We start from the raw sequence: 72,089 nt of genomic DNA on the forward strand, positions 1-72,089 counted from the left end.
CTGATGACTCCCTGTAAGTCCGGGTTGTGTCGTATCGCTATCGCCAGAGATTCATTCGATATTGCGAAGATCAGTGGGGAAAGGGGACATCCCTGACGGGTACCCCTGGCAATCTGAAAGGGATCGGAGTAGCAGCCCTGAAGATGGACCCGGGCAGACGGGAAAGGATAAAGTGCTCGCAGGGTGTTCGTGAAACGGGGGCCAAACCCCCATCTCTCAAGCACTTCAAAAATATATGGCCAGGAGACTGTATCGAAAGCTTTCTGGAGGTCCAGCGAGAGGAGGAATCCCCTGCGTGGGGGCTCCCCTTTCCAAGCTGAGCCCAGCAGAGAGATAATGTCAATGGCTCTACGGATCTGGTCAGTTCCCTGCCTCCCCGGGATGAAGCCTGACTGATCTTTGTATACGTATGATGCTTTAAAGGAGGACATTCTATTGGTTAAAAGCTTTGTAAGGATTTTGACATCATTATTTATCAGGGAGATGGGACTTTAATTGGAAACGTCACTCGTATCTTTATTAGGTTTGGGGATGACGGTCAACGGTGCAGATTTGAGGTCCCCGGGCAGAGGGGCACCCGATCTCAGAGTATTAAAAAAATTTACAAGGTAAGGGGAAAGGGAATCTGAAAAGGTTTTGTAATAAAGTGCTGGGAAACCATCCGGTCCCGGGGCAGAGCCAAGTTTAAGATTTTTGATAAAAGTAAGCACTTCTTCCTCCGTGATGGGGGCTTCGTCTCCACCCAATGTTGGGCAGATATCTTGGGAAGAGGGAGGTTGTCTAGAAATTCCTGATCGCTAGATGATGGGGGGAGTCCCCAGCAGTGTAGAGTTTGTTGTAGAAGGAGCGAAAGGCCTGCATCATGGAAAGCGGGTTTTGAGATAGGGCACCCGAGGCTAATCTAATTTTGGGGAACACTAAGGTCTGTGGTTTAGGCATTAGCTTAGAAGCCAAGTGTGTGCCTATTCTATCCTGTTCCGAGTAGAACCTGGCTTTTGTCCATCTAAGGTGCTTTTCAGCCGCAGTCATGAGTGCTAAGTTTAAAGCTAGGCGGGCAGTTTCCAACTGCGCCAGCCTGTCTCTAGTAGGATTATTTATATGAATGTTACGGATAGAAAGAAAGGAGTCCTCCAATTTCGCTATATCAGCCCGTCGTTCCCGTTTAAGTTTTGAGGAAAGTTGTAGAAGCTTATCTCTGATCACAGCTTTGTGAGCTGCCCAGAGAAAGGTAGGAGAGATATTATTTATATAATTTAAGAGGAAGTATTCCTTAATATCTGCCGCAATCATAATACAGTGTACCGGGTTCGAGAGTCTCATTTAACCTCCAGACTGGAGAGCTTGGGTGGGGGAACGGGAAGTTAGCGAGAAGAATACTATGGCATGGTCAGATAAGGCGGTATCTCTTATACCAGCTTTTAAAGCTAGGGGGACAGCAAGGGTGGGTATGAAGATGTGATCTATACTGGCATATGTTTGGTGAGGAGCGGAGAAATGTGTGTAGTCTTTTGACTTCGGATTGAGCTCCCGCCAAATGTCGACCAGGCCTAGAGATGAGATGAGCCTAGCAACTCGAAGACTTTGTTTAAAGGGTTGTTTGTAAGGGGAGGAACGCAGTCTAGATTTGTCAAGGTGAAGATCGAAAGCCAGATTTGAGTCCCCACCCATAATGAGGGTACCTACTGTCTGTGTTGTCAGAGATAATTTTGGCCAAGTCAAAAAAGAACCGAGCTTGCCCATGGTTGGGCGTATAGTACGACAGGAGGGTGTGAGGTATCCCATTAATTTCCCCTGTGACTAGACTAGTAGATATCTACGGGTTCCTTAAGTATGATAGCTTGGGTGAATTTAACATTTCTGCAAAGAAAGATACCCACCCCCTTAGTTTTGGATTCTGAGTTTGCTAGAAAGAATAAGGGGTATTTCTGGTGGACAAAGGAGGGATTGTAAGTGTTGGGGAAATGTGTCTCTTGTAAGAGTAGAATATCGAAATGCATGGAGTGGTAATATTGGAACTACTTACGTCGTTTGGTTGGTGAGTTGAGGCCCTGGACATTATGCGATGCTATGAGAGTGGTGGTGAGAGAGAATCAGAGGACGCCTGTCCAACGATGGAGGGATGCTGAGGAGAGATCCAAGGCTACCCGCCGGGAGAGGGAGCCCGGAAGATGGAGGGGGAGTCGGAGGAGCCAGACCATCTGTGAAGGAGAGCTCTGTAGGTGTAGACAAGCCAGTAAGGAGAAGAGAGGAGGCAAATATTGAATCCCAACCACGGCACTACCTGCCTGGAGTTTGCATGTTCTCCCTGTGCCTGCGTGGGTTTCCTCCGGGTACTCCGGTTTCCTCCCACACTCCAAAGACATGCTGGTAGGTTAATTGGATCCTGTATAAAAAAAATTGGCCCTACTATGTATGTATGAATGTGAGTTAGGGACCTTAGATTGTACGCTCCTTGAGGACAGGGACTGATGTGAATGTGTAATGTATATGTAAAATGCTGCGTAAATTGACTGCGCTATATAAGTACCTGAAATAAAATAATAAAAAATAAATAAATGAGAAGAAGGGGGGAAAATGAGGGAGGAGAAAACATTATAAAGAACAAGTGTTAGTACGATACACATCGTATACCATAGCATTTGAGAATCAAACAAAAAAGAAAAAACAGTGATGGCACCAGGCCACACCTGGGCTGACAACGGTACACCTGGGTGCCCGTAGGAGGCCAGGAAGTAGAAGACGGGTCTCTGAGAGGGAGACCTGTAGGTGCTCCGGGTGGACACGAGAAGACCATCTCGTGGAATCACCAGGAGCAAATGGAGGTGCTTGGCAACCGCACCAGCAAACACCCAAGATAATTAAAGGAGCAGCCCCGGGCAGGGGGAAGGGAGGAAGAGAAACCCTCCACCCCGTCCGCGCTACTCAAATGTACACCATCAAGTATAGCAAAAAAGTATTGTGCGCCTCCCCGCGTCCCAAGAGGAAAAGGAGGTTTAAGGAATCCACTCCAAAGAGTGATAACAGACACCGAGAGGTCCCCCGAGTGCTAAAGCAGTTTCGGGGAGTCTCTTGTACATTCCCAAGGGATAGCAAAGGGGCAATACTAAGCAACCTCAATAGCAAAATGGTTAGTGACGCCTTGAAACGAGGACATTCCAGAGGGACTAAATGGAACTAACGAGTCCCTATAATAAAAGAGAGGTAGATATAATGAGGAACGTGGAGGGGGGGGGGGGAGCAAGAGACATAGGAGAACCTCTGCAATGGGGCTAAACGGTAGCAATCATTGATGAAATGGGACAAATGATTGAAGAAGTGTACATAAGATCAGAACAGCATAGGTCAAAGTGGAAACAGAGGAACAGCAAGATCCCTCTTGGAAGAGTGTGGTGTCATCTCAGGGAGGACGGGATTCCTTGGGTTTCCTGGATTGCTGTTTCTGCCACAGCAGGACCAGGGGGCTCCCTGGGGTGGGCCGTTTAGATGAGGAAGACCGTTGAGAGGACATAGCCGATGGATCCTGTGAGATGAGGCCTAGTCGTAGAAGTAGTCTCTTTCCCTCTCTGTGATGGAGGAAAAGCCGAGGGTCTTCTGTTGATGAGAAAAACTCAGGCGGAAGGAAAAAGACCACCAATATTTAATATATTTCTGGGATAGGACAGCGAGGAGGGGTTTGAGAGAGCATCTCCGTTGAATTGTGGTGGATGAAATGTCCGCAAAGATCTGGATGTTATGGCCCAGTAACGTAAGTTGGTCCGAGGACCGGGAGTGTTTCATGACTTCCTCCTTGACGGAATAAAAATGTGGCTTTACCACAATGTCCCTGGGCAGACCATCTTTCTGCGGAGGTTGGAGGGACCTGTGGGCTCTGTCCAGCTCCAGGCGGTGAGCAGGGAGATCCAGGATAATACCGGAGATGAAAGATTGCACAGCAGCCTTCACGTCTGTGATGGATTCCGGGAGGCCTCTGATCCTAAAATTATATCGTCTGGATCTGTTCTCCAGGTCATCTATCTTATCCAGTGCAGTTTCTAATTGTTCCTGGAGATCCTGAATTCTGGCAGAATTTTGATTCATCCGTGCAACAGTGTGGTCAGTTTTTTGCTCTATGGCTTCTATGCGAGAGCCTAAGTTATGAAGATCACCTTGTATGGTAGAAGTAATCTGGGCTGCGGTGTGTGACAAGCCCCTTGCCAGCATTTTAGAGAATGTAGAAAGGAGGCTGTGCATATCAGCGGGGCCATTAGGGACCCCTAGGTGCAAGTCACTGTGCATGCCTGGGCTGGAGGAAGGGTCCTCCATAGGGGATAGCAGAAGTTCCTCCAGGGTCCTCCCAATAAAGGATTCGGTGGAGGCAGGGGAGTAGTCAGGCAAACGAGGGTTACCCACAGTTTGTGGGGAAGCATGTAGCTGTTGAGGGGTGTTAACTGGATCGAAGATGTCCTCAGATTCTGTCTCCCTGCTGTGTCCTCCCACCGGCGTGGTGGGCGTGGCCATCTTGAATTTTCCAGGCCAGAGGGATCCTCCCGTCATAGGTAAGTGCCCGGGGTGTACCCGATGTGTGGGGGGTCCTCTGATGGGTGCTCGGTGGTGTGCGCAGGCTAGAATGGGCTGCTGTGTGCCGGTGCGGGACGGAGCTCCTCACTCACACGTCCATGCAGGGAGCCATCACACATTTGCCTGTGTGGGCTTTTTTAACATGCCGCTGCTAACAATAGTGTTGCCATCTGCAGCCTTTGCAGTCAACACATAAGTCGCGGTAAGCCCAACACTCACCTAGGGACGACCGCCTTAAGAAGGCACCTGGACTCCCATCACCAAGATCATTGGAAGCAACACCGTCAGAACCCACAAAGCCACACTCAGGGCTCTAACCATCCATCCTCTTCTCCTTCTCCTCTCTCCTCACAATTGTCCTCCATCATGCCGTCCTTGCGTTTTTCTGGAAAAAGGCAGGCTTCCGTGGCCCAAATGTTCGAGGGTAAAAAAATTATGACACCGGATAACCCTCTTGCCCAACGGTTGACTGCTGGCTTGTCGGAACTGATAGCCCACCAACTACTGCCATATAAACTGGTGGACTCTGAGGCCTTTCAAAAATTTGTGGCCATTGGAACACCACAATGGAAGGTCCCAGGAAGGAAATATTTCTTGCAGAAGGGCATCCCCTGAGCTATATGGCCATGTTCAGTGGCAAGTGAATGTATCTCTGGCACACAGTGTCGGTGCCAAGATACATCTGACCACAGACACGTGGTCTAGCAAACACGGGCAGGGAAGGTATATCACTTTTACTGCCCACTGGGTGAAAATTCTGACGGCCGTCAAGCATGTAACCCGTGCACCCGTGTAGATTTGGTTTTACTGCCATGGATTGCATGCAGGTCTGCCTCTTCTTCTCCTCCTCCTACTCCATCCTCCCTCTCCTCCTCGGGCTGACTCCTCCTTTTCCGCTGCTACCGTCTCTTCCGCTGCGCCGCCCAAGATCCCCAGAACCTATTTGACATGCCAGGTGAGATGTTGCCATGCTGTGCTGCGTCTGTTGTGCCTGGAAGCCAAGAGCCACACTGGTCCTGCACTCCTTTAAGCTTTGCGTTCACAGGCAGATCAGTGGCTGACACCGCTCAATTTGACAGTTGGTAAAGTGGTGTGCGACAATGGTGCCAATCTGCTGAGCGCGCTGAAACAGGGCAAAATTACATACGTGTCATGCATGGCACATGTCTTGAACTTAGTTGTGCAGCGATTCGTTGTCAAATACCCTGGGGTCCAGGACATCTTGCAGCAAGCCAGGAAAATCTTGGGCCATTTCAGAAGATCTTACACAGCCATGGCTCGCCTTGCTGACATTCAGAGGCTACACAACCTGCCCGTCAGACGTCTTAAGGGATGAAACTCAACCTTGTATATGCTTGATAGGCTGCTCCAGCAGAAACGTGCAGTTAACGACTACCTGTACGAACTCTGCGGCAGGACAGGTTCTGGGGAGATTGTTTTTTTTTTCACCGCGCCAGTGGCTACTCATGCGGGACGCATGAAAACGTCGGCGGCCATTTGATGAAATCACCAAACTGGTCAGTCGCAGTCAGGGCGCCATCAGTGACATTGTACCTTACGCCTTCTTTCTGGAGCGTGCATTGCATCGTGCCATTGATCAAGCCGTCGAGGAGCAAGAAGATGAGGAAGTCGCAATGCTGGATAAATTCCCAGGGGGGCTGCTCCATCGGAGACAAGTCAACAACAGGAGTCTGAAGAGGAGTCAGAGGAGGATGGTGCTGGGGCGGATGAGAAGGAGCAAGAAGTGCATGCTTTAAACCTTTCTGGGATCCCTGGATGGGGGGAGGAGAACAAGGACGACATTATCCTGGATGATGAGCAGGAGCCAGGCCACTACACCACTTCCAGTTTAGTGCAAATGGGGGCCTTCATGCTCCAGTGTTTAGGAGGGACCCCCGCACTAGGGGGGAAACCTCTGGGTGAGTCTAGGATGGAAAAGGACTTGGGGGTACTGGTAGACAACAGGCTTGGCAGTGGCATGCAATGCCAAGCCGCCGCAAGCAAAGCCAACAGAATACTGGGATGTATAAAAAAGGGGATTCACTCCAGAAATAAAGAGATTATTCTCCCACTCTACAAGACTCTGGTCCGGCCACATCTGGAGTATGCTGTCCAGTTCTGGGCACCGGTCCTCAGGAAGGATGTGCTGGAACTGGAGAAAGTCCAGAGAAGGGCAACAAAAATAATTAGGGGAATGGAGGACATCAGCTATGAGGAAAGGCTACAAGCACTGAACCTATTCTCTCTGGAGAAGAGACAATTGAGGGGGGATATGATATCAATGTACAAATACTGTACTGGCGACCCTAGCATAAGGAACAAACTATTCAGAGAAAGGAGATACAATAAGACACGTGGCCACTCGCTAAAACTAGAGGAACGGCGGTTTAACCTTAAAGTGCGTAAGGGGTTCTTCACTGTAAGAGCGGTAAGGATGTGGAATTCTTTTCCACAAGCAGTCGTATCAGCAGGGAGCATTGATAGTTTCAAAAAACTATTAGATGGGCACCTTTTGCCCTTATTAAATATCTCTGCTGGTAAGAAGCAAGCCATTAAGGTGGTGGGATTCACGTATATCCAACACGTTTGGTTGTGAATATTTATCATGGGACCTCACCTCATCACTTGAAGATCACAAAATTTTCTTTACCCAGAACTTTAGGATTTTGGTTATTGTGTTATGGGAAATTTTTGGGGACTTCACTAGACCCCATGAGAGGGTTTCTGTGCACCAATACTTTGGTTTGGGTGTACCACTTTTGTGTTTGATTATATGGTTTAAGAGTTTAACACGCTCATGTCCAGTGCTTGGAATTGTTAATACTGTTACCACATCCCCCTGTAGGGGGACTTTCATATATATCTTTATATATTTATTTATACATTTGTTTTAAGATCACATTCACAATGTTCACTTGTTTGTCACTTTCACAGGTGTTATACCTGTGGTTTATATCACTTCACAAGTGTTAACTTTTGAATTTAGCACACAAAACTATTTACTTTTCATTTCCATTTTTCAATTAGATAGTTGTATCTTTGGTTGCAGCAAATTTATATATATCAGCGCACCTTTTTTTTCCACAATTTTACATGTTACATATTACTCTGCACGCCAGAGTGAGATTACTGATTCTGGGCCTGGTATTCATGGTTATCTTTAAATTGATGACCTGTGGGGGCTTTTAAAGCATCAACTATGGGAAAATATAGTGTATTGCATTTTGTAACTGTTTTGCAGGGGAATTTGAAGCTAGGGTATCTATTTACTTAGTTCAACCTTATCTTTTACCAACAATTTGAGTAATAAATTGCATTTTTGTGCCCTTGAGATATCCCCCTAATAAGATGTCTGGGTACAGCTCCCAAGGTTTTATTAAGGTTACAACAATCCAGATGCACTGCTTCTATTGTTGAATTAGATGATAGTGAGAAGTTAATTGAAGAATCCAAAATTAAATATTAAAATAATTAAGAATAGAATAATTCTCCACAAAGGAGAAGAGGTCCATCACCTAAGGACACTAGCAAACAACTGAAGTCCCAAGTAGTGAGACAAGGTTATAGGAGTACGTCCAGGAGGCATGTTCAGTAAAGCTTTGCAAGTGTCCAATCACTTGAAGGTAGCAGCCTATAACCCAGGGTCTATGAAAATCCAGCCTGTCCTGTACTGTACGATTAAGATACATATTTTAAAGAATTTTGATATTTTTTAATCTTCTTAAAGCAGAACTCCACTCAAAATTGGAAGCTTGGTTTGTTTGCTTCCCCCCCCCCCCCTCCACTGCCACATTTGTCACCTTTCTGTGAGGAGGTCCACCAGAAATCTAGCCCGGGTAACAGGTAAGTGTCTTAATATTAAAAGTCAGCAGCTACAGTATTTGTAGCTGCTGACTTTTAATATTTTGGTGAGGGGGCTGGAACTCCGTTTTAACAGAATATAGAATTCCACTAGTTCACAGTAAATTAGTATGTGTCTTATTACTGGAAAGTGTATTTTAATTATAATCATTGGCCTAGGTAAAATTCACTGCTGAGTTTCAAATATTTTAATGCTATTTTTAATGTAATTGTTCCTTTGTATCAGACAGTTCACAGAGTGTGCTATCAACTACGCTATGTGCACCTGGGGAGTTATGAATCGAAATAATCAAATAAACTAGTCTAGTCTATAGGTGGCCCTGTAGCAGTGTGATTTATTCTGCTTTGCAAGCAGGTGCTGCACAGCTCAGATAATTTGCAAATAGCTCACTCCTTCTGCAATTTTGGTTCTCATGAAGGTTTTAATGAAATCATTTTTCAGGGATGCAAAACCGGTTTTACTTATTGCAAAAAACAATCTAGGACAGCTCTCTAAGGAGCTCATCTGTGAAGAAAAATGCACTTGGCATACTTTGGTACCAAAAGAAATGTATGTTCAGAACAGTACTGAATGATTATGAAGACAGAAATGTTATCTTGCCAGTGGAAAAAATATATTTTCTGGGTCAGCATGTAAAATTTTGGCAGTGGAACAGAAAAATATTTATGAAAACAGAATGAAGGAACTACCCAAATAGCATTCACACGCGCTACAAAATACAAATAGATTGAAATTTTTAAAACTGTAACATTTGATAACTCAGAGCGAGTGACGAAGCTTATGTAACATGACACATTGCTAAGACCTTTTTGTGCACAGACTGGTGATAAACAGTCAGAGAACAGCCTTGAAAAGAATAGACAAAACAGCTTTTAAATAGAATGTTTTGTATTTTCTCTATCACATTTTCACATTCTTTTACTGCATCATAGATTATTGCTGGCACAGATACACAACTTCTTATACAAAGCAACTGAATAACAAAACATAACCACACAAAATTACAAATAAAGTCTTATTTGTTCATAGCTTCTCAATATGTATGTATAGCCCCGCTATAACAATTGTATTCTTGTGCAAAAATATACTGTATATGTATAGATATAAATAGATATAAAAATAGATATATTTCAAAATATATTCTAACCTGATTGAGAAACCCTCTGCAAACTGGATTGCCCTTAAAAAGCTAGGGAAGCAGAGCAGAACCAGTCATACCTCTTACAGAGGTAATATTGGAGGCAGGTGCCTGCACAAAGACTGGTGCAGCAGTGGGAGGACCCAGGTGAGCAGTTTGAATCAATAGCGTCTGTAATATTACAACTGGGTGAATTGTCTGCATCTTCTGAATCCATAGCCTTTGCCTAATGTCAGGGATCTTGAACCAGGCAGAGACAGTTAAAAATCACACCTTTAGTGTAATATTAAAAAAATACAAATAAGGAATGTAGTCAAAAACAGAAGCCAGGGTAAGGAAGCCAAAACAGGTAATCAGACGGACCGGAATCAAGGAGCCAGGAATCAGCGTAGTAAGAAGCCAAAGATCAGGATCAGGAACCAGAAGAAACATCAGCCAGGCAAAGTCAAACAGAAACACAGCAGAGATACACACAGGATATGTTGATCAAAGTGAAGGCACTAAAGGAATGAGCCAGGCGGTTTAAATAGCCAAAAGGGGCTCGCTGTAGGCTGGACTAATGAGGAAGGAAATAGTAATCAGTGTGGAAACAATGAGTGGCTGGTAATGATCTGACAGCTGAGCAGCCAGAACACTGAGAAGAGTGCTGCTAAAAACCCAGCCCTGACAGTGTCTTCAAAAAAGTGTTATGTAGGGGCAGGTCCACTAAATATGCAGAGCAGAGATTAATTTGCCACAATTCCTCCAGTATTTATTGGAAGTGAGAGGAAAAATGTGTTTGAAGTTCTGAAGTGTGTTGTATGCTGATTCTTGAACTAAAAGTGTTGATGGAGCATTTGTATGTTAGGATACAAATCATAATCCATTGATCTTCTTTAAAGGCAATGTAAAAATCTTTTTCCAGTGGTATTTGATATAGGGAAGATTTTTGGGGCCAGGGTTTAAAAATAAGAGAGGCAAAGTTAAAATTGTTTGCCTTGTCGTCAATCCTGAATTGCCAAGCTTCTCAAATGGGTGAATAGTCCTCATTAAAGAGTGTTTATGTTTATTTTCCACTTGTGCTAAAAAAGGTTTTATCCCCTTCATGACCAGGCCATTTTCTTGCTATTTAGGACTGCGCTACTTTAACTGGTAATTGCACTGACATGCAGTGACATTTATATATTTTTTTTCACATAAATAGAGCTTTTTTGGGGGGTATTTGATCACCACTGAGTTTTTAATTTTTTATTCTATAAATAAAAAAGAATGAACATTAAAAATATATTTTTTTTTTTATTTCTGTTATAAAGGCACATCCAATAAACAAAATGTAAATAGGCCAAAATGTATTTAGCTACATTTCTTTGGTAAAAAAAACAAAACAAAAAACAAGTGTGTGAAAGTTAGAGTGTCTACAAACTATGGTATATATAATATACATAATATGGAATTTGTATTTATGTTTTTATACTATCTGACACAAACTGACACTGGGTGGGAGGTAGACTAACTGACACCAACATCACCAGTGACACTAATACAGTGATCAGTGATATTACTATACACTGTCCCTGTACTAATGACACTAGCTAAGAAGGGGTTAACATTTTGGGGTACTCAGAGGGTTAGGTGTGTGCCAAACAGGTGTTAATGCATGTAAAGTTGTGCTAATTATTACTAAAAATATGTTTTTTTTCTTCTCCCTGATTTTCAGGGAGAAGAATCTAAGAGATTGTTCCCTCTGTACAGAGCCCTGTAATGTTTTTCAACACAGGGCTCGGGCTGTGATTGGACAAAGCCAATAAGCAGGTCCCGGCTATGAATAGTAGGCCGGGACTTGCTGACAAAATCCAGTGTCCAATCACAGTGGCATCCTGTAGGAGTGTGGGGGGGGGGGGGGTGTGCGTGCCCTGAAAAATAAAGAGAGCAGGGATGTACAGGTAAGTTGCGAGCCGCCCATCCGCAGTACAATGCAGGCAGATGGTTTACAAGTGGTTAAAATGTAGCCGTTAAGCTGGAGATACAGGAACAGATGGCCTTGATCATTGAGATAAAGGTTGGAAAAGTTTCCCATGTGCTACAAAGTCCTTTACTAATCTAGGCATGGCATGAGGCTCCGAAGTGCAAAGCCAAGAAGGGTTCCCTGGGCTATTGGCAAAGGGGGTAGAAGGATCTGGAACTTGTATTTCTTTTTCATCAATGATTTGAATAGGACCAGGATATGTTTGATTGGGTGGAAATGGGAGAAAACTCAAGAGCACAAGGAATCCATGCTAGAGGCCATCATCACTTCATGATATCCTGCTCTAATGTCATTCAGTGTTTTTTTGACACATGAAAATTCGGGTCAATTACAAAATGGGATAAACCTGTGGAATCTGAGATTTGGGAGGCCTACCCGACCTGCATATTTGGGAGCTGAGAGGAGGGAATGTCATATGCAAAGTTTTGTACCACAGAAAATAAATTTGTTGAGGAGGTGGGGATGGATTGTTCCCACCAGGACCAAGGAGAGCCTAAATCTAAAAAAAGTAGACTGCTGTGAATCGGAATTCAGAATTTCTTGTACCAATCTGGTAAGTGGGAGATGAAAGCAGGCACATGAAACCATGGAGATCATCTGGGGTTTACAGATTTAGGGATGATCGAATTTTTCAAAAGTTCGGTTCGGCCAGAACATCCGAACTTCCCGAAAGTTCGGCCCGGATTTCAGAACCCCATTGAAATCAATGGGACCCGAACTTCGGTAATCAAAAAACACCATTTTGAAGCCCTAAAACCCAATAAATGCCCCTAAAAAGTGCCTAGGCTTCTGGGTCATGCCCCAAGGACTATTAATCACACAAAAAAAGTTCTTAAAAATTGTCATTTTTGATAGAGAGCCAATTATTGAAAAAAAAAAAAATTAAAATTAAAAAAAAAAAAATTCTTTAGATTTAGTGTCTGGGGGGTCTAAAAAGTGTACCTGTGAAGTTTCAGCTCTGTAGCATGTCCAGAACCATAAAAAAAAGATTGTTTGTATTAGGTCACTTATAGAACAGAGATATGGCTCCGCTATTTTCACACCTTGCCGGTTTAGTAGCAAGCGTTTTTTTGGGCATTTTTTGGGGGACTTTGGAGGCAGGCAAAACATCTGAACTTCTGTGTAGGGGTATATATACATACACCCATGTATGTATATATACACATACACATATATAGGTGTGAAAATAGCAGAAATCTATGCTTGCGCTAATTCACACTAATATGGCTTCTCTCCTATAACACCTATATATGTGTATGTGTAAAATACATATAAGTGTGTGTGTATATATAACCCTATACAGAAGTCCAGATGTTTAGCCTGCCTTCAAAGACTCCAAAAAAATGCCCAAAAAAAACGCCTGCAAGAACACACCTGGGCTTTTTTTTTTTGGCGCAGGCATTTTTTTGGGCATTTTTTTGGGGTCTTTGGAGGCAGGCAAAACATCTGAACTTCTGTATAGGGTTATATATATACACACACACTTGTATATATTTATACACATACACACATATAGGTGTTATAGGAGCGGAGCCATATGCCTGTTAATTATTTAATTAGCACAAGCATATGTTTCTGCTACTTTCACACCTATATATGTGTATGTGTATATATACAGACATGGGTGTATGTATATATACACCTACACAGATGTTCAGATGTCCAGATGTTATGCCTGACTCCAAACATCTCCTCAAAAAAGCCCTATAAACGCCTGCAGCAAAAAGAATGCTCACAGGTGAGAAGCCATATCAGTGCACTGAATGTGACACAAGAGAAACGATCTTTTCTCTATAGCGGTCACCCTGATTTGGAGGGGTTTTGTCACCCTGCCATAGCAGTCATAGTCAGTTAAGGAGAGAGAGAAAGAAAGCCAAGCGCCGATCTAAGTGTAGCACAGCAGTAATTTTAATGACACACAATAAAATCGTTACTCACAAGAGGTCCATAAAAGCAGGCATTGGTAAAACCAGTAAGGGGAAGGTCTCTGGGGTCACATCCGAGGTGGAAGATCCAGTCAGGCGGTAGTGCTGTGATGAGGGAGGACAGCCGATGGCCTCATGTCGGAGGCGGGAGACGTGCAGATCCTCTGTGATGGTGAAGCAGCTTGGGACCGCCGGTCGGATGGCTGTGACGTCACTTCCGGAGACAGCAGGGAATCGAACGGCGATGCGTTGCGGAGCTCCGCTCCTTCTTCAGGCCGTGCAGGGGCCATTTTGAATGTGGTATTTATGCCCATAGTCCGGGACAAAAAATACAGTGGCTCAGGAGGGACAAATTTGGGAAGGGCGAACCAGCAATGGGATTAGTATCTAAACAAAGAGTGGTGGAGGCTAGAGAAGGGAGGAGGGAGCTGTATGGGGAGGGGGAAGGGGGGGGAGGGGGGGGGAAGAGGGGGTGGAGGAATGGGGGGGGGAAGGAAAGAAGGGGGGGGGAAATGTGCTGACTTAACTGGATGTTTTAGTATTGTGGCCAATAACAGTGTAACACTACAAGATGAATGTTCATGTTATGGAGAGTTGTGTGCATGAAGGGACTGGATTATCTTTTTGGACTGAAACGGCCCGTGCAGTAAGAGCGCACATGTGTGGATATCTGCAGTAAGGACAATTGATATGAAAAAGAAGTAATAAATAAATATGCGAAGGGTGTAGTCAGGGAATGTTTGGACTGGTGCAACATGATTGGATTGATTTTGTGAAATGTATGGACCTACGCATGAAGGCAAAAATGGGGGGGGGGAAATGTGTGCGTGCGTGAATGCGTATTCATGCACGCATGTTCGCAAGCATGTGTATATGCGCGCTTCCACATACACACACACAAAACCACACACTCACACACGCACACCCATGGGAAGTTGGTGTGCCAGTGTGTGGGCGGGTGTCGTGCGGGGCATATATGGAAGAAGGTCATACTATGAATCGGATAGTGTTAAAGAAACTACGTGGGCAAGGTTAACTTATATATGGGTACTTACTTTGGTGTTGGCTTGATGTGAAGAAGCATATGTCGGGAGGGTTCAGAAAGATCTCTGGAAGACGGAAGGAAGAACCTGGGCAGAAGATGATCATGTTAGTATACCACAAGAATTATTACTTGGGGAGATGGGCTACAGCAGCACATTGATTTCGATTTCTTCGTTCAGGCCCCCAGGCAAGAGCGTTTCAAGGGAGTAAATCCAGAAGGTTTCCCTCTGGCACAACCGCTTGAAACGCTCTGTCCTGGGCAAGGTGTTAGGAATTGACTCAATTACCCACACCTTGAGTCCGGAGGGAGATTGGTTATGGAACTCTGCAAAGTGTCTGGGGACACTGTGTTTGTCCTTCCCTTTTTCGACCAGCCGACGATGCTCACTAAATCGTTTCCTAAGGGGTCTAATGGTGCGGCCTACATAGAATAGTCCACATGGGCAGGTTAGACAGTATATAACATATTCTGTGAACAGTTGTAGAATTGTTTAATTTGGTGTTTTTTGCCTTTCACGGTGAACTCTGTCTGTCCGTGTTGAACATGGGCGCAAGTGAGGCACAAAGGTTTGCGGCACTGGAACATCCCTATGAGGGGGATGAGGCAGATGGTGGTGGTGGGGTGGGGGGTGGCTGATTTAAGTTTGCTCGGGGCAATGAGATTTTTGATGTTTGAGGATTTTCTGTAGGAGACTTTGGGAACAGGAGGGATGGTGGATTTTAGATGGGGGTCCTCTGATAAGATGGACCAGTGTTTTCGTAAGATCTTTTCCATTTGTCTGTGTTTAGTATGGAACTGTGTGGTAAATCGTAGGGGTTGGGGCAATGAGTTCTTTGAGTGGGGTGGGGCCTGGGGAGCGCTAGAGTCATATTGTAGCAGGTATTCTGAGTGGGCTTGTTGGACCAGGGATTCGGGGTACCCTTTATCTAGGAATTTTTGGGTTAAGAGGGCACTTTGTTCGCAGTAATCCTGTTGTTTGGTGCAATTGCGTTTTAAACGGCAGAATTGACTCTTTGGGATGTTAGAGATCCACCTGGGATGGTGGCAACTATGGTAATGTAGGAATGAGTTTCCGGCGGTGGGTTTTGTGTAATTTTTGGCTACAATGTTGCCATCTTCATGATATAGGGTAAGATCTAAAAATGCCAATTGAGCCGAATCGCATACAGAGGTGAAGGATAAATTGAAAGGATTTTGGTTGCAATGTTGTACAAATTGGGTAAAGGTGGATTGGGGACCATCCCAGATGACAATGATGTCATCTATGTACCGGCCATAAAAAATGATGTGAGGGGTGAAAGGGTTGTTCTGCCAGATGTATTGGGCTTCCCAGAGACCCATGGTGAAGTTGGCATAGCTGGGTGCAAAATTGGCCCCCATCGCTGTGCCAGTGACTTGGAGATAGAAGTCTCCGTTAAACTCAAAATAGTTCCGGGTGAGGCAGAATTCAGTGGCATCTAGGATGAATAGTGCTTGCTGGGGGTGGATCGTGGGGTCTGCGGATAGGAAGTGTGAGACGGCCCTGAGTCCAACCTGATGGGGAATGGAGGTGTAGAGGGAATTAACATCCAGGGAAGCCCACATGTAGGTGGGTTCCCAGGAATAGTGACTGAGGAGGTCGAGTAGGTATGATCCGTCTCTAATGTATGAGGGAAGGCCTTGTGCTAATGGTTGCAGGAATTGATCAATGTATTGGGAAAAAGGGCTGGTGATGCTGTCCATGGCAGCTACAATGGGACGGCCTGGGGGGTGGGTGCTGTTTTTATGGATTTTGGGTATGTGATAAAAATATGGGGTAGAAAAGAAGTCTCTATTGAAGAATGAGAGTTCTTGTTTATTGATTATCCCCTCTTCCATTGCATCTCTGGCGAGGCACTGCGCCTCTGCTTGGAACTTTGTGAGGGGGTCCTGCGGGAGGGGGCGGTACGTGGAGGTATCTGAAAGAAGGCGGATGGCTTCCTGAACGTAATCGGCCCTGTTCTGGACCACTATGCCTCCACCTTTGTCAGCGGTTTTTATTATGAGGTTTTGGCTCTGGGTGAGGTGTTTGAGGGCAGATTTCTCTGCTTGGTTCAAATTGGAAGCTGGGGCATGGGAGGGGTTTTTGGATTGTTTACACATTTTGAGAATGTCCGCGTATACTACTTGATAGAACGTTTGGAGATACAGACCTTTGGACTGGGTGGGATTGAATACTGATTTTGGTCTGAGTGAAGAATGGCGGACTGGGGGAGAGGAAGAGGGATGGAGGGTAAATGGGATGAGGTCCTCATCATTATGGTGCTCAATGTGTAGTTCTTCTAAAATTTGGAGGGCCAGTGCATCCATGGAGGAGTCAAGATCAGGAGTGGAAGGAGGGGGTAGTGGGTCAGGAGAGGGGTCAAGTGAAGCCTTGGAGGATTGGATGTTGTAATGACGTTTCAGGGTAAGGTTCCGAATGAACCTGTTGAGGTCTTTGAACAGAGTAAATTTGTTTGGTGTAGTGGCTGGGGCAAAATTGAGGCCTCTATTCAGTAAGGCGGTTTCAGCAGAGGATAGTGAGTGGGAGGATAGGTTGTATATTTTTACTGTGTTAGTAGTTTGGCTCTTTTGTTTATTTCTGAGTCTTCCCCCCGCTTTCCTCTGTGTCTAGTTTTCTTTTGTTTGTTTGAGGAGTCGGTACAAGCAGGGGGGTAGATTCTAAAAAATGGTCTGTGGGGGAGCAACTGGTGGATTCGTGGGAGGGTTGGTCAGGTGGTCTGTCGGGATCAGGTACTTGAGATGAGATGACCCTATCCGTGCCAGTGGGATTGGGCCCGGATGAGGAGGCAGGGCATGTATGGGGAGGTGTGGACTTTCTGAGAGCACTGGTGGAGCTGCTGTATCCCGTTCTGGAGTTAGGTGTAGCCACCGCTGGGTTGGTGGCAATGTTGGGGGTGTTGGTAGTGTGGTGGCCTTCTGGGACGCTAGGTTGGGGCAGTGTGGTTCTTAGTCTTCTGATTCTTTTCGGTTTGGGGGTGGGGGCTATGGGGTGTATGTTGCCAGGCTGGGTCCTGGTGAGATTGGGGCATAGAGGGGGTATAAGGGGGGCAGGGGGTGGATAATGTGGACGAGGAAGGGGACCCAGTAGGGAAGGGGGTGGGCCGGAGGGGCGCGGGACTGTAGGGTGGCAGGGGGCCTGGGGTGGTATGGGGCTGGATGGAATCCGTTGTTTGATCTTTTTCCAATTAAAAACTCTTTTATGGTTATAGTCATCCAGATCTCTCCTGATTTTGTTCAGTTTGGTATTTAGTAGTGAATCTTCATCTTTTTTGGTGTGCAATTTTAGTGTGGAAAGCCAGTTCTTAGGAACATGGGGAACATATTGTGAAAGATTGGATATGGTTTGGTTGATGTTGGACAGAGTTTCTTTGTATTTTAATTCTCTCTGTTGGGCAATGATCTGCATCCATTTTTGGTGCAGAACTCAGATATGTGTGACCATTCTCTGTCTAGATCTGGGTTCAGGAAGGAACATGTTTTGAGGATGCGTAGGCCCCGGGGGGAGATGTTCTGGGAAATGTAGTGTTCCAAAAAGAATTTATCCCACCAATGGTGGTTTGCTGCGGACATGAGGCGTTCAATTTTCCTAAATGTGTGGCTACTGCCTTGTAGTTTGTCTGTGGGAATGTTGTATAGAGGGCAGAAAAAGTTGTTGGGAAAGAGTGCATAAAGCTCCTCTAGATTTTGGTATTTGGTAGATTCTACTTGTTTGAGGAATTCCATGTGGAATCTGCTGAGGGGACACGGGGTGTGCTATGGATGGATGGATGGATGGGCACCGGGATGGGGTAAACTGGGCGAGTGTGGGCGCAAGGGGGAAGGGAACGGGGGTGTGTAGGTGTGTGGCTGAATCGGACAGATGTATATGTTGGATGGTCAGTGGGAAATGCTGGGAATAGAATGGAAGGATGGATGAGTCAGCACAAGGATGGTGTGGCAAGGAGGGAGTTTGCTGGTGGGTGAGAGAATCAGGATAGTGGCCGATGTGAGCACAATGGTAAAATAGACCAGTACAATAAAATTAATCACTCAGTCAGTACAATAAAAATGTTCTTAAAACATGGGAGCAATGTGCATAAATTATGTTAAAATCCTTTCTGGTAAGTCCATATGCTGGTAAGAAAACCATCAGAGTTCTGGCTGAAGGGGGTGGTGGTTGGGGGGGGGGTTATAGGCAGTCTCGTGTCTGATGCTGCACAACAATAGTACTTCAGTACTTCAGGCAGGCAGAGGGGGGAGAGAGGTGGCGCAAACAGACAGTGCGGGTGACTACAAAAGTATACTGTGAGCAGATGGTGGAGTGTAACCAGTAGCTGGACACTTGGATGGCTGCAGGCTTGTAGAGGGTGAAGCGACCCTGTATGATTTCAGGAGAGAGAGAAAGAAAGCCAAGCGCCGATCTAAGTGTAGCACAGCAGTAATTTTAATGACACACAATAAAATCGTTACTCACAAGAGGTCCATAAAAGCAGGCATTGGTAAAACCAGTAAGGGGAAGGTCTCTGGGGTCACATCCGAGGTGGAAGATCCAGTCAGGCGGTAGCGCTGTGATGAGGGAGGACAGCCGATGGCCTCATGTCGGAGGCGGGAGACGTGCAGATCCTCTGTGATGGTGAAGCAGCGTGGGACCGCCGGTCGGATGGCTGTGACGTCACTTCCGGAGACAGCAGGGAATCGAACGGCGACGCGTTGCGGAGCTCCGCTCCTTCTTCAGGCCGTGCAGGGGCCATTTTGAATGTGGTATTTATGCCCATAGTCCGGGACAAAAAATACAGTGGCTCAGGAGGGACAAATTTGGGAAGGGCGAACCAGCAATGGGATTAGTATCTAAACAAAGAGTGGTGGAGGCTAGAGAAGGGAGGAGGGAGCTGTATGGGGAGGGGGAAGGGGGGAGGAGGAGGGGGAAGAGGGGGTGGAGGAATGGGGGGGGAGGAAAGAAGGGGGGGGGAAATGTGCTGACTTAACTGGATGTTTTAGTATTGTGGCCAATAACAGTGTAACACTACAAGATGAATGTTCATGTTATGGAGAGTTGTGTGCATGAAGGGACTGGATTATCTTTTTGGACTGAAATGGCCCCTGCGGTAAGAGCGCACATGTGTGGATATCTGCAGTAAGGACAATTGATATGAAAAAGAAGTAATAAATAAATATGCGAAGGGTGTAGTCAGGGAATGTTTGAAATGGTGCAACATGATTGGATTGATTTTGTGAAATGTATGGACCTACGCATGAAGGCAAAAATGGGGGGGGGGGGGAAGAAAATGTGTGCGTGCGTGAATGCGTATTCATGCACGCATGTTTGCAAGCATGTGTATATGCGCGCTTCCACATACACACACACAAAACCACACACTCACACACGCACACCCATGGGAAGTTGGTGTGCCAGTGTGTGGGCGGGTCAGTTAACCCTACACTACACTACGGTCCCCTTACACTTAACACTTTCCCTACAGAATCTTAATAATTAAAGCTAACTATAGTGGAAAATAGCACCCTAACTACACTAGATATCCCTTTCCTTACACTAAAAATTGCTAAATGACACTTTGTAACAGAAGTCACAGAACTGCTTCCACTCTCTTCCATGTCCCTGTATAACAATGCTAGGAATTTGGCTGGGGGCTATCTTATATACTGGGGGGCGTATTCACTAATGATTGGACTATGGACCCCCTAGTCACTCCAATCACATTCCTAGCATTCTCCTGCCCCTCAATTGGCTTTTACTGATGGTTCTGGTCCAATCACGGGCTTTTAAAGCCCATTTCCTGAACCATTGCATTTTGGTCGGTTCTGGTTGCCTAATTCCGAACTTTTTCAGCAAAAAGTTCTAAATTCAGCTGAACCTCGAACAGCCAATGTTCGGGTCGAACCGATGGTCGACCCGAACCGTTCGATCATCCCTAGTAAGGTTCTGATGGAGGAGAAAATTGTCTCAAGGTGAAGATGAAGTAGATATTTAGGTCAAATTCTTTGTGGTAAGAGGCCTAATTGAGTCCTCGGGTGTCTTGTGGTCAACCCATCTGACTACCGGGTGCTTAAAATGTCTGGGATCCCCCTGTAGTTGTGATCCAGAGTACCCCGAGGAGGTTTGGGGTTTAAAAAGGATTTGACAATTTTCCTCATAAGGAGGTTTAGGTGCAATAAACAAGCTTTTCACTTCTATGTGAGCTCTGATGTTATGCATTTGTTTTTTATGTGAGCAAATATATACCCCAGAGTATAATATTTTTTTTCTATGTGATGCATGCTAGCACAATATTGTGGTGTACATAAAGAATTAGTATAGTTTTTTTTTTTTATCACCCTCTTTTTGTTCAGCTTTTATTTTTAAGTATTTGGATCCCATGTAGTTATATGAATTATGTAAAGCCATTTTACTTAGGAATTTGCACAAATAATGACACATTTTTAACAGTTATTATAATAAACATGCATTTCCCTAAAACATTTACTTTATGGACAACCCTACACCCCATTACCTTTACATGTTTAAACAAAATAATATACAATATAAAAGTATTGGGAACATTTGTATTGTGAAAGTGGGGTATCACCATGTGATGTCTTATGTTGGTGCTTTGGCAAATTTTATTTTTCATTTGGAGTGTGCAGGGTGTTGAGAAAAAAAAATTACATAGTTCATAAATTAAAAATGTAATCTCCTTAGGATCACATCCTATCTTATATATTATAGTTTCTCCACATTTTCAGCAGGCATTATATTGTACTTGCCAATGATGAAGACACTTGCTGTACTAAATATTTTAGCTGTTAGGTCACCACTGGAAATAATTATGATTTGCATCAACTGCATTAGTTCTCTTTTCTTTTTTTAAATTATTCTACAGATTGTGATTTTTTCCTAGTATCTGTATAAACAGAATGTTCACAATATGTTTTTTAATAAATCATAAGGTGTGCTCTTTACTTATTCATGTGTATATAGTGTAATTTCATTAATCAGTACTAAAGAATAGGGATGATCGAACTTTTGAAAAGTTCGGTTCGACCAGAACACCCGAACTTCACGAAAGTTCGGTTCGGATTTCAGAACCCCATTGAAATCAATGGGACCCGAACTTCTGTAATCAAAAAACACCATTTTTAAGCCCTAAAACCCAATAAATGCCCCTAAAAAGTGCCTAGGGTTCTGGGTCATGCCCCAGGGACTATTAATCACACAAAAAAAAGTTCTTAAAAATTGTCGTTTTTGATAGATAGCCAATTATTGAAAAAATTAAAAAAAAAAAAAAAAGAGAGATTTCTTTGGATTTAGTGTCTGGGGGGTCTAAAAGTTGTACCTGTGAAGTTTCAGCTCTGTAGCATGTCCAGAACCAGAATTACAGCATACCAAACCTTCAAAAATGACTTTTTTGCTTAACCGCACCTTTCTTTTGCTCCTAATCAACGGCTCAGCCAATGTGTATGATGGGGACATAATGCAGTGCACTGGGAACAAGATTAGAGGTTTTTTTGGAAAAAGGTGCTGTCTCTTTAAATGTGCATATAATTAACGGGTGTATTTCCACAATGGGGCTTTTATTACCAAATGTTTCAAGAAGTCCAAAGATGTATGTAATTGCACTTTATTTCATGTAAAATGGTGTTTGGTGCACTTTAACTTGAAATCTCACAAGAAACAGACATATATGCACGGATACATTGAGGGTTAGGGGTAGGGGCCACAAGGTAGTGCAGAGTGAACAAGATTAGAGATGTTTTGGATGAATAGTGTTGTCTCTTGACTTTGAATAGAAGTAAAGGATGCTTAAAAATTGGGCATTTGGTGGTGCGGACGATGCCTTGACACCATATCCCTATGAAAGTGCTGGTAATGAAAGCAATAATTGCCTTTGTAAGGAAAAAAATTACAATGATATGCATCTGTGTGACAGGTGCGCAAAAATTGTTGTTTGGGTGTTGGCGGAGCCATACCACTGTAAGCCCAAAGAGCTGGTGTTGAAGAAGGCGTAAAAATTATGAAGGTGTGCACCTGTGGAACAGGTGCGCAAACATGGTAGTTTTGGTGTTGGCGGAGCCTCCCCACCATAACCCCAAAGAGCTGGCTTTGAAGGAGGCCCAAAAATTGTAAAGGTGTGCACCTGTGGAACAGGTTCGCAAACATGGTAGTTTTTGTTTAGCATAGCCTCCCCACCTTAACCCCAAAGAGCTGGTGTTGAAGGAGGCCCAAAAATTGTAAAGGTGTGCACCTGTGGAACAGGTTCTCAAACATGGTAGTTTTTGTTTAGCATAGCCTCCCCACCTTAACCCCAAAGAGCTGGTGTTGAAGGAGGCCCAAAAATTGTAAAGGTGTGCACCTGTGGAACAGGTGCGCAAACATTGTCGTTTTTGTCTTAACATAGCCTCCCCACCTTAACCCCAAAGAGCTGGTGTTGAAGGAGGCCCAAAAATTGTAAAGGTGTGCACCTGTGGAACAGGTTCGCAAACATGGTAGTTTTTGTTTAGCATAGCCTCCCCACCTTAACCCCAAAGAGCTGGTGTTGAAGGAGGCCCAAAAATTGTAAAGGTGTGCACCTGTGGAACAGGTGCGCAAACATTGTCGTTTTTGTGTTAGCATAGCCTCCCCACCTTAACCCCAAAGAGCTGGTGTTGAAGGAGGCCCAAAAATTGTAAAGGTGTGCACCTGTGGAACAGGTTCGCAAACATGGTAGTTTTTGTTTAGCATAGCCTCCCCACCTTAACCCCAAAGAGCTGGTGTTGAAGGAGGCCCAAAAATTGTAAAGGTGTGCACCTGTGGAACAGGTTCGCAAACATGGTAGTTTTTGTTTAGCATAGCCTCCCCACCTTAACCCCAAAGAGCTGGTGTTGAAGGAGGCCCAAAAATTGTAAAGGTGTGCACCTGTGGAACAGGTTCGCAAACATGGTAGTTTTTGTTTAGCATAGCCTCCCCACCTTAACCCCAAAGAGCTGGTGTTGAAGGAGGCCCAAAAATTGTAAAGGTGTGCACCTGTGGAACAGGTTCGCAAACATGGTAGTTTTTGTTTAGCATAGCCTCCCCACCTTAACCCCAAAGAGCTGGTGTTGAAGGAGGCCCAAAAATTGTAAAGGTGTGCACCTGTGGAACAGGTGCGCAAACATTGTCGTTTTTGTGTTAGCATAGCCTCCCCACCTTAACCCCAAAGAGCTGGTGTTGAAGGAGGCCCAAAAATTGTAAAGGTGTGCACCTGTGGAACAGGTTCGCAAACATGGTAGTTTTTGTTTAGCATAGCCTCCCCACCTTAACCCCAAAGAGCTGGTGTTGAAGGAGGCCCAAAAATTGTAAAGGTGTGCACCTGTGGAACAGGTTCGCAAACATGGTAGTTTTTGTTTAGCATAGCCTCCCCACCTTAACCCCAAAGAGCTGGTGTTGAAGGAGGCCCAAAAATTGTAAAGGTGTGCACCTGTGGAACAGGTGCGCAAACATTGTCGTTTTTGTTTAGCATAGCCTCCCCACCTTAACCCCAAAGAGCTGGTGTTGAAGGAGGCCCAAAAATTGTAAAGGTGTGCACCTGTGGAACAGGTGCGCAAACATTGTCGTTTTTGTTTTAGCATAGCCTCCCCACCTTAACCCCAAAGAGCTGGTGTTGAAGGAGGCCCAAAAATTGTAAAGGTGTGCACCTGTGGAACAGGTGCGCAAACATTGTCGTTTTTGTTTTAGCATAGCCTCCCCACCTTAACCCCAAAGAGCTGGTGTTGAAGGAGGCCCAAAAATTGTAAAGGTGTGCACCTGTGGAACAGGTGCGCAAACATTGTCGTTTTTGTCATAACCAAAATGAGGTTCTGTGAACGTAAAGAGAATGAGAGGAGGGTTTGAGGGTGGCACCATGGTCCAGGCTTAAACTGAGGCTCAACTGCCACATCACAACGATAGCCTAGTCTACAAGGTCTGCATCAGGTGCATCAAAGCTTGATATCCACGACTGATTCATCTTAATGAATGTCAAACGGTCGACTGAGTCGGTGGAGAGTCTAGTTCGATGGTCTGTGACGAATCCTCCTGCTGCGCTGAATGCCCGTTCCGATAGGACACTGGAAGCAGGGCAGGCCAACAACTCCATGGCATACTGGGCCAGTTCTGGCCAGTGGTCTAATCTTAAGACCCAGTATGCCAGTGGATCGGATTCGTCACATGAAAAGCCCTCTGTGTCACTTTGTGCCCTCACGTAATCGTCCACCATGTGATGCAGACGCTGTCGATGCGATGTGGCAGCTGAGAGGCCTGGGCGGTGAGGACTAAAAAAAGACCGAAAGGCATCCGTCAACCGCACGCCTTCTCCAACGCTCCTCTCGTGACCACCAGTAGAATCCATGGTAGGTTGTCCCCGCCCCTGCACCCTACGGGAGTCGGGGAACATGTTCACCAGATTCCTCTTGAGACTGTCCTCAAGGGATTTGATCCTGTGGACTCTATGGGTGGATGGGAAAAGCTCCGAGACTTTACACTTGTACCGGGGGTCAAGTAGGGTGGCCAACCAATAGTGGTTAGTCTCTTTAATGGCCTTGATTCTGGGGTCCTTTCGCAGGCTCTGGAGCATGATGTTTCCCATGCGTCGCAAATTAGCGAAGGCCTGAGAAGCTGACTCCTCGGGGTCACTCATAACGACATTATCTTCAACGGGCTCCTCCTCCTCCCAGCCACGTACTACTCCAAAGTGTCCCGAGGGAGTCAAACTAGGCCTTGCAGATTGCCGCATGTCTTCCTCCTCCTCCTCCTCAAACCCTGCAAAAGTTCCCGCAGAATCGTCCTCCTCCTCCTCCTCTTCCACCCCTGGATCCTGCTCGGGCCTCTGGGAGCTAGGCATAATGGGGTCAGGATTCTCAGGATAAAGGGGGCCTTGAGAGGCAAGGAAGTCCTCCTCTTCCTCCTGCTGCTCTGCCTCCAGTGCCCTGTCCATAATGCCACGCAGAGTGTGCTCCAACAAAAACAGTACCGGTAGGGTGTCACTGATGCATGCGCTGTCCCGGCTGACCATCCTTGTGGCCTCCTCAAATGGCGAGAGGACAGCGCATGCATCCTTAATCAAAAGCCACTGCCGTGGTGAAAAGAAGCCCAGGCGCGCAGAGCCAGTGCTGGTGCCGTACTCGCATAGGTATTCATTGAGGGCCCTCTGCTGCGTGTACAGGCGCTGCAGCATAGCCAAGGTGGAGTTCCAGCGGGTGGGCATGTCACAGATGAGGCGGTGTACCGGCAGGTGAAACTCGCGCTGCACTTCGGCCAAACGTGCAGTGGCACTGTACGACCGCCTGAAGTGACTGCACACCCTTCTTGCCATCCTTAGCACATCCTGCATTCCCGGGTACGAGTTCAAAAACCGCTGTACCACGAGATTCAGGACATGCGCCAGGCATGGCACATGGGTTAACTTTCCCTGACGAAGGGCGGCCAGGAGGTTTGACCCATTATCAGTAACCACCATCCCTGGCTGCAGCTGGCGTGGTGTCAACCACCTCTGGGCCTGTGCCTGCAGAGCCCCAAGAATCTGAGGGGCAGTGTGCTGCCTGTCCCCTAGACACACAAGCTGCAGCACTGCGTGACACCTTTTGGCCTGAGACATAGAATAGCCCTTTGAACGTTTACGTGGTATCTCATCATATTCAAAGGACCATTCTGCAGAGGAGGGCATGGAGGAGGTAGAGGAGGAGGAGCAGGAGGGGGTAGAAGTGATCGATCTACCCGGATCAGCGACACCACCAGCTGTTTGCAGACGTGGGGGCAACACTGGCTGCAGCACCGAGCCCTGGCTACAATCCCTTCCACTGGCAAGCAGTGTCACCCAGTGAGCAGTGACAGAAATGTACCGTCCCTGCCCATGTTTGCTTGACCAAGTGTCAGCCGTCAAGTGTATCTTACGGCTGACTGACTTGGCCAGGGATGACACTACATTGCCTTCCACATGTTGGTATAGGGATGGCAGGGCCTTACGGGAAAAGTAATGCCGACTTGGCACCTGCCACTGTGGAACTGCACATTTTGCGAAGTCACGGAAGGGAGCAGACTCTACCAGGTTAAATGGTAATAGTTGCAGAGCCAGTAGTTTAGCCAAACTACTGTTTAGACGCTGGGCATGTGGGTGGCGGGGAGTATACATTTTTTTTCGTTCCAGCATGTGTGGAATCGAAATTTGGCGTCTAGATGATACAGCTGGTGGTGTGCTGGAGGTAGATGCGACACTGCCTGCTATATCATCATCCCTGCCAGTGGAGGCTGCCAACAGGTGACGAGTGACTATAGCAGGGCCAGGAACAGACTGATGTGCAGGTGGAGCAGGTGGAGCAGATGGAGCATGAGGAGGAGCGCGAGGAGAACTAGGAGGCCGACTGACCAATCTTTGGCCCTTTTGTGGGTTCTTTAAATGCTCCTGCCAACGGGCCGAGTGGTGGGTTGTCAAATGCCTGTTTAGGCAGCTTGTACCCAGGTGGTTGACATTTTTGCCACGTTTTATACCCTTCTTACAAATCTTGCAGATCGCAACTGTTTTATCTGCATGGGATGTCTCAAAAAAGGCCCAGCAAGATGAGGTGTGTATAGTGGCCCGGGAGACAACAGGTGCGGCCTTAGATGGAGTAGGCCGTCTGCTCTCCCCTCTTGCTTGCTCTGCCTCCTCCTCAACCTCAGACCCAACATCTGACTCCATCAAAGACTGAGCATCAGGCCTGGCCTGGGAGACAACAGGTGCGGCCTTAGATGGAGCGGGCCGTCTGCTCTCCCCTCTTGTTTGCTCTGCCTCCTCCTCAACCTCAGACCCAACATCTGATTCTATCAAAGACTGAGCATCAGGCCTGGCCTGGGAGACAACAGGTGCGGCCTTAGATGGAGCGGGCCGTCTGCTCTCCCCTCTTGTTTGCTCTGCCTCCTCCTCAAACTCAGACCCAACATCAGACTCCATAAAGGACTGAGCATCAGGCTGGAGTAGATGGCCGACACTGTGGTCAAACAGCTCAGCTGACTCCTCTGCCATGTCTGAAATTGGGTCTAAGGGAGGACATGAGGTGGACATGGACTCATCTGTATTTGTTCTGACAACTGCAGAAGACTGACCACTTTTCTCTGCCTGGGTCACTGTAGTTGCAGATGATGCCGATGATGAGGGTTTGTTCATATAGTCCACCACCTCCTGTACATACTGTGGACGTATAGCTTGGCCACTGCCGGAGAACAATCCAAATGGTGGCCTGGCTGAGGACTGACCACCACGTCCACCCCTGCCTCTAGACACCCTAGAAGCTGTGCCCCTTTCCGCAGCAGGGCCACGTATGCCTTTTCTTGGTCTACCAGGCATATTTGTCACTGATGCGTTGGCAACTGTGTGCGGTGAAAAACGCACACTGCTATGCGACCCACAGTTGTCGCTGGATACAGCACAGCAGTTGCGGTTCACGCACAGTAGCAAAGCCTTTTGCACAGTGGACCTAACGCTTTGAACAACAGGCGTTAGGTTGTCACTGATGCGTTGGCAACTGTGTGCGGTGAAAAACGCACACTGCTATGCGACCCACAGTTGTCGCTGGATACAGCACAGCAGTTGCGTGTCACGCACAGTTGCAAAGGCTTTTGTACAGTGCACCTAACGCTTTGAACAACAGGCGTTAAGTTGTCACTGATGCGTTGGCAACTGTGTGCGGTGAAAAACGCACACTGCTATGCGACCCACAGTTGTCGCTGGATACAGCACAGCAGTTGCGGTTCACGCACAGTAGCAAAGCCTTTTGCACAGTGGACCTAACGCTTTGAACAACAGGCGTTAGGTTGTCACTGATGCGTTGGCAACTGTGTGCGGTGAAAAACGCACACTGCTATGCGACCCACAGTTGTCGCTGGATACAGCACAGCAGTTGCGGTTCACGCACAGTAGCAAAGCCTTTTGCACAGTGGACCTAACGCTTTGAACAACAGGCGTTAGGTTGTCACTGATGCGTTGGCAACTGTGTGCGGTGAAAAACGCACACTGCTATGCGACCCACAGTTGTCGCTGGATACAGCACAGCAGTTGCGGTTCACGCACAGTAGCAAAGCCTTTTGCACAGTGGACCTAACGCTTTGAACAACAGGCGTTAGGTTGTCACTGATGCGTTGGCAACTGTGTGCGGTGAAAAACGCACACTGCTATGCGACCCACAGTTGTCGCTGGATACAGCACAGCAGTTGCGGTTCACGCACAGTAGCAAAGCCTTTTGCACAGTGGACCTAACGCTTTGAACAACAGGCGTTAGGTTGTCACTGATGCGTTGGCAACTGTGTGCGGTGAAAAACGCACACTGCTATGCGACCCACAGTTGTCGCTGGATACAGCACAGCAGTTCCGTGTCACGCACAGTTGCAAAGGCTTTTGTACAGTGCACCTAACGCTTTGAACAACAGGCGTTAAGTTGTCACTGTATTTTGCTGCCTAGCAAGCACGTATACCTGCTGTGATAGAGCAGCACTGTGCCACGTGCTCACTAAACAGAACCCTCACACTTTCCCTACAGAAACTAAATTTTCAAATCTAACTAATGTAGTACAAAGTTCCCTAACTACACTAGATATCCCTTTCCACTAAATAGAAAGCTCCATACAGCAGAAGACTGACACTGTCCCTTAAGTTTTTTTTTTTTTTTTTTTTTTTTTTTTTTTAACTCTAAGAACCAGCACAATCGCTGTATCTAACTACACTGGCTGTAAGCTAAATACAATTCTGCTATATGGAGCTTTAGAACCACTCGATATGTAGGAAATGTAGTGTAGCAAGCAGGAGTCAGACAGAACTGCTTCAACTCTCTTCAACAGGCTCTGGATAACTGTGCTAGGGGTTAGGCGGGGCCATCTTATATAGTGTGGGGCGTATTCACTCCTGATTGGCCTCTGGTCCCCGTAGTCACTCCAATCACGTTCCTAGGAGACTCCTGCCCCCTCATTGGCTTTTGCAGACGTTTCTGGGCCAATCACGGGCTTTTAAAGCCCAGTTCCTGTCCCAGTGCATTTTGGGCGGTTCTGGTGGCCGAATACCGAACTTTTGCCGCAAAAAGTTCGGTATTCGGCCGAATATCGAACATCCAATGTTCGGGTCGAACCGATGGTCGACCCGAACCGTTCGATCATCCCTACTAAAGAAGTGTAATTGTAGATTACGTATTTAGAAAATGAAATTCTCAGATTACCATAAGTCCTTTCTTGCCTGTATAATATATTGGGGCAGTGTAAAAAGAGAAAGTTAATTCAATTTTGAAGTACTTTTTTTATATTTCTAAGAAAGTTAACAAAAATGATAATCATGATCCTCCAGGGCCCATTTTTTGTCCATGAGCAGCTTCCTTATTATATTAGTTTCTCACATATTAGTCCCTAAGCGTAACAGAGAGTCAGAAATAGAGATTAGAAACTGTTCTTCCTTCTCACCCCCAGTAGCAAGTTTTTGCAGCATATAGATCACAAAAAAACGAAAATCAAACAAACAAACTTTCCTGAGTATGAACAAGGTTTGCAGGCTAGGAAAGGTTTCCAAAAAAGGGGATTCACTCCAGAAATAAAGAGATTATTCTCCCTCTCTACAAGACTCTGGTCCGGCCACATCTGGAGTATGCTGTCCAGTTCTGGGCACCGGTCCTCAGGAAGGATGTGCTGGAACTGGAGAAAGTCCAGAGAAGGGCAACAAAAATAATTAGGGGAATGGAGGACATCGGCTATGAGGAAAGACTACAAGCACTGAACCTATTCTCTCTGGAGAAGAGACGCTTGAGGGGGATATGATATCAATGTACAAATACTGTACTGGCGACCCTAGCATAAGGAACAAACTATTCAGAGTAAGGGAATACAATAAGACACGTGGCCACTCACTAAAACTAGAGGAAAGGCGGTTTAACCTTAAAGTGCGTAAGGGGTTCTTCACTGTAAGAGCGGTAAGGATGTGGAATTCTCTTCCGCAAGCAGTCGTATCAGCGGGGAGCATTGATAGTTTCAAAAAACTATTGGATGGACACCTTAAAGACCACAACATACAGGGGTATACAATGTACGGTTAAAAGCAAACACACACACATCATAGGTTGAACTGGATGGACTTGTGTCTTTTTTCAGCCTCACTAACTATGTAACTATGTAATATGATAAAGTAGGCAAAAATGCAGGAAACATGGTGACCATGTTCAGACTCTTTTGAAGACCATATTGGAGGTAATTATGGGAAAAGCAACGCCAAATTCATTGTTGGACAAATACTTACACAATTGCTGAAAAAGACTGAATACATACAGTATGTTCACAATATACAGGAAACTGTGATAATCTATTGAATAAATGACAGGTATGTAAAAGAGAATAAATGGATCTTTAAACTGGGGGACATTAGCATCAGTAGGGTTTAATTCGATTTTAGAGTCTTTCTAGCATTTATAGCTCTGCTCTCTATATTTTCAATGAAAATATAAACAGGAAAAATGGGACTTTAAAAAAGTCCCCTGCCCAAAAAAATAGTTGATGTTTTTTGTTGATTTAGTGATTAACGTGCTTTACAGTCACTACTAAAATGGAAAAGCATAGTTATTAAACCCTCAAATACAGTAAGTGGCAGAATGTGGTAATCATGACACAAGAACAATATTTAGACATATATATACACAATAAAATCATTAGTAACCCAGCCTGGTACCAAAAAAATATCCTCAAGCCTTATTCTGGAATTTCAGAATTCTTTCTTCACCTTTATTGATCAAGCTTATGAAAATTAGCTTATTAACAAGGAGACTAGAGAGTGTTTGAATGTGAAATTTCTGGTCATCCTGACCTTCAATGCGTGATGATTCTTGAAGATTTACTTGTAGGCAAAGAGATGATTCCTGATTCTATTGATATGGAAGCCTTCTATTTAAGTATACCTCTTTTCAAAGGAATTGAGGCGGTTGGATCTTTCCTCCAGAAAAAGTTCTGAATAATCTCAATATAATTTGTTTGTCTTGGATCTATTGTCATTTATATAGACACACAAATGGGATTGATTTACTAAAGGTAAATACACTGTGTACTTTGCAAAGTGCAGTTGCACTCTGCAAGTGCAGTTGATCCACAGCCTAGTAAATGAGGTAAAGCTTCAGTTTGCAAAGAGCACCGAATCACGTACAAGGAAAATTAAAAAACATTGTTATGAATGATTGGATGGTGGAAGTCAGCCGAGCTTATGATCATAAACTAAGCTCTAGAGCAACTGCAAAGTGCACAGTGTATTTGCATTTAGTAAATCCACTCTTAAGTGTTGTAATTTTTTGTGCCGCAGCACCACAATGCAATGAAAAGGGCTAACCCTGCAAAAAAAAGAAACAATTCTCCAACTGATAAATAGCTGTGAAAACATTTAAAGTGTTTTAGCACTAGTCAACAGTGGTAGAGGCAGAACCAGATGGTAATGCTGGCAGACCTACATTGGTGGCAGGAGATGGTTAAATTATCAGGTCAACAGTGGAAGAAAAAGCTGTTAATGGTGACAGGATGTGACAATGGTAGTAGGAGGACAGGTGGACACTTATTTTTGTCACAAAAAGGCTGCTGCACTAAATGTACATTCCAAAAGCAGACTGTTTGCAGGGCAGTCCATCAGCCTGATTACATACTGAGCAAGCTCTGGCCAGTGGTTCATCCTCATTACCCAATAGTGAAGGAGTTTTTTTCGTTATGAGGGATTCAACATCTGCTCTTGAACCTATATAATATGATAACTCATATAATAAATAATTCAGCATTCCTGAGTACCAGTTGAATGTAACAAAGAGGCAGGGATGCTGGTGAAACGATTGACCTAATATGGCCACTTGTCCATATTTCTTTAATGATACTATCCCAATGTAGCACCCTACAAGGTAGGTGCTAGGTAAAGTGTAGTAGGTCTCCTCTGCTTATCAGCAGGGCCATGATTTTCAGATAGGCTGGTTTGTGTTCCCAGGTGTGCCTGTTGAGTTGGGGAGTTTCCCCACTGTGTCCCAATGAGGGCTCTCATTGAGCAGTGGAGGAAACCTAACCAATAGCACACCAGGGCTCGTATCCATCCTGGAAGGGCAGATTCTCCCGCAGAGCATTCTGGGAGGGGGTATAAGTCTGTGGGGAGTACATGACAGGAGGTCTTTGGTGGGAAGCAGAGTCCCAGGAGGGAGAGTACGGCTGTCTCTCCTCCTGTCAAGAGGAATCGGGTGTCCCAGGCGGCTTGCCTGAGGGGACAGAGGGCTGAGCTGAGCTGCAGTGAGGATCCAGTGTGCTGGGGACCAGCGGAGCTGAGAGGGGTACAGTTTCAGGAAAGAATTCCCAGTTGTAAGTACTGCAAACTGCCCCTGGGGGTCTGCCTAGTGAGAGGGGACCACTCCAGAGAAGGTCAGAGGGATCCAGGAGCTAGCTAGCCGGTGCAGGAGCAAAGGAAAGGGGGTGCCAGTGTTGACCCTGAAGAGTAGAGGGGGTGCCAGTGGGTTGGGCCCTGAAGTTTTCAGTGTACAGTGGAAGTGTACAACGTGCAGTGTACAGTGTTGAGAGCTGCTGCAGCAGCAGCAGCAGCAGTGTTACTAAAGGCTACCTCAGTCAGGAAGGACTGGAGGGAGCAGTGTCAAGACTTTTGAGCTAACCAGAGTGTCAGAAGTCAGTTTTCAGGACAGTGCAACAAGTCAGTGATTTCAAGCGCCAGCAAGCATTGGTCGGCATCCAGCCGACGTCAAGTCAGCGCTGAATGGCATTTTTCTCAAGTGTCCCAATTTGTACCTAGTTGAGCCAGAGGAGTATCCCACTCATTACCTTCTCCCATCCCTATATCAAATAAACAAAACAAACCAAAGATGCCGGACTGTTCTTTGACTCAGATCTCACACTTGGGAAATCAGTTTAAACGTGCTGTTGGTGTTACCGGTGACCATGGCAGACCCCCGTCAGGCCCAATGCCTGGAAATATTGCTACACAAATATGGCCTTGTGACCCATCTGTGGGATGGGAAATTCTCCAGTCTCAGATTATTGGGCTGGGTGCTGGACTATCATTTAACAGTTTTCTACATGTTTTTTCGGTTTGAACTGTATTCTACTATGGATCACACATACTGTATAAGGGAACATGTTTTGACATTGAAAAAGGGTGTTTAGAGATCTGTGCAAACTTCTTTATGAATTTCCCACTGGAGTTGAGGCTTAATCTTCCTCCTCTTTGTATGTGTAAGTGTGAAACACAGGCAGGTTCATCAAGGATGGCCACAGTGGTTACAGATATTTGATATCCTTTTTAATTGTGCACTAATGAACAGATATTATAGGCATGTTCAGACATGGATATTGTATACCAACAGTGTCATTTGTGACTTTTGAAACTTGGAGAACTACACGTGCATCTCATAAAATTAGAATATCATCAAAAAGTTATTTTATTTGAGTAATTCAAAAAGTGAAAATATTTTATATAGATGAGTTACACACAGGATATTATATTTCAAGCATTTCTTACTTTTAAATGTGATGATTATGGCTTTAAAGCTAGTGAAAACACAAAATTTGATATCTCAGAAAATTAGAATATTACATAAGACCAATAAAAAAAAAAAAAAAAAAAGGATTTTTAATACAGAAAAGTAAGTCTGTGTACAGTATGATATGCACTATACCAATACTTGGTCGGGGCCTCTTTTGCATGAATTACTGCATCAATACAGCGTGGCATGGAGGCGATCAGCCTGTGGCACTGCTAAGGTGTTATGGAAGCCCAGGTTACTTTGATAGTGGCCTTCAGCACATCTGCATTGTTGGGTCTGGTGTCTCTCATCTTCCTCTTGACCCACAGATTTTATATGGGGTTTAGTTCAGGTGAGTTTGCTGGCCAATAAAGCACAGTAATGCCATGAATAACCAAGGTATTGGTACTTTTGGTAGTGTGGGTAGGTGCCAAGTCCTGCTGGAAAATGAAATACCCAAACAGTGGTCTGTGACCCCCTGATAGGATACAGTCACTGTTCATTCAACAATTTTCCATTTGGCTCCTTTGATCTTTCAGTTAAAGTATCATTAAACCAACATCATTAAAAATTTTAATAAATGCTGTATTATATATTGTTCATACTCATTCAGTCACAATGGGATTCATTGTCTGTATGCTGCCAAAAATCTATCTCCCCCTTCAGTCCATGTCCCCTCTGCAGTTGGGGATTTTGCAAAGCATTGTTGGCAGCTAGTGCACCTGCTCAGTTTCCAGTGTATTTTCTACCCTGAGCATTTCCCCCCCTATCACATCTGAGCAGCCCATGTGACTATAGAGTCACACATGTGGGCATATACATAGTGGTAAGTGACAGCCCTCCCCTTCCCTGCTCTAATAACCAGCCTCACCTCCTTGTTATTCTAAGACACAGGCTGGTGGGGTGGGTGTGACACAGCCTGTGGCTGACAGAAATACACTCACAACCCATGTTATTGCCAAAAAATAAAAACATTTAATTTCAAATATATACATATATACAGTGGGTACGGAAAGTATTCAGACCCCCTTACATTTTTCACTCTTTGTTATATTGCAGCCATTTGCTAAAATCATTTAAGTTCATTCTTCTTCCTCATGAATGTACACATAGCACCCCATACTGACAGAAAAACACAGAATTGTTGACATTGTTGCAGATTTATTAAAAAAGAAAAACTGAAATATCACATGGTCCTAAGTATTCAGACCCTTTGCTCAGTATTTAGTAGAAGCCCCCTTTTGATCTAATACAGCCAGGAGTCTTTTTGGGAAAGATGCAACAAGTCTTTCACACCTGGATTTGGGGATCCTCTGCCATTCCTCCTTGCAGATCCTCTCCAGTTCTGTCAGGTTGGATGGTAAACGTTGGTGGACAGCCATTTTTAGGTCTCTCCAGAGATGCTCAATTGGGTTTAAGTCAGGGCTCTGGCTGGGCCATTCAAGAACAGTCACAGAGTTGTTGTGAAGCCACTCCTTCGTTATTTTAGCTGTGTGCTTAGGGTCATTGTCTTGTTGGAAGGTAAACCTTCGGCCCAGTCTGAGGTCCAGAGCACTCTGGAGAAGGTTTTTGTCCAGGATATCCCTGTACTTGGCCGCATTCATCTTTCCCTCAATTTCAACCAGTCGTCCTGTCCCTGCAGCTGAAAAACACCCCCACAGCATGATGCTGCCACCACCATGCTTCACTGTTGGGACTGTATTGGACAGGTGATGAGCAGTGCCTGGTTTTCTCCACACATACCGCTTAGAATTAAGGCCAAAAAGTTCTATTTTGGTCTCATCAGACCAGAGAATCTTATTTCTCACCATCTTGGAGTCCTTCAGGTGTTTTTTAGCAAACTCCATGCGGGCTTTCATGTGTCTTACACTGAGGAGAGGCTTCCGTCGGGCCACTCTGCCATAAAGCCCCGACTGGTGGAGGGCTGCAGTGATGGTTGACTTTCTACAACTTTCTCCCATCTCCTGACTGCATCTCTGGAGCTCAGCCACAGTGATCTTTGGGTTCTTCTTTACCTCTCTCACCAAGGCTCTTCTCCCCCGATAGCTCAGTTTGGCCGGACGGCCAGCTCTAGGAAGGGTTCTGGTCGTCCCAAACGTCTTCCATTTGAGGATTATGGAGGCCACTGTGCTCTTAGGAACCTTAAGTGCAGCAGAAATCTTTTTGTAACCTTGGCCAGATCTGTGCCTTGCCACAATTCTGTCTCTGAGCTCTTCAGGCAGTTCCTTTGACCTCATGATTCTCAATTGCTCTGACATGCATTGTGATCTGGAAGGTCTTATATAGACAGGTGTGTGGCTTTCCTAATCAAGTCCAATCAGTATAATCAAACACAGCTGGACTCAAATGAAGGTGTAGAACCATCTCAAGGATGATCAGAAGAAATGGAAAGCACCTGAGTTAAATATATGAGTGCCACAGCAAAGGGTCTGAATACTTAGGACCATGTGATATTTCAGTTTTTCTTTTTTAATAAATCTGCAACAATGTCAACAATTCTGTGTTTTTCTGTCAGTATGGGGTGCTATGTGTACATTCATGAGGAAGAAGAATGAACTTAAATGATTTTAGCAAATGGCTGCAATATAACAAAGAGCGAAAAATTTAAGGGGGTCTGAATACTTTCCGTACCCACTGTATATATACAGTCAGGTCCATAAATATTGGGACATCGACACAATTCTAATCTTTTTGGCTCTATACACCACCACAATGGATTTGAAATGAAACAAACAAGATGTGCTTTAACTGCAGACTTTCCGCTTTATTTGAGGGTATTTACATCCGAATCAGGTAGAAGGTGTAGGAATTACAACAGTTTGTATATGTGCCTCCCACTTTTTAAGGGACCAAAAGTAATGAAACAATTGGCTGCTCAGCTGTTCCATGGCCAGGTGTGTGTTATTCCCTCATTATCCCATTTACAAGGAGCAGATAAAAGGTCCAGAGTTCATTTCAAATGTGCTATTCGCATTTGCAATCTGTTGTTGTCAACTCTCAATATAAGATCCAAAGAGCTGTCACTATCAGTGAAGAAAGCCATTATTAAGCTGAAAAAAACAAAACAAACCCATCAGAGAGATAGCAAAAACATTAGGTGTGGCCAAATCAACTTTTTGGAACTTCCTTAAAAAGAAAGAACGCACCAGTGAGCTCAGCAACACCAAAAGACCAGGAAGACCACGGAAAAAAACTGTGGTGGATGACTGAAGAATTCTTTCCCTGGTGAAGAAAACGCCCTTCACAACAGTTGGCCAGATCAAGAACACTCTCCAGGAGGTAGGTGTATGTTTGTCAAAGTCAACAATCAATAGAAGACTTCACCAGAGTGAATACAGAGGGTTCACCACAAGATGTAAACCATCAGTGAGCCTCAAAAACAGGAAGGCCAGATTAGAGTTTGCCAAACAACATCTAAAAAAGCCTTCACAGTTATGGAACAACATCCTATGGACAGATGAGACCAAGATCAACTTGTACCAGAGTGATGGGAAGAGAAGAGTATGGAGAAGGAAAGGAACTGCTCATGATCCAAAGCATACCACCTCATCAGTGAAGCATGGGGGTGGTAGTGTCATGGCGTGGGCATGTATGGCTGCCAATGGAACTGGTTCTCTTGTATTTATTGATGATGTGACTGCTGACAAAAGCAGCAGGATGAATTCTGAAGTGTTTCGGGCAATATTATCTGCTCATATTCAGCCAAATGCTTCAGAACTTGGAGGGCGCTTCACAGTGCAGATGGACAATGACCCAAAGCATACTGCGAAAGCAACCAAAGAGTTTTGTAAGGGAAAGAAGTGGAATGTTATGCAATGGCCAAGTCAATCACCTAACCTGAATCCGATGTAAACTTGCATTTAATTTGCTGAAGACAAAACTGAAGGGAAAATGCCCCAAGAACAAGCAGGAACTGAAGACAGTTGCAGTAGAGGCCTGGCAGAGCATCACCAGGGATGAAACCCAGTGTCCGGTGATGTCTATGCATTCCAGACTTCAGGCTATAATTGACTGCAAAGGATTTGCAACCAAGTATTAAAAAGTGAAAGTTTGATTTACGATTGTTAATCTGTCCCATTACCTTTGTTCCCTTAAAAAAGGGGAGGCAGGCCTGCTTGCAATTCGTGGCGGTACAACTAAATCTACACGGGTGCCACGGGTTACATGCTTAAAGGCCATCAGAAGGCTCACCCAGTGGGCAGTAAAAGTGATATACCTTCCCTGCCCGTGTTTGCTAGACCATGTGTCTGTGGTCAGAAGTGTCTTGGCACCAACACTGTGTGCGAGAGATATATTCACTTGCCACTTAACATGGCCATACAGCTCTGGAATGCCCTTTTGCGAGAAATATTTCCTGCCTTGGACCTTCCATTGTGGTGTTCCAATGGACACAAATTTACGAAAGGCCTCCGAGTCCACCAGTTGATATGGCAGTAGTTGGCGGGCTATCAGTTCAGACAAGCCAGCAGTCAAATGTTGGGCAAGAGGGTTATCCGGCGTCATCATTTTTTTCCGCTCCAACATTTGGACCAAAGAAGCCTGCCTTTTTCCAGAACAACGTGACGACGGCATCATGGAAGGTGGAGTGGAGGGCAAATATGAGGAGAAAGGAGAAGGAGAAGGGGCTGAACGGTGAGAGCCTGGAGTGTGGTTTTGTGGGTTCTGACGGTGTTGCTCCCACTGGGCACGGTGATGGGAGTTCAGGTTCCTTCTTAAGGCGGCGGGTCCTAGGTGAGTGTTGGGCTTACTGCGACTTATGTGTTGACTGCAAAGGCTGCAGATTGCAACACTGTTGTCAGCCACGGACACACTTCAATATGTGGTATTGGGGGGCCACTGGTCTATCGCACCAGTTGTTCAAAAAATTGGCCAGGGAGTTTGGCACTGTATGTATCAGACTTAACTCAGCAAAAGAGGCAATATTGTTGCAGGACACAAATACACTTTAAAAGTATACTCAGATAACACCCCACTTCAATATGTGGTATTGGGGGCCACTGGTCTATCACACCAGTTGTTCACAAAATTGGCCAGGGAGTTTGGCACTGTTTGTAGTATTGCTGCAGCAATGCTCAGTCACCACACCTGTCACAATGCTGCACAGTGCACAATAATACTACTAATCCACTATAATATGCTTTCTACAAAGTACTGTATATTATACCGTGGATTACCCCCCTATATAGTGCACTGTGCCGCAATACCAAAAAAATTGCAGCCCTTTAAATGACTTTTGTGGACAGAGCGATTTGTGTCACTGCTGCCGATCTTTAACTGCCCCTAAAGCACAGACTGGATAACTGTCCCTAACCTTAAAAGAGACTGGACCTATTCCGAAATACGAGCCCTGAAAAGGACTTTTGTGGACATTAACAGTGCGATTTGTGTCACTGCTGCCGATCTCTAACTGCCCCTAAACCACCGACTGGATACCTGTCCCTAACCTGAAAAGATACTGTAGTAGACCTATACTGAAAAACCAGCCCTGAAAAGGACTTTTGTGGATCTTAACAGAGCTATTTGTGTCTGGCAATCTCTCCCTCATGAGCACAGTCAACCTATGCTGACAATAAGCAGAATGTGAAATGGTCGACAACTCAGGTCTATTTATAGGGTAGGGGGCATGTCCATGTGCTGAAATGGCTGTCTCGTTCCACCTGACGGCTGTGTCATGTGTCAAAGTTCTCCCCAATGTAAACTAATATGGCTGCTGCGAACAACGCCATGTGTTCGCAAATTGACCACCGGGCGAACCGCAAGGCCATCTCTACTGCTGGTAAGAATTACATACAAATTTGAAATTGCATGTACAGGAGCCAAAAATAGGGCCATTGCTGTTGGTGGTGCCTGAACACCGTAACCAGGAGCTCGCAGATACTCTTGCTGGGTGCAGGAATGGGACCTGCTGGTAAGAATTACATACAAATTTGAAATTGCATGAGCTATACAGGTGCCAAAAATTGGGCCTTTGCTGTTGGTGGTGCCTGGACACCGCAACCAAGCCCTCGCAGTTACTCTTGCTGAGCGCAGGAATGGGAATTTCTGGTAAGAATTCCATACAAATTGGAAATTGCATGTACTACACAGGTGCCAAAAATTGGGCCTTTGGTGTTGGTGGTGCCTGAAAACTGTAAACCCTCACAGTTAGCAGGCCACATGAACAAGGCCTGCTGTTAAAAATGACATACGACATTTAAATTGTATGCACCTGTCATACAAGTGCAGAAAAATTAGGCCTTGGGGGTTGGTAGTGACCTTAACCAAAAACATTGTTGGAAGCTAGCAGAATAAAGGTAGAGGAATAGGATAGGCAGCATATGCCTTCAAGGGATGGCAGACCCCTAGCAAATTCAATCAGTTACATCAGCATCAGGGGCCTGATAGCTCTTGTTGATCCAGGACTGGTTAGTTTTGATAAAAATCAGCTGGTCAACAGAGTCTGTGGAGAGACGCACTCTTTTGTGCATCACAAAACCTCCAGCAGCACTTAACGTCCGTTCGGAAAGCATGCTGGAAGCAGGAGGACAGGCCAGTGGCTCCATTGCATATTGAGCAAGTTCTGGCCAGTGGTCCATCCTCTAGACCCAGTAAGCCAGTGGATGCGCAGCTGGAAAGGTCTCCAAGTTTTCTCTTGCGCCTAGATAATCATGCACCATATGATGGAGAAGCTGCCAATGGTTGCTTTAACATAACAGCCCTGGGTGCTGCTGAGGACAAAAGAACTGTTTAAAGGCATCGGTCAGCCTGCCGCCTTCCCCGCCGCTCCTCCTTTGGCTGAACAATGCCTCAGAAACATGTCCAGAGAATGTTGACCTCCCAGTGTCTGGAAAGGCGGCACACAATTTTTTTTTAAGGCCTCCTCAAGATGTGTCATCCTCTGCTCCCTCTGCAAAGGCAGGATGAGCTCTGCAACTTTACCTTTGTAACATGGATAAAGAAGGGTTGCCAACCAGTAATTATCCCTCTCCTTGATAGCACGAATCCTCGGGTCCTTTCGCAGGCTTTGCAGAATCAGGGAGCCCATGCAACTTAAGTTGGAGGAGGCATGAGCTTCTGAGTCCTCTGGGTCACTAAGGATGACATTGTCAGCAGGAGCAACCTCTCCCCAACCAACCATCCATTGAAGACGGCTGTATGCTATCCTCTTCCTCTACATCCATGCTGCCGAAATTCTCATCCGCCTCTTCCTCCTGTGTGTTTTGTTGCCCTGAAGGAATGATATCTGCAGAAAGGGGGCCATGTGAGGAAAGGAAGTCCTCCTCTTCTGCCGCTGTTCTGCCTCGAGTGCCCTGTCCATGATTCCACGCAGCGTGTGCTCCAGCAGGTAGACTAGTGAGATAGTTTCCTTGTGGCCTCCTCAAATGGTGACAGGACGATGCATGCATCCTAATTCAAAAACCACTGACGTGGCAAAAATAATCCAAGCTCCCCTGATCCAGTCCTTGTGCCATACCCGCACAGGTACTGATTGATGGCCCTCTACTGCATGTGCAGCTGATGCAGCATTGCCAATGTTGAGTTCCACCTGGTGGGCATGTCACAAATGAGGCGGATGGCAGGCAGGTTGAGTTCCTCTTGAATATCAGATAAGCGAGCACTGCCATTGAAAGAACTGCAGAAATGGCCACAGACTTTCCTGGTCTGCCTCAGGAGATCTTGAAAGCCTGGGTATCTGCTCAAGAAGTGCTGCACCACCAGATTCATAACATGTGCCAAGCATGGAACATGTGTCAAGTGTCCCTGTCGGAGGGCGGAGAGAAGGTTGGTGCCATTATCTCATACAGCCATTCTTGGCTCAAACAGTCGTGGCGTCAACCATTTCTGAGCCGGCCCCTGCAGAGCTGAGAGAATCTCTGCACCGTTGTGACTCCTATCCCCTAGACAGACCAACTGAAGTAATCTTTTAGCCTGACTGCTTGCGTATCCCCTTGAATGCTTAGGGAGCACTGCTGCTACAGAGGACAATTGAGCAGAAGAGGACATGGAGGAGGAGGTGGTGGAGTAGCGAGATGTGGCAGAACCAGCACCAGCTTTTTGGAGGCATGGTGGCAAAACAAGCTGCAACACCGAACCCTGTCCTGCATCCTTCCCAGCTGCCAGCAGAGTTACCCAGTTGGCCGTGAAAAAATGTAACGGCCCTGTCCATGCCTGCTGGACTAAGAGTCAGCAGTAGGGTTGAGCGAACCTGGACTGTATTGTTAGTGTTCGTACCGGACTTTTGAGTATTCGGTACCCGGACCCGAACCCGAACATTTCACTGTATGTTCGGGTACTGTCCGTTGTTTGGTAACGTTATTTGATGTTTTGGCGCGGTTTTAATGGCGCGCTATCAACAGGTGCAAGGTAGCCAATCAACAAGTGTTTAACTAGTGTGCCCTAGAAGCCATCACAGTCATGTCTACTAATGGCATGGCTGTGATTGGCCAGTGCAGCATGTGACCCAGACTCTATATAAGCTGGAGTCACACAGCACTCTGCTATAACTATACTAGGGATAGGTTCCTGACTGCTGCTGTTGAGGGAGTTTACTGTAGGGCGAGGCTGGAGAGATTGCTTGTAGGGAAAGCATAGGAACAATCTGCTTTATCATACAGCGATCTACATTGATTTGATTGTGTAGGGGTGCAGTGCACAATCTTTATGCCCTGACCTGAGCCAAGTGAGGAGGAGAAAGGAGAAAAAAAAGTATCAGTCTGTTAGGCGTGCGGTGCTGCACATTTCATGCAAGCTCAGTGCATATGTGTCTGCTTAATCTGCATTTAAAAAAGAAAAAACATTTTTTCCTTCATATTTAACTTTGACATACAGTCTTTAGACAGACACTGCTTTTCTAACCTGCTCTTCAAAAAGCACCAATGTGAGGGGAAAATAATTATTTTTCAGTATTTAGGGTAAAAATGTTTTTTTTTTTTTTATTCAATAGCGCCGCGCGTCACTCTGCTATAACTATACTAGGGACAGGTTCCTGACTGCTGCTGCTGAGGGAGAGATAGGAGTTTACTGTAGGGCGAGACTGGAGAGATTGCTTGTAGGGAAAGCATAGGAACAATCTGCTGTATCATACAGCGATCTACATTGATTTGATTGTGTGGGGTGCAGTGTACAATCTTTTTGCCCGGAGGGAGAGATAGGAGTTTACTGTAGGGCCAGGCTGGAGAGATTTCTTGTAGGGAAAGCATAGGATAGGAACAATCTGCTTTAATCAGACAGCGATCTACATTGATTTGATTGTGTGGGGGTGCAGTGCACGATCTTTATGCCCTGACCTGAGCCAAGTGAGGAGGAGAAAGGAGAAACATTTTTTTTTTATCAGTCTGTTAGGCGTGCGGTGCTGCACATTTCATGCAAGCTTAGTGCATATGTGTCAGCTTTTTTTTTTTCCATTAAATTTTTATTGAAAGATTTGCAAAGTACAAGGGTAAAGAACATAACAGAGATAAAAATAAAGATAAAAAGTAACGGTAACAACGTGAGGTTACATATCGTTATAGCAAATTGCATCAACATATCATGTGCACGGAGCTAGCAGCATTAAGAGACATATCTGACAGGATGCTGTGCATGGTAGCCTCACGAAAGATGAAGCTGAGGGAGAAAGGAAAAGGGGGGGGGGGGTAGAGGAAAAAAAAAAGGAAAAAAGAAAAAAAAGGGGGGGGGGAGGAATGGAGGAACGGAGAAGCCGCAAGGGGAGAGAGAGAGAGAGAAGAGAGAGGGGGTGAAGGGGAGAGAGAGGAAATGGAGGGGGGAGGAGGGGGAGGGAAGAGGGGAGGGAGGGCGGAGGGGAGGGAGAGGGGGAAGGAGAGAGAGAGAAAAAGGGGGGAAAGAGGGGAGGAGGGGGAGGGGAGGAGGGGGAGGGGAGGAGGAGGAGGAAGAAGAGGAAGAGGAGGAAGGAGAAGAGGGCAAGAAGAAGAAGAAGAGGAAGAAGAAGAAGAGGAGAAGGGGAAGAGGGAAGGGAGAGGATTGAAGGGGAGGGGGGAAGGGGAGGAGGGGGAGGGGAGGGGAGGGGGGATGAGGGGGATGGAGGATGAGGGGAGGAGGGAGGGGGGTTAGGAGAGAGGGAAGGGAACGGGAGGAGGGGGGGGTAGAGGGAAGAGAGGGACGAGGGGGGAGAGGAAGGAGGGGGAGGAGGGGGGGGAGTGGGTAGGGGGAGGAAGGAAGAAGGAAGGGGAGAGGGAAGATAAAGGGGAAGAGGGGAACAAGACAGGGAGGTGGGGGATAAGAAGGGGGAGATAGGAGAGATAGAGGGGGAGAGCACAAAACAATAATACTCGAGTTGGCATACAGTTGGCATACAGAATTTTGTAGTAACCTCTTGGCTAATTGCGGCAGATAAACCAGATAACTAACTACTACCGAAACATTAGAAAGACAAGGGGTTTAGGGAAATAAAGGGAAGGTCAGCTTAATGGATGCCATAGAAATATGTATCAATAACACAAGAAGGATAACAATAATCTCAACGGTTGTCGGTCAACCATGAATACCACAATGACCATTGTTTATCAAATCCCGTTCCTCTACCTGCTTTACGTGCCAGTATACCCTCGTACACCTGATTAGTTCTAACCATGTCTAGAGCCGCAGATGCATTGGGTGCCTCATCTGCTTTCCACTGCCGGGTTATTAGGCTTCTGGCGGCCAAAAATATATCTGTGACGATAGACCAACAGTCCCTCGGGTAGCGGTCTATGCCCATGTTCAATATCGCCAATGCTGGAGAGGGGCGGGTAAGGACGCCCCTGATCTCTGAAACAATGGAAAATATCTTATTCCAAAAGCTAGTCAGGTGCTTACAGGTCCAGAACACATGTTTGAGATGGGCCACCGGACCAGGATCGTAGTTGCGCCAAATGTGAGGCCAACAGGTAATCCTTCACATCCACCATGCCCATTTCCCCCACGGACCAGTGCTTCACCCCTCCACACTAGTCCCTTAAGGGCAGCCTGTAGCGGCAACACGTATTTGTGTGGGATAGGGATTATTAATGTTCTAAATACGTAGAGAATTTGGGGCAGGAGGAGCATTTTAAACGAGGCAAGGCGGCCAGACCAAGTGAGTTCAGTTTTGGAGATGCGTAGGCATTCCTGTGATATTTTAGTGATCAAGGAAGGGAGGTTGGCATCCACCAATTGGGGAACCTTGGGAGTAAGTTGGATGCCCAAATAGGGAATACTGTGCAGCTTCCACGAATAGGGATAGGTCGACTGCAATTTATGACATAGTTTCAGGGGGAGGGCCATCGGGAGGATCAGGGACTTAGTGAAATTGACCTTGTAGTAAGATATTAAGCTAAAACGTTGTAATATTGCATGTCTGGCAGCCAATGATTTTTTAGGATCCGTCAGAAAGATGATGATATCATCCGCAAACAAATTGACCACATGATGCTGCGTGTCAGTGCGGAAGCCCCTGATGTCTCCCGATGACCGAACCGCCTCCGCTAGGGGTTCAATAAGTAAATTAAAAATAGTAGGGGATAGGGGGCAGCTGCCTCGTGCTGTTAGTTATGGGAAATGACTGAGAAAGCATATTTGAGTTGTACACTTTGGCGGAGGGATTTGAGTTCAGTGCCAAAATCGCGGATACAATAGGACCACTAAAGCCAAATTTTTGCAGTACCCAAGACATATAGGTCCAGTGGACCAAGTTAAATGTCTTCTCCGCATCCAAAGAAAGCAGCAGAGAAGGCACCCGACCAGACCCAACTCCATCAATAATGTCAATGATTCTCCTGGTCGCATCTGAGGCCTGACGACCCTGCACAAATCCAGTTTGGTCTGTCTGCATCAGGTCAGGCAAGATAGGATGCAACCTCAATGCAATAACCTTAGCGTATAATTTGACATCTGTATTCAACAGTGATATGGGCCTAAAGTTGGGGGGAGAGGTAGGCTCCTTCCCAGGTTTAGGCAGTGTCACAACATAAGCTTGGAGCATTTCTGTAGGCAGAGAGGCAGAGGACACGGCGGACGCAAACACCGAGGCTAGGTGCGGGCTCAAGACACCTGTAAACTTCTTATAGTAGAGGTTAGGTAGACCATCAGGGCCAGGAGATTTACCAGCGGGCAAGGTGCGTATGGCGTGCTCAATCTCCAAGTGAAGGTCATGAAGCGGATTTGGAGTAAGCTGTGGTAGGTTAAGGGAGGTCAAAAAATCAGAAATGGACTGTTCTGTGGTCTGAGGGGTGGTAGGGTCATCTTTTAAATTATACAAGGAACTATAATAGCTGGCAAAAGAGTCAGCAATGGCTTGTGGATTCATAATTTTGGTATTGGTGGTGGGGTCTAATAGGTACGCTATTTTGCTTTTAACCCGTCTAGCTTTCAATTTGTTAGCCAATAGTTTGCCCGCCTTGTTGCCAGAGGAATAATGCGAAAGCTTTAGGGCTCTGAAAAATTTATCTTGTTGTTCCACTAGAAATTGTCTCAGATCCGATCTAAGGTTATGGAGTTGGAGGGCCAGGGTCGGTGAGGGAGAGAATTTGTTTAAGGGTTCTAAATGCTTGATCTCACTCAGGAGCTGGTAAAGCCGCTGAGCCCTCTGCCTCTTAAGTCTAGCATACAATTGAATGAGAATTCCACGTATAAATGCTTTATGAGTGCACCAGACAACCGTTGGGTCAGAAACAGACCCCGCATTGGTAGTAAAGTATTCCCACAAGCACGTCTCAATATAGGAGGCATACTGAGGGGAATCCAAAACTTGGCTGTTCGCTCTCCACAGGTAGGCTGGGCCTGGGGGGTGTGACTCCTGTAGGACCACTGAGATCGGAGCGTGATCCGACCAGGTGATTTTGTGGATTTCAGAAGTGTGAACAAGTTGTAGTAAATGTTTATCAACTAAAATCATGTCGATGCGGGAATAGGAGTTGTGGCGTTGCGAGTGAAAGGAGTAGCCCCGTTCACCTGGATGGAGGCACCTCCAGGAATCATACATGTCCACCGAGTGGAATAGAGGCTGCAGGGCAGGGGGAGAAAGTTTGGGAGTGGAGGTGGTGTCTAACGTGGGGTCAGATGTTAGGTTGAAGTCCCCGCACACTACTGTGGGGCCTTTCCCATGTCTAGACACTAGACGGAACATTTTCCTCCAGAAGCGCAATTGATGGGTGTTGGGGGTGTACGTGTTGACCACAATAAGTGGCATGTTGTTCACTTCACAAAGCAATATTAGGTAGCGGCCATTCGGATCTGCAATAAGATCCTCTAGGGAGAATACCACAGAGTCCCTGATTGCTATTAGTACCCCCTTACGCTTCTGTGGGGCTGATGCCACAAAAACATGTGGGAAATTCCTATGTGCGATAGTGGGCGCAGATCAGTGGCGGCTGGTGCTCAAAATCTTTGGGGGGGCGCAAAAAATGCGGCAAAAAATTTGCGTGACTTTGACGCCACACAAGTGTTAAATGGGCCTTCAGTAATCACAGGCCTACAGTGCGCCTTCTTGGCGCCCATTCCCCCTTATCAGCGCCTAATTAGTTAATGCCTGCCCGGTCCCCCTCTATTCCGGTGTCGGCTCTCTGCAGTACACCCCCCACACCTTTCCCACCAGCCCACCGACTCCTCATCCAGCCCCAGACTGGTGCCCCCTGCTGTCCATGTACCGGTACTGCAGCAGAACCATGCGCAACATGCTGTGTTTCCCCTCAGACTGTTTATAGTGCAGCACGCCGTGTGTTGTGTATGAAGAAGGGGGAAAAGTACAGCGGTGGACATGGTGTCTAATTATGTGAGTACATGTCTGTATCTGTAGGGAGTGTAATACGGTCTAGGGCTCTACACTGGAGGGGTTACAAGTCCCAGCATTCCCTGCCAGGTAGTGTACATAGCTGAGGAATGGCCACCAGGAAGACTACAAGTCCCAGCATTCCCTGCTAGGCAGTGTACATAGATGAGGAATGGCACCAGGGAGACTACAAGTCCCAGCATTCCCTGCTAGGCAGTGTACATAGATGAGGAATGGCCACCAGGAAGACTACAAGTCCCAGCATTCCCTGCCAGACAGTGTACATAGCTGAGGAATGGCACCAGGGAGACTACAAGTCCCAGCATTCCCTGCCAGGCAGTGTACATAGTTTAGGAATGGCACCAGGGAGACTACAAGTCCCAGCATTCCCTGTCAGGCAGTGTACATAGATGAGGAATGGCCACCAGGAAGACTACAAGTCCCCTCATTCCCTGCCAGACAGTGTAAATAGCTGAGGAATGGCACCAGGAAGACTACAAGTCCCAGCATTCCCTGCTAGGCAGTGTACATAGATGAGGAATGGCCACCAGGAAGACTAAAAGTCCCAGCATTCCCTGCCAGACAGTGTAAATAGCTGAGGAATGGCACCAGGGAGACTACAAGTCCCAGCATTCCCTGCTAGGCAGTGTACATAGATGAGGAATGGCCACCAGGAAGACTAAAAGTCCCAGCATTCCCTGCCAGACAGTGTAAATAGCTGAGGAATGGCACCAGGGAGACTACAAGTCCCAGCATTCCCTGCCAGGCAGTGTACATAGTTTAGGAATGGCACCAGGGAGACTACAAGTCCCAGCATTCCCTGCCAGACAGTGTACATAGATGAGGAATGGCCACCAGGAAGACTACAAGTCCCAGCATTCCCTGCCAGACAGTGTAAATAGCTGAGGAATGGCACCAGGGAGACTACAAGTCCCAGCATTCCCTGCTAAGCAGTGTACATAGATGAGGAATGGCCACCAGGAAGACTAAAAGTCCCAGCATTCCCTGCCAGACAGTGTAAATAGCTGAGGAATGGCACCAGGGAGACTACAAGTCCCAGCATTCCCTGCTAGGCAGTGTACATAGATGAGGAATGGCCACCAGGAAGACTAAAAGTCCCAGCATTCCCTGCCAGACAGTGTACATAGATGAGGAATGGCCACCAGGAAGACTACAAGTCCCAGCATTCCCTGCCAGACAGTGTAAATAGCTGAGGAATGGCACCAGGGAGACTACAAGTCCCAGCATTCCCTGCTAAGCAGTGTACATAGATGAGGAATGGCCACCAGGAAGACTAAAAGTCCCAGCATTCCCTGCCAGACAGTGTAAATAGCTGAGGAATGGCACCAGGGAGACTACAAGTCCCAGCATTCCCTGCTAGGCAGTGTACATAGATGAGGAATGGCCACCAGGAAGACTAAAAGTCCCAGCATTCCCTGCCAGACAGTGTAAATAGCTGAGGAATGGCACCAGGGAGACTACAAGTCTGGATGCGGAGACTGAGAGGCTGAGCAGCGGACTGACTCTGGAGTGACTCACCTCACCACCGTCCAAGAAGATCTCGAGCAGGAGAAGGCGATCCGATGCGGCTGGGCTCTCTACTCGCAGTCGCGACTCGCTCTCTTTCTCCCTCCGTCTCTGATCCTCCAAGTCCTCTGGCTTCTCCTGCTGGGCCTGGCTGCGACACTCCTCCTCTGGGCTCGGGCGGGAACTGACGGAAGCCGGAAGCCGTGATCAAAGTCAGCGGGGTCAGCATGGGGCCATGGGATGTCCTGGATGATGATTGGTCCAGGCTGTAGACTGGACCAATCACAGCCAGGATATCAGGTGTCCTAGCGCAATGACTTGCGCCCAGGTTACGCCCCCAGAAGGCAGCCAATCGGCGCCTCTTCTGGGTCGTAAACCCCGCCCCCCCATAGCCACCACATAGGCCGGCGAACACAATTTTTTTTTTTCAAAACTTTATTTGTTCTTTTTGTAATTTTTTTTTCTTTTTTTTTTTCTTTTTTATAGGGGGTAGGGGGGGGGGGGGGGCAGCGCCCTGGTGCCCCCTATGCACGGGCCTCCACTGGCGCAGATGATACACGGAGATGGGTTTCCTGAACACACAGCAGATCACTTTGGAGTTTCAATGCCTCTTTCCACAGGGATACCCACTTGGATGGGTGGTTGAGGCCACGAACATTTATAGAAGTAATTTTAATGGTCATGGGTAGGTGTCAAAGGAGCGATAGAGTTACCTGGACCAGGATGCATCAGGAGAAAGTCCGGTGGGGCCCACTTGAGATCTGAAGGGAAGCTGACCAACTTGACTCAAAAAAAAAGAGACAAAAAAAGGGGAAGAAAAAGCAAAGGTAATAAACACACAAACAGTCAGTAAAAAGAAGAGAGTTAACTCAAAAGCAGTCTTGCTGCACATCATGGTGGGGGGTAAACAACGAACAGTGGTCTGAGTAGCCAGACGCAGGGAGAGACTTAATGATTGTTGCCTTGAGACGGTGAGCCCTTTGAGGACTTCTTCTCTTTTTTCCCATAAGAAACTGTATGCAAATCTTCAAGGATTGGTGAAATGCGGTCAGAGGGTTCAGGTGGACTAGGGCCTTGTGTCGGGAGGATGCCCCAGGATTGCAGGAGATCCAGGCCTTCTTGTCGAGATGTGATGACATGTGTTAGATTGTGTTAGGTCACAGTGAGTTTAACCGGGAACCCCCACCTGTAGGTGATAGTGTGATTTCTGAGCACTTTAGTGAGCGGCTGGAGATTTCGCTGTTTCTGTAGGCTATGTTGTGAAAGGTCAGCAAAAAGCTGAATCCTGTCGTACTTGTCCGGTATGGGGACCATCCTCCGGAACGCTGACATCAGGTGGTCCTTAACATGGTAAAAATGAACCCTCATAATGACATCTCTAGGGATATCATCTGAAAGATGGGATGGCTTGTGGAGGCGATGTATGCGGTCTATCGCCAACTCAGAAGAAGGAGTAGAGGGAAGGACCGCTTGGATGAGGTCTCGGGCATACTGATCCAGCTCACTGGGCTGAACTGACTCAGGGACCCCCCGTATCTTGACGTTATTACGCCGCGTGCAGTCCTCCATGTCAGCTATCTTGTTTTTGAGCCTGTCTATTTCCTCCTCGTGGGTGTAATGAGAGTCTATGAGTTCATTATGAGAGGCAGCAAATTCCCCCATTTTTGTTTCCACCTTGTCCATGCGTCCCCCCCAGGGCCTGTACTTCCACTTTAAAGGAGCTAACACATTCCATCATGTCTGCATGCAGGGAAGCCTGCAGGGACATCATCATGTCCTTCAATTTGGTCTCTGAGACCGGTTGATCACTTGCAGGGAAAGCGTTAATATTAGTGCCAAGTTCCCTAGTGGAGTTCAAGGAGGATTAATCTCCATGGCTTACCTCCTCCGTGGACGCATCCTCCGACAGTCTGGGCCTGCTCTTCACAGGGCTCCTGGAGAGTGGAGTTGAGGCCGAGGGAGACCGGGGTTGTCCCGCTTTCTGAGAAGGAGGAGGTGAAGGGCTGTGTGGAGAGTTGGACGTTCCGCTGGAGGAGGCAGGGGAGTTGCTGCCAGTGCCATTTTGCCCACGATGCTTCTCCTGGGCCATAAAGAAGTGCTGCAGTTGTCTCGGATGGCCACTCTTTTTGGCCATGGCTTCAGTGGCAGGGAGCAAGAGAGGTGCCGTAGAGGTCCGGGAATCAGTGCTGAGCGGTGTCAGGGCGCCTATGGAGTTGGATGTTCTCTCTGGTCCGGCGGAGCTGCAAGCTCAAGCGTCCATGCGGCTACGCGGCGACCACGCCCCCCATATGTGTCTGCTTAATCTGCATTTAAAAAACATTTTTTCCTTTATATTTAACTTTGACATACAGTCTTTAGACGGACACTGCTTTTCTAACCTGCTCTTCAAAAAGCACCAATGTGAGGGAAAAATAATTCTTTTTCAGTATTTAGGGTAAAAAAAATATTTTTCAGTTTTTCATTCAAATGTTTTTTTTTTTTTTATTCAATAGTGGAGTCACACAGCGCCGCGCGTCACTCTGCTATAACTATACTAGGGACAGGTTCCTGACTGCTGCTGCTGAGGGAGAGATAGGAGTTTACTGTAGGGCCAGGCTGGAGAGATTGCTTGTAGGGAAAGCATAGGATAGGAACAATCTGCTTTAATCAGTCAGCATTCTAAATTGATTTGATTGTGTTCGCTCCTTTAGTGTTACCCACAACTCTACCTCCTCCTCCCCATTGCCCCTTTCTGTTGGGGTTCCCCAAGGCTCTGTTCTTGGACCCCTCCTCTTCTCTATCTACACCGCCTCCCTCGGTCACTTGATAACCACCCACGGTTTCCAATTCCATCTCTACGCCGATGACACTCAAATCTATCTGTCTACTCCTCACCTCACTCCTTCAATCTCCTCTTGCATTGCTAACTTACTTACTGACATATCAACACGGATGTCACACCACTTCCTCAAACTAAATCTCTCTAAAACTGAGCTGCAAATTCCCCACCCCCCGCCCGTTCCCCCCTCCATGACATTTCCATCAAAACTAGTTATGCAACCATCAATCCCTCCCCTCATGCCAGGGTACTGGGTGTAATCCTAGACTCTGACCTGTCCTTTCAGCCCCAAATCCAATCATTGTCAAAAACTTGTAGACTTCACCTCTGCAACATCTCAAAAATTCACCCCTTTTTAACAACTGAAACCACCAAGCTACTCATTCACTCCCTTTATATCTCTCGCCTCGACTACTGCAACTCCCTTCTCATTAGGGATGATCGAACGGTTGTCTGTTCGAAATTCGGCCGAATTCTAAACTTTTTGCTGAAAAAGTTCGGAATTTGGCAACCAGAACCGACCAAAATGCAATGGGACAGGAAATGGGCTTTAAAAGCCCGTGATTGGACCAGAACCATCAGTAAAAGCCAATTGAGGGGGCAGGAGAATGCTAGGAATGTGATTGGAGTGACTAGGGGTCCAGAGGCCAATCATTAGTGAATATGCCCCCCAGTATATAAGATAGCCCTGCCAAATTCCTAGCATTGTAATACAGGGACATGGAAGAGAGTGGAAGCCGTTCTGTTACTTCTGCTTCAAAGTGTCATTTAGCAATTTTTAGTGTGAGGAAAGGGATATCTAGTGTAGTTATGGTGCTATTTTCCACTTTAATTAGCTTTAATAATCTAGTTTCTGTAGGGAAAGTGTTAAGTGCCAGGGTGACCGTAGTGTAGTGTAGGGTTAACTGACTATGACTGCTATGGCAGGGTGACCAAACCCTTCCATGTCAGGGTGACCGCTATAGAGAAAAGATCGTTTCTCTTAGGTCACTTATAGAACAGCGATATGGCTTCTCGCCGGTCAGCCTGCTTTTTGCTGCAGGCGTTCATAGGGCTTTTTTGAGGACATGTTTGGAGTCAGGCATGACATCTGAACTTCTGTATAGGGGTATATATACACACACATGTATGTATATATATACACCTACACATACATAGGTGTGAAAGTAGCAGAACACTATGCTTGCGCTAATGAAATAATTAACAGGCATATGTCTCCGCTCCTATCACACCTATATATGTGTATGTGTATATATACATATAAGTGTGTGTGTATATATACACCTATACAGAAGTTCAGATGTTTTGCCTGCCTCCAAAGACCCCAAAAAAATGCCCAAAAAAACGCCTGCGCCAAAAAAAACGCCTAGGTGTGTTATTGCAGGCGTTTTTTTTGGGCATTTTTTTGGGGTCTTTGGAGGCAGGCATGACATCTGAACTTCTGTATAGTGGTATATATACACACACATGTATGTATGTATATATACACCTACACATACATAGGTGTGAAAGTAGCAGAACACTATGCTTGCGCTAATGAAATAATTAACAGGCATAGGTCTCCGCTCCTATAACACCTATATATGTATATGTGTATTGTAGCAGGGCACATGGATCCGTGATCGACGGAAGGTACGTGTCACCGTGGTTCCTGGCCTTGGTGAGATAAGAGCCGGTAATTCTGTGTCAGCAGCAGATAGTGCTGCTTGGCAATTTTTATTTTTAGTATGGCTGCAAAGCCGAATCCGGGCCGGCTCTTATTGGGAGCAGTTAAGGTATGGGTGGGTGGTTGCTCCCCACGCTCCAGGCCAGGTCTTGCCTGGGGTTTATAAGGCAGACAGTCTAACAGGTGATTGAGAATTATCTCCATACACCAGAAGGCTGTGGAAGTGAGTGCTGAGGCTGGAAAGGTTTCAAGCAGGTGAACTGATCCGTTGCTGTGTGTGAACAGCACCAAAGAGACACAGGTGAATGGACTTGTTGCTGTATTTAAAACCTGCCTTAAAGACTGTCGTTTTCCTTTTTGTTGGGTGTGAGTTAACACCAAGAAAGACTGTTACTTTTGTGTTCCTGAAGTTTAAATAAAAACACTCCTGATTTACTTGAAGAACCATCTGTTTTGCCTCTATACTGCACCCGCAAATCCTACCTACCAGAGCAAATCCCCACATTTGGTGGAGGATGCGGGCAAGCGCAGTGAGGCTGGCATAAAACGCCAAAATATTTTTGTTCTGCTGAACGTGTCTGTACATGTCTTATATTAAGCCTGCCAAGCTGCAGCCACAGGAAAAGATGGAGGAGATGATAAGGCAGCTTACCCAGGCCAGTTTAGGACAACAGCAGGCCATAGAGCTACAGTGGGAGACTAACCTGCAACAGCAAAAAAGACATGAGGAGGCTATGCGTGCACAGCAGGAGACTAATCAACGGCTGCTGCAACATGTGTTGGCTTTGGAAAAGTCTGGGGTGTCTCGGGGAGTGCATGATGTCCGGAAAGCGGTCCGTGCAGCGATACCTAAGATGGCTCCCACGAATGACATCGAGACTTACCTCGCCATATTTGAAAAAGTGGCGGTACGGGAGAAGCTACCCCGTGACCAGTGGGCTGAGGCGGTCGCTCCGTTCCTTGCATCCGGACCCGAGCAGGTGTTTTTCGATTTGACAGATGACCAAGCTGCCGACTACCCGACCGTAAAGGGTGAGATCCTGGCGAGACTGGACGTAAATGTCTTAGTCCGCGCTCAGCGAGTGCATCAGTGGGGCTACAAAGCGGCCGAACCGGCCCGGCTACAATATTACGATTTACTGCACAGATTGCAAAAATGGCTGCAGCCTGATCTGTTAAATCCCACTGATATGCTGGACCGCTTGTTGGCTGACATGTTTTGGAGGGCCTTGCCTTATCCCCTCCAGCACTGGATCGGCCAGGCTTCTCCTGACAATGCTCTGGATATGGTTGATCTGGTGGAGTGCTATGAGGCCACCAAGGACTTGCAGGGATGTACAGGGGGGAGGGGGCCAGTCAAACCCCGGAAATCTCCGCCACAGACCCAACACTTGGTGGCAATGAGACACACTCAAGACGTACTCCCTGTACGCCCGGCCCCAATAGTCTGCTGGCGGTGTCAGGAGCCAGGTCACGTGAGGGCTGAGTGTCCACAACAGGACGAGCCTATGGAGACTAACTATGGACACTGCCACTCGTATGCACGAAAGCTATGCGCCACAGGCACTGGTGAGGTGATAGACAGTAACCATCTGTGTCAGGTGGAAGTGGGAGACACTTTGGCGGTGGCTCTGCTGGACTCAGGAAGTCTGGTGTCCCTGGTAAGAACGGCGTTAATAAGGCCTGCTGAGTATACCGGCCGCAGAGTCGGGGTCGTATGTATTCATGGAGACTTAAAGGACTATCCCACAGCGCTGGTAACTTTGTCCACAGCGGTTGGCAAGTGGACCCATGAGGTGGCTGTCGCTACCAAGTTGCCACATGAACTAATACTCGGAAGGGACTTTCCAGGTTTTCCGGCGCTGTGGCCTACGGTTAAAGGGTCTGACAAGCCTGAGAAAGGGACAACCCTAGCAGAATGGCCTGGTTCCAGTGCGAGCCCAGAGCCCTGGGAGCCTGAGTCCGAAGGGTCCTCGGTAGGGGTGACCACAGCTTCTGTGATAGAGGGGGACACCACCCCCCTAAATGTAATGGTGGGAGACGTGGAGGACTTGCCATCCGGCCCTGAGTTGGCAGACCTAAATGTCTCCTGGGAAAATTTCGGGACCGCACAACACCGGGATACGTCCCTAAGCAGGGCTTGGGAGAATGTTGTAATAATTGATGGTAAACCAAAAAAACCTGGGGCTGAATTGATGTTTCCACGTTTTATTGTTCAACAGGAAATGTTATATCGAGTGAATCAAATCCGGGGTGAACTGGTTGAACAGTTGGTGGTGCCCACAGCGTACCGCAAGCTTGTTATGGAGCTTGCCCACCAACATGTTCTTGGGGGACACTTGGGGTGGCAGAAAACACAGGACCGCATACTACAGAGGTTTTATTGGCCCGGTGTGTTCAGAGAAGTGGAAGAGTATTGTAAGTCGTGTCCGGTCTGTCAGATAACTAGCCCCCAGACCCATTTCCGTAGTCCCCTGATACCTCTCCCAATAATTGAGGTCCCATTCGAACGAATAGCTATGGATCTAATCAGCCCTGTTCCAAAATCTGCCAGGGGTCACCAACATATTCTAGTAGTCCTTGACTACGCCACTCGCTACCCGGAGGCGATACCCCTGCGACGTACGTCCGCCAAACTTATAGCTAAGGAGTTAATGGAAATGTTTTCCCGGGTGGGACTGCCTAAAGAGCTCCTGACTGACCAAGGGACACCGTTTATGTCCAAGGTTATGAGAGAACTCTGTAAGCTGCTCCACATAAAACAATTGCGTACATCCGTCTACCATCCCCAGACAGATGGCCTGGTCGAGAGATTTAACCAAACATTAAAAAACATGTTAAAAAGAGTAGTTTCCAGGGATGGTAGGGACTGGGACCTGCTTCTACCCTATCTGATGTTTGCAGTGCGAGAAGTACCTCAGGCTTCCACGGGGTTCTCGCCCTTCGAACTCTTGTATGGTAGGCATCCTCGCGGGTTATTGGATATAGCCAAAGAGGCCTGGGAACAACAACCCACCCCCTACAAAAGTGTTGTTGACTATGTCACCCAGATGTAGGAACAGATGGAAAAGGTGATGCCCTTGGTCCGGGAACACATGGAGGCAGCCCAACGAGCCCAGAGTAGGATCTACAATCGACAGGCTAGGGTCCGGAACTTTAACCCGGGTGATCGGGTAGTGGTACTAGTAACAACAGTAGATAGCAAGTTCCTAGCCAGGTGACAAGGTCCCTATGAGGTGCTCGAAAAGATAGGGAAAGTACACCAGCCAGGGCGGCGGAAGCCGGAGAAGGTGTCCCACGTAAATTTACTAAAGCCATGGAAAGATAGGGACTTGTCCGAGAACGACAGCCCCCAGCCAGGGTTTCTAGGTGAAAAGGGTCCAACCCCTCCTCTTGAAGCCTGTGAAGCAGTAACCACGGTAAAAGCTGCAGATAGCCTGTCCTCCAAACAGGTCCAGGAAGTCAGGGAGTTCATTAGTCGGAACACAGATGTGTTCTCAGACCTCCCTGGATGCACGTCCCTAATCCAACATGATATTGTCACTGAGCCCCGGGTTAAGGTCCGGGTAAAGCCATATCGGGTACCCGAGGCTCGGCGACGTGCTGTTGAGGAAGAAGTACAACGCATGTTAAAACTGGATGTTATTGAAGAGTCTAAAAGTGAATGGGCCAGTCCAATAGTCTTAGTACCCAAACCCGATGGGAAGTTGTGGTTCTGCAACGATTTTCGTAAGCTAAACGAGGTCTCCAAGTTTGATGCCTATCCTATGCCCCGAGTAGACGAGCTGATCGAGGAATTAGGTCAAGCCCGGTATTTTTCAGTGTTAGACCTCACAAAAGGGTACTGGCAAGTACCCTTAACGAGGTCTGCTAAGGTAAAAATGGCTTTTGTTACTCCTCAGGGCCTATATCACTATAAGGTGTTACCATTGTGCCTGCCTGGTGCCCCAGCCACCTTCCAAAGACTAATGGACATAGTGCTGCGACCTCATCGTCAGTACGCCTCGGCTTACCTGGACGATGTCGTCATCCACAGCAGGGATTGGGAAAGTCATCTGCCCAAAGTGCAGGCGGTTGTAGATGCCCTTAGGAAGGCCGGGCTGACCGCCAATCCGAAAAAGTGTTCAATAGGAATAGAAGAGATTAAATACCTGGGGTATGTTATTGGGCGAGGAGTCATCAAACCCCAAGTAAACAAAATAGAAGCCATACGTAGTTGGCCCCCGACCAGTCACCACTAAGCAGGTCAGGTCATTCCTGGGAATGGTGGGATATTATATGAGGTTCATTCCCCATTTTTCCACCTTAGCTGCTCCACTAACAGGGCTACTAAAGGGACGAAAGTCCGTCGTGGTTCACTGGGATGATAAGGCGGAAGAGGCCTTTTCCGCTTTGAAGTCGGCACTATGTGGGTCCCCAGTCTTGGTCACACCAGACTTCAAGAAGGGATTTATAGTACAGACTGATGCCTCGGAAGTAGGCATAGGGGCTGTACTGTCACAGGAGGTCAATGGGGAGGAGCATCCTGTCGTGTACCTCAGCCGGAAGCTCACCCCAGCAGAGACCCGATACAGTATAGTGGAGAGAGAGTGCTATCAAATGGGCACTCGAGTCTCTCCGCTATTATCTGTTGGGGAGGAAATTTCGTCTGGTGACCGACCATTCCCCCCTCCAATGGATGAGCCAGGCCAAGGAGAGAAATGCTCGGGTCACCAGATGGTTCCTGTCCCTTCAGAACTTTAAGTTCTCAGTGGAACACAGGGCAGGCCGCCTACAGGGAAATGCGGATGCCCTGTCTCGCACACACTGTATGACATGTGTTCACCCCCTGAGGGTTGAACAAAGGGGGGAGGTATGTGGCAGGGCACATGGATCCGTGATCGACGGAAGGTACGTGTCACCGTGGTTCCTGGCCTTGGTGAGATAAGAGCTAGTGCTGCTTGACAATTTTTATTTTTAGTATGGCTGCAAAGCCGAATCCGGGCCGGCTCTTATTGGGAGCAGTTAAAGTATGGGTGGGTGGCTGCTCCCCACGCTCCAGGCCAGGTCTTGCCTGGGGTTTATAAGGCAGACAGTCTAACAGGTGATTGAGAATTCTCTCCATGCACCAGAAGGCTGTGGAAGTGAGTGCTGAGGCTGGAAAGGTTTCAAGCAGGTGAACTGATCCGTTGCTGTGTGTGAACAGCACCAAAGAGACACAGGTGAATGGACTTGTTGCTGTATTTAAAACCTGCCTTAAAGACTGTCGTTTTCCTTTTTGTTGGGTGTGAGTTAACACCAAGAAAGACTGTTACTTTTGTGTTCCTGAAGTGTAAATAAAAACACTCCTGATTTACTTGAAGAACCATCTGTTTTGCCTCTATACTGCACCCGCAAATCCTACCTACCAGAGCAAATCCCCACAGTATATATATATATAAATGTGTGTGTATATATACCCCTATACAGAAGTTCAGATGTTTTGCATGCCTCCAAAGACCCCAAAAAATGCCCCAAAAAAAAACGCCTGCGCCAAAAAAAAAAACACCCAGGTGTGTTATTGCAGGGTTTTTTTTGGGGCATTTTTTTGGGGTCTTTGGAGGCAGGCAAAACATCTGAACTTCTGTATAGGAGTATATATACACACACGCTTATATGTTTATATACACATACACATATATAGGTGTGATAGGAGCGGAGACATATGCCTGTTAATTATTTCATTAGCGCAAGCATAGTGTTCTGCTATTTTCACACCTATATGTGTGTAGGTGTATATATACATACATGTGTGTGTATATATACCCCTATACAGAAGTTCAGATGTCATGCCTGCCTCCAAAGACCCCCAAAAAATGCCCAAAAAAAACCGCCTGCAATAACACACCTGGGCGTTTTCTTTTGGCGCAGGCGTTTTTTTGGGCATTTTTTTGGGGTCTTTGGAGGCAGGCAAAACATCTGAACTTCTGTATAGGGGTATATATATATATATATATATATATATATATATATATATATATATATACACACACACACTTATATGTATATATACACATACACATATATAGGTGTGATCGGAGCGGAGACATATGCCTGTTAATTATTTCATTAGCCCAAGCATAGTGTTCTGCTATTTTCACACCTATATGTGTGTAGGTGTATATATATACCCCTATACAGAAGTTCAGATGTTTTGCCTGCCTCCAAAGACCCACAAAAAATGCCCTAAAAAACGTCTGCGCCAAAAAAAATACGCCCAGGTGTGTTATTGCAGGCGTTTTTTTGGGCATTTTTTGTGGGTCTTTGGAGGCAGGCAAAACATCTGAAATTCTGTATAGGGGTATATATACACACACACACACTTATATGTATTTTGCACATACACACATATAGGTGTGATAGTAGCGGAGACATATTGATGTTAATTATTTCATTAGCGCAAGTATAGTGTTCTGCTACTTTCACACCTATATATGTGCATGTGTATATATACATATAAGTGTGTGTGTATATATATACCCCTACACAGAAGTTCTGATGTTATGCCTGCCTCCAATAACCCCCAAAAAATGCTCAAAAAAACGCTTGCTACAAAACCGGCAAGGTGTGAAAATAGCGGAGCCATATCCCTGTTCTATATTAATTCTAATACAAACAACCTTTTTTTCTGGTTCTGGACATGCTAAAGAGCTGTAACTTCACAGGTACACTTATTAGACCCCCCAGACACTAAATCCGAAGAAATCTCATTTTTTTTTTCAATAATTTTTTCAATAATTGGCTCTCTATCAAAAATGACAATTTTTAAGAACTTTTTTTCGTGTGATTAATACTCCCTGGGGCATGACCCAGAACCTTAGGCACTTTGTAGGGGCATTTATTGGGGTTTAGGGCTTCAAATGGTGTTTTTTGATTATCGAAGTTTGGGTCCCATTGATTTCAATGGGGTTCTGAAATCCGGGCTGAACTTTTGGGAAGTTCGGGTGTTCTGGTCGAACCGAACTTTTGAAAAGTTTGATCATCCCTCTCATAGGCCTACCACTTCATAGGCTATACCCTCTTCAGTCCATCATGAATGCTGCTGCCAGCCTTATCCACCTTACCAACCACTCAGTGTCTGCCTCCCCTCTCTGCCAATCCCTACACTGGCTCCCGATTGCCTAGCGAATTCAATTCAAAATACTAACCATAACATACAAAGCCATTCACAACTCTGCCTCGAGCTACATCACCAATCTTGTAAACTGGTAGAAAGACCTCGCGCTTATGGTATAGATAAGTGAATAAATGTAAACAATATCTTACACTCCAAAGTGTCTGTGTGCTAGCTGCTAGCTGCAAATTAAAGTGCATGTGCCTTTAAGTGAAAATATAGTGACAGTGTTGCAGCGCTGCTAGAGAAATTTGTGCAAAAAGTGCAGACAAATTGATATGTGCAAAATGTGCGACAAAGTGCAAATATCAGAAATATCTTATAACAATAATGCTAAAATTCATATTGTTAAAATCATAAATAAAGTGCTAAAAATCTGCAATAACTGTGATCAAAATAGTAATCAATAAATATACATTAATAGTGAAAAAGTCCATATATGTTCTGCGGGCTATAAACCACTAGTGTTCCGCTGGATTAATTCGGGTTTTCACCCCCTGTGGTAATCTACTCACCACAAATAGCTCGGTCATCTGCGATGAAACACCTGATGGAGACTTTCCTAGGCAGCTGGGATACACCGAGTATGCTGGGAACAATCCTTGTAATGGTCCTTTACTGTGTACTTCCGATTTCCTCAGGAATAAGTAAAGTGCCAAACATAGTGAAGTATGTTTGCAAAAGGTTTTATTGAAAATAAAGAAATCTACTTACAAACATGAAACAAATACGGGCGACATGTAATCACGGCTCGGTGGATCGCTGCTCTCGCAGCGTGCGTCTCACCGGCCGGAAATGACGTCAGGTCCGCTCAGCCCATCGCTAGACGCGTTTCGCCGTCCAATCACGGCGTCCTCTGTAGCTGCTATTTGTGGTGAGTAGATTACCACAGGGGGTGAAAACCCGAATTAATCCAGCGGAACACTAGTGGTTTATAGCCCGCAGAACATATATGGACTTTTTCACTATTAATGTATATTTATTGATTACTATTTTGATCACAGTTATTGCAGATTTTTAGCACTTTATTTATGATTTTAACAATATGAATTTTAGCATTATTGTTATAAGATATTTCTGATATTTGCACTTTGTCGCACATTTTGCACATATCAATTTTTCTGCACTTTTTGCACAAATTTCTCTAGCAGCGCTGCAACACAGTCACTATACATCACCAGTCTTGTCTCCAAATATTACCCAAACCGTCCTCTCCGCTCCTCTCAAGACCTCCTACTCTTAACCTCCCTTGTCTCCTCCTCCCATGCTCGTCTCCAGGATTTCTCCAGGGCCTCTCCCATCCTCTGGAATGCTCTACCTCAACCTGTACCGCTATCTCGTACTCTAGCTGCTTTCAGGCGATCCCTGAAAACTCATCTCTTCAGGGAAGCCTATCACACCGCCAACTAATCTTCCATCAGCTCATTCCCTACGGTTACAACATCTTGTACCACCTGCCCCACTCCATTGGATTGTAAGCTCTTCTGAGCAGGGCCCTCTTAATCCTCTTGTTTTTCATTGTATTGTAACTGTTTTTTCTCCCTCTAACATTGTAAAGTGCTGCGTAAACTGCTGGCGCTATAGAAATCCTGAATAATAATAATAATAATAATTGTGTGGGGGTGCATTGCACGATCTTTAGGCCCTGACCTGAGCGAAGTGAGGAGGAGAAAATTTTTTTATCAGTTTGTTAGGCGTGCGGTGCTGCACATTTCATGCAAGCTCAGTGCATATGTGTCTGCTTAATCTGCATTTAAAAAAGAAAAAACATTTTTTCCTTCATATTTAACTTTGACATACAGTGTTTAGACAGACATTGCTTTTCTAACCTGCTCTTCAAAAAGCACCAATGTGAGGGGAAAATAATTATTTTTCAGTATATAGGGTAAAAAATTATTTTTCAGTTTTTCATTCATACATTATAGTGCGATACACCCATTGCATACTGTTGTATTGTACATTGCAATAAAAAAAACGTTTAGGGGCAAAAAAAAGTTGATTGCGGTCCTGTCTGCTTATGTTACAGTGAGATACACCCATTGCATACTGTTGTATTGCGCCTTGCAATAAAAAAAAACTATGTAGGGGACAAAAGAGTTTATTGCGGCCCTGTCCGCATATGTTACAGTGAGATACACCCATTGCATACTGTTGTTGTTGTGGAAATTTTGGTTGTGGACATTTTCTTTAGTTAAATAGTCATAATGGGCCGAATTTAAAGAAACTGCAGCTTCAAACATCTATGACGTGTTTCAGTTTCTCCGCTTTAAAATCAATTAACTAGCGCTGCGGCGAATTGGCTAGTGAAACAGCAATAATGAATTCCGCCGTCAGCGGTATTCACTTACGATCGCGGCTTCACAAATGAGCATACTTATGTCTTTGTGCTTATAGCAGTTTCACATAGCGATGTGGTCTAGTGGATTAGTGCACACATAAAGTCTGTAATTCATCTCCCTCTGCTGTAGATTCGAGGCTTACCATCTCCACCTAACTTTTTTATTTTCTTTTTTTGTTTATATTTCAAAAATGTAAAGGATTACATCATATATTTTGCTAAATAATGTTACACTCAGAAGCGCTTGCAAACTTACAGCATTTTAAGTGATTTTATGATCTTGTCTGTGTTTGTCGAATCGATCTTATGATTGAAAGTAGCAAAGGCAAGTGACCAAACCCCTACACTACTTCAGGTCAAGATGAAACCTCACAATTTTACCATGGTCTTCTTCCCAGATTACATACACTGTTTAGTACTTTAGCTATATGTGCTTTTTTATCCTTAACACACTCCTTTTTTTTCACCAAACAGCTTTATTCTGCACAATAGCTAAGTGCTTTGCAACTTCACTGCAGTTAACAACGTCATGGGTTCAAATCCCAACAATCACTACACTTGGGATCTCTTTTCACTCTAATTTTTTTTTTAGTTTTTTTAAACTATCTTGAATTTGGGGGGGGGGGGGTGGAGGGGGGTGGTGTCCTACCTAAATTTCAAGCACATTAATGGAACCAACACAATTTTGATTTTATGAGTGTGGTCCTAGTTTTCTCGAGATGCAATTCTTTACATATTTACCATGGTTCTTACAATTTCTTGACCAATAAACATAGGTGTCTGATATTGGACTCTCTCCATATTTCAACAACACAGACCCTCATAGTCCAAAACTACATTTGCCTCACACCTCAACACAACACTGTCACATCCCTACTCTACATTACAACCCCTCACATCACCAGTACAAGCAGCATGCAAAGTGCAAAGCTCCGGCCTTGGCAGCTTAATGGGCCATACACTAAGAATTTTTCAAGACTTTTTCCTGTAGACTTAACCAAACCATATAATATGAGGTCAAACCTCAACACTTTCAATTTGTATGCAATCAGGCAGGCCCTTGCACTACATAGAAAATGTCAATCTGAAGGATAAAGTCTTCTCTAAATCTTACAGTGTGTATGGCCCTTTTGTCTGTAGGCACCCACACAAAACAAAAAACACATGTTCCATTCAAAAGTCTTTATTTATTCTAGAATGACAGCGTAAGGAGGGATGGAGCAAGATAATATTGTCAGTCTCCAGTCCGTGTGCCTTTACAGCGCCAGCCCACGATCTTTGCTCCATGGCTACGGGATTCTGATGTCTTCCCCAACTTCATGCAGAGTTCAGAATCCATTCTGCACCTCTACCAGCTCATAGGGGACAGGCATGGCCAGGTTGCTGGTCAGCTTCCAAGCCACTTTGGAAGTTCCAGGGTGTTCATGTTGGTCATCGATGCTGCTTTTGGCCATGTGCCTTACCAAATATCCACTGACCACAAAAGAAGATGAGTGGAGTCCATCAAGGTGGGTTTCTACCAGCTACAACCGCAAGCAGTACCACTCCTGGAAAAATAAAACAAAGGATAAGACATTTCATTATGAAAATCACATCTTAATGCCTGTTTGCTTCATTCTGAACTTCATTTAATTTCGACATCACGAATGAAATAACACATTTTCTGCCAACTTACACAAACCAGAAATCATTAATGCAAACATTTGAATACACACCTGTGACGCCATACAGCCCATCACCACAGGCTTCTCATGGTACATGCCATGATTCCAAGATGTTCACGTTCTGGAAAATTCGAACACCATAAGATACCAAGCAGCCGTTCATGTTATCAATAACTACACAGGTGGCATAGACACAACTAAACACCTGCCAGCTCTTATCAGCCCTTTCCACTATTCACAATACCAACATGTTTATGGTTAGAGGTGCATGTTTTTGCTCAAGTAACACAATTTTACCAATGTTGACTACACTTTATCTACAATGGCAAGTGTCATTGGCAGATGATAATTACCCTCTGTCTCCCTGTGAGTGGCACCTCTGCTAACTAGCAAATTAATACACATGCCCTATCTTGACCGGTTACAGTACTTACATGTAAAGTGGCTAGCAACCAGGGTATTCCGGGTGGCAAAACCTGCAGCGGTGCTCCGCCGCCTGGGGGCCGCCAGCTGACGGACCTCTGGCTCCCTCTCCTCCGTCAGCTCCCAAGATTCATCCCGGGCAACGCACATGTTGTGCAACACGCAGCACGCCAGGATGATCTTGGAAGCCTTTGTAGGAGAGTACAGGAGTTCACCCCCAGGCCGGGCCAAGCAGAGAAACCGTGTATTGAGAAGACCTATGGTCAACTCGATGATACTCCGGCTTCTCCGCAAGGCCCTGTTATAATTCATTTCTGCTCGGCCCTGGGGGTACCTGATTGGAGCCATCAGCCACGTCAGCTGCGGGTAACCAGCATCCCCTGAAAAAAAGGACAAATATACATTAGTTCTTCATATCATGTGACTTTAGATGACTCCTCAAAATGGGAAACAATTATGCATTTTACTAAACAACCTGCTCGTCTGTTTGAAAAAACTCATATGAAACATCTCAACTCTGTCTAACTGCCTAAATCACTAATACAAATGGGAAAAAGGACACACAAAGTGGTGTGTTTCTCTTGCAAGTTCCAACTTGGCCCCTATTTTGTTCCTATTACATTAGCCTAGGTCTTACTTCTGGAATATATCTGCAACTAGAGTGAGGAAACCAATATTGACTCACTTATGCAAAGTACTTTGGGGATATGGCAATACCATTGGAATCATTTCTAGGTTTTGTTTGGGTGGCTAGAGGACACCATTTACACATTGGTTAACCACCTTCATTTGACTCAAAGACAACTTTGGAAATCTTTCTTTTGTGAGCTGCTAAGCTGCTGATCTGGTTGTGTGTGAACAGCCTGCCAACTCCTAACACATCCATTTTAGGTAGGCTTTGCTTAAATCAGGGTGTACACCGGTGTAGCTTATTCCTATGTCTATGTAATCTTACAGTTTATGTTGTTAAGACAAAATACTTTACCAATAAGCCACCCTTGGGGCATTTGGCCACTTTCAAACGCCTCGTACAGAGTACTGGTTCGTAACATACTGGAATCATGGCACGACCCTGGGTGACCAGTGTTGACACTCATGATGCGCTGTTTGGCGTCACAAACTAATTGGACGTTCAGAGAGTGGTACTGCTTGCGGTTGCGGTACTCCACTTCATGGCTCCTTGGTGGCCTAATGGCTATGTGGGTGCCATCGATTGCCCCTAGTATTTGCGGCATGTGTGCCCGCAGGTAGAAACCCACCTTGACTTCATTCCACTCATTTTCATTCTGTGGCCAGTGGATAAAATTGGGCACTATATCGACTATGGCATTAATGACCAACATGAACACCCTTGAAACTGTGGGCTGGCTAATGCCCATGATACTTCCCGAAGTGGCTTGGAAGCTGCCACGCCCTAAAATATACAAAGTGGCCAGCAATCTGGCCATGCCGGGCACTGCATGGCCGCGCTGTGTGTCCGGGTCAATTTTGTCTGATATGAGCTGGTAGAGGTGGAGAATAGTTCCTCGCTCGAGCCGGAACTTCCTCCTGACATCAGAATCCCGCAGCTTGTCCAAATAGATCCTTGGAGCAAAAATGCGTGGCTGGCGAGGTAAGGGCACACGGACTGGAGGTGCTGCTGGAGGTGCTGCTGGAGGTGCTGCTGCTGCTTCCCCAGCTTCTGCTGCCTCCTGTGCTAGGGCCTCCTCAAACAAGGCACCGATGAATGCCAACATTGCACCATCTAATGCGTCTGGGATATCGTCCTCCATTTTGAACGTGCAAATTCGCGAATGCGCAGATATATATAGAAACGGCCGCTAATTATCACACCTGTGAGCCAGCTATAAAAGGAGCACATGGACAATATGGCTGCTGGATGTTATAGATCGATGTTTCTTATGTGCTAGCAAGACCCTGTGACCCACAACGTGCATTATCTTGAGGTAAGACAATTGTATCTCTCTCTCCCAAAAAAAAACAACAAATTCTCTCTCTCTCTCTCTCTCTCTATATATATATATATATATATATATATATATATATATATCTAGATCTGTCTGTTTGTGTGTTCTTGCTCACCGTTATTGTTTACTGAAGGAGAGAATTTGTACTTATCTTGGGTGTGCTTAAGTTGTCTATGGTGAATCCCCTCCAACCCACAATAGCTTGGGAACCCCTCAAGTGTCTTTTAATCTTTGGCAGTTGGCCCCATGTGCATGTGGTTTTGACATGTGTTTTCTCATGTTTGTTAAAGGTGTGCAGTCTAGATTTGGCATCTAAACCTGCCCCCTTACCTTCCCAGCTTCCAAAGACACCATTTTTGCTTTCCTGATAACTGTAATTTATTATGTGCACGTATGTAGGTCATGCGATTTCTCATGTATGTTTAATGTTTGCAGCCTCCTTTTGCCTATAAAGGATTACACCACCCTCCCCACCAAGTCTGTTTGTGCCATTAGGTAAGTGTTTGGAGGGCCTTGTGTGATTTGTGCCCATATGCGTTTTCTTATGTGTTTTTTTCCATTTCTTTGCAGCCTCTTCTGCTTTTTTGCCACCAACACCACCACCACCAAGTCTGTTTGTGCCATTAGGTAAGTGTTTGGAGGGCCTCGTGTGATTTGTGCCCATATGCGTTTTCTTATGTGTTTTTTTCCATTTCTTTGCAGCCTCTTCTGCTTTTTTGCCACCACCACCACCACCACCACCAAGTCTGTTTGTGCCATTAGGTAAGTGTTTGGAGGGCCTCGTGTGATTTGTGCCCATATGCGTTTTCTTATGTGTTTTTTTCCATTTCTTTGCAGCCTCTTCTGCTTTTTTGCCACCACCACCACCACCACCACCAAGTCTGTTTGTGCCATTAGGTAAGTGTTTGGAGGGCCTCGTGTGATTTGTGCCCATATGCGTTTTCTTATGTGTTTTTTCCATTTCTTTGCAGCCTCTTCTTTTTTGCCACCACCACCACCACCACCACCAAGTCTGTTTGTGCCATTAGGTAAGTGTTTGGAGGGCCTCGTGTGATTTGTGCCCATATGCGTTTTCTTATGTGTTTTTTTCCATTTCTTTGCAGCCTCTTCTGCTTTTTTGCCACCAACATCACCAACACCACCACCACCACCAAGTCTGTTTGTGCCATTAGGTAAGTGTTTGGAGGGCCTCGTGTGATTTGTGCCCATATGCGCTTTCTTATGTGTTTTTTTCCATTTCTTTGCAGCCTCTTCTGCTTTTTTGCCACCACCACCACCAAGTCTGTTTGTGCCATTAGGTAAGTGTTTGGAGGGCCTCGTGTGATTTGTGCCCATATGCGTTTTCTTATGTGTTTTTTTCCATTTCTTTGCAGCCTCTTCTGCTTTTTTGCCACCAACATCACCACCACCACCACCAAGTCTGTTTGTGCCATTAGGTAAGTGTTTGGAGGGCCTTGTGTGATTTGTGCCCATATGCGCTTTCTTATGTGTTTTTTTCCATTTCTTTGCAGCCTCTTCTGCTTTTTTGCCACCACCACCACCAAGTCTGTTTGTGCCATTAGGTAAGTGTTTGGAGGGCCTCGTGTGATTTGTGCCCATATGCGTTTTCTTATGTGTTTTTTTCCATTTCTTTGCAGCCTCTTCTGCTTTTTTGCCACCAACACCACCACCACCACCACCACCAAGTCTGTTTGTGCCATTGGGTAAGTGTTTGGAGGGCCTCGTGTGATTTGTGCCCATATGCGTTTTCTTATGTGTTTTTTTTCCATTTCTTTGCAGCCTCTTCTGCTTTTTTGCCACCAACACCACCACCACCACCACCAAGTCTGTTTGTGCCATTAGGTAAGTGTTTGGAGGGCCTCGTGTGATTTGTGCCCATATGCATTTTCTTATGTGTTTTTTTCCATTTCTTTGCAGCCTCTTCTGCTCTTTTGCCACCAACACCACCACCACCACCACCAAGTCTGTTTGTGCCATTAGGTAAGTGTTTGGAGGGCCTCGTGTGATTTGTGCCCATATGCGTTTTTTATGTGTTTTTTTCCATTTCTTTGCAGCCTCTTCTGCTTTTTTGCCACCAACACCACCACCACCACCAAGTCTGTTTGTGCCATTAGGTAAGTGTTTGGAGGGCCTCATGTGATTTGTGCCCATATGCGTTTTCTTATGTGTTTTTTTCCATTTCTTTGCAGCCTCTTCTGCTTTTTTGCCACCACCACCACCACCAAGTCTGTTTGTGCCATTAGGTAAGTGTGTTCTGTAACTGTTCACTAATTATACTGTATATGAAGAGCAATCTGCAAATCATTTTTTTTTTCTGTTTTCTCTTTTGTCATTTCAGATTTAGGCGTTTGGGGCTCTTTGCTGCTGCTGGACAGCCAGATTCTCTGCCCACCTCGTGCTCCCATGGCCCCACCCACTGGAAGGCTGAGGAGAAGGGGCAGGGTGGCCAGGGGGGGCAGGTTGGCCAGGGTGGCCATGGGGGGCAGGGTGGCCAGGGGGGGCAGGGTGGACAGATCGTCTGGCTCTGGTGTGAGGGAGGCTCCAGCTGTATCCATGAGGGAGTCCACCATCCCCATCCCGGAGGAGGAAGCCGGGGGAGGTGGTAACACACCAAGTGGACAAGCTGGCTCTTCTGACAGTAGTCCTGGAGAGGGTCCGTCCACCCGAGTCAGCTTGTCCACATTATCCCGGCTTCCCCGTTTCTCCCACAATCAGTGCTGTGTCCTGGTCCAGGCCTATATGGCCAGATATCAGGCCATACATGGGACCAGGGCCGCGTCTCACTCAGTAACAGAGAAGCACAGATTTTGGGATGAAATCCGGGATGCTGTAAATGCACTGGGTGAAGCACCTCGCCACCGTGACAGTGTGCGGAAGAAGGTCACCGACATCTGTGAGTCCGTTCGGAAGAAGCTAATTGCATGGGCTGCGGAGGGTCTTTATGACCGACAAGGTCGGCTGGATGAACGTGCACGAAGTTCTCTCTGGGATTATCAATTACCTTTCTTGCAGATCATAGGACCCGATACCATCTTTCCCAGAGAGGACTTAGATTCGGATGCTTTGCACCGAGGTAGGATATTATCTTGGATGTCAATTGTGTGAGTTGTTTTGAAAAGATGAACTACTATCCTATGTGTGACATGAATAGAATTTGATACTTGCCCTTCCAATTGTCCTTTTTTTGTTTTCCCCAACCTGCAATTTGTTCATCTGTAGCACGGATCTCAGCCCCTCCACAGCCCATGCAGCTTGGCGACCCAGACGGACTCACGGGTGTTGACATCAGTGCTGACCCTCCTCCTGGTAGGTCCCATATCATACTGTGCCAAACAATGTAGATGTATATTTTATTCTTTCCAAGATAGCTCATATTGCTATGTCCTTTACAGAAGATCCGCAGCAGGGAACACACCCAGTGCAGCAAGGCCTGGAGGAAGGTGTTGGTATGTCTAGCAAAATAATATTTTTTTTTGAATCTTATTAACCCCATTAACACACGTTTTTTCTTATGAAAGAGTGTTGCCTTTTAGATGTTTATCCTGCAAAACACCGTTGACAGCATTAATGGGTGCCGTCATTAGTAGGCAGACCAAGCCTTCTTAACCTTTGGGAGGGTTTAGCAAGTGTCCTATGAGCCCAGGAAAGCACTTTTGAATGTTTGGCCTCAATGCTTCATTCCTGAAGCTAGGAGGGCAATCTGGCCATAATCATTACTGCCTAAGGTTATGTACTAAACATGTTTTTTTTTTTTTTTTTTTTTTTCAAAGAACATCAGGCCCCTCTTGACGTAGCAGCTGGAGTTGGATCAGGAGCTGGCGACGATTCTGCATCCAGTGCTGTGGTATGTGATATAAGGGAACAAGGTGCACATGTAACATTTCAATGGTAGTAATGATTTTGGGCTAGATGTGGCTTACATTGTGTGTGTTAAATTAGTGCACAACAAGAGTTCTATCTTGAACATCAGGGAATTATGTTATAATTTGGTGTGCCACTAATGTTCCAAAAACATCCAGGACCTTTAAAGTCCGGCCAGTCTTTGATTTTCCAGGTCCAAATTCATGTGTATCGTTTGGTTGGGTTGTCCTGTAGCCGATTGATGGCAAGATTTTAGACAACATACGTAGATGTAGAAAGTCATTGGTGTAGTAACAGATTTACCAAAAGCATAAACAACCTACCACACCAGGGTTAATTGGAAACACCTTCATGTCGAAACTTTTTTGCCTTTGTCATATTAGTCCTACCAATATAATATGTACCCATTATCAGAAGTGTTGCTAGCTTGGATAATATTACAATGAACAAGTACTTATTAGAAGCACATCAAACTTTTCAACGTTCTGCTTGGGGTGTTAAGTTGTCAAACTAATCTGAACTATTTAGTCATGATGTTTGATAATGATTTTGTCTATTTCTTCTGCTTTCAGGTAGCCTTCGATGCAGAGGGATTGTCACCTACCCAACCTCGTCCATCTATGCTGGATGTAGCCGAGAGGCTGCTTGATGAGTATCGGATCCAAAATGAGTTAAGGAGGCGTACTCAGCAATCTACTGAGGTAGTACGTCTGCTCGGGCTCATACAGGAATCTGTAGCAACAATGGTACAGGTTCAACAGGATATGCGTAACAGCTTGGTAAGTTTAGCAGACCAGCATCAATGGGATCGGCAAAGTGTTGACACTCAGGTGCTGGCCACACGCCAATGCCTGTTTGGATCTGAAGATGCCCCATTGGCAGAGCCCTCCCAAACATCTCACTCACCTGCCACTGCAGGTTGTGGTAGTGGGAGGGTAATGCCAGTGTTGGCCACTTGTCAG

The sequence above is a fragment of the Pelophylax lessonae genome (genome assembly GCF_965119305.1).
Source record: "Pelophylax lessonae genome assembly, chromosome: 6".
Taxonomy (NCBI): Eukaryota; Metazoa; Chordata; class Amphibia; order Anura; family Ranidae; genus Pelophylax; species Pelophylax lessonae.